General features: G+C 41.5%; 2 long non-coding RNA genes across 2 annotated transcripts; both read right to left on the bottom strand.

Moving 5' to 3' along the window:
* Positions 1–15,436: 15,436 nt before the first annotated feature.
* Positions 15,437–23,235, bottom strand: LOC123798041 (uncharacterized). The gene is made up of 3 exons (XR_006781163.2): positions 23,093–23,235; positions 20,249–20,419; positions 15,437–16,308 (listed from the first exon to the last, which is right to left on the bottom strand). It is a non-coding gene; the product is annotated as an uncharacterized LOC123798041 (long non-coding RNA).
* Positions 23,236–35,181: 11,946 nt separating this feature from the next.
* LOC148110799 (uncharacterized) lies at positions 35,182–37,649 on the bottom strand. Its single transcript, XR_015726235.1, has 3 exons — positions 37,459–37,649; positions 36,369–36,538; positions 35,182–35,913 (listed from the first exon to the last, which is right to left on the bottom strand). It is a non-coding gene; the product is annotated as an uncharacterized LOC148110799 (long non-coding RNA).
* Positions 37,650–72,089: the final 34,440 nt, after the last annotated feature.

Below are 72,089 nucleotides of genomic sequence, written 5' to 3'. Positions count from 1 at the left end.
TGCTGTTATGCTTGGAGGGACAGCAGGACAACATGAATTGAGCTCTATATCTGAATATGTGTATAGTAATAATAAAGCATGCCCTAAAAAGACTCCACTATGTTAATTTCTGGCAATGGACAAGGAAAATTGCACAAATGTCATGCACCCAGACCTGTTTAGTCACTCCTTCCTCTGCTCCCTTAGCACATGGCACATCCCTCCGGGAGCACTTGCCTCATTCATTACACTGTGACGACTTGTTCACAGGCCTGTCTCCAGCACTAGCCTGTGACATGGGAAGGGGTTAAGAAGACTAGCTCTGGGACCAAACCACTTAGATTCGAATCTCAGCTCTGCCACTAATTTTTGTGACTTGGAGCAAGTCCCTGAAACTTGCCAAGCCTCAACTTCTTCGTCTATAAAATTAATCTAGCAATGGTATCTAATACGGTGGCTGTCAATATTTCATGACGAATGAATGATAAAAATATATCCCGCCTTAAGGTATATCTTAAATAACTACTAGCTGTTCTTCTGATTACCAGATTACCATCCAGGGATAAATCACATCCTACTTATCTTTGCATTCCCAGCATCTATAGCGTGTCCAACTCCTAAAAGTCTGTAAGTTGAATGAACCAATTAATGAGAAAATGTGGTCAGGAAAAGGCAGTCCCCTCTAATATTCTTAACTCACTCTGCTCCGAGACAGTAGAGAGAATTCTCTGCCTGGCAAATTTGGGAAGAAGAACTAGGCATGTGCAGCCCAGGCTCACCCACCTTCCTCTTGAGAAAGAGCTGCCGTCAAGGGGTACATGCTGGACTTTAAGCTTCCAGCTCTGCCCTGATAAGTAGACATGACTCTTTCCTCCTTATCTTCCTTTGGGGAGGGGAGGCACATTGCCCACAGGAAGCAGGCATACTCTAGTTTCCTCTAGAAACAGGCTCTCCCCCACTTGGTTTGGTGCCAGAGAAGACTGATGAATTCTGGGCTCAGGTGGTAGACTCATAGGTCCTCACACCAAGTCATTCCCTCCACCCTAACTTGACCAATCACAAACGTGCTATTTCGGCTTCCACCTGTCATTCATTTAGATTATTTCCCAGTATGTTCTTTTTAGTGAGCCCTCTTCAAAACCCTAACATGGCTGAATAATGGGAAGAATTTTTTCAGATTGTTAATTATTCGGAATCTTAAGGAAGTGCTGCTCTTGGGAGGAACTGAAAGCACATGAAACTCTGGAGAACTGAAGAGTTAAAAGAGTAAAGTGCTGGTTGTTCTTTTTTTTTTTTTCCTCTCCAGATCTAGTCTTGGTTTTTCTCTTCTTTGCTGGACCTCGAGAGGCTGGCCACTTAGGCTGCATCATCAGGACTCTCTCGCCTTCTGGCTTCCATTAGTTTCCAGCTATTGGAGAAGCCCCTGAGGGCGGGGGAGAGAGTGAGACTGGAGTGTTTATTCTGTCTGCTCCTTCCCTGACTGGTGAGGTTTGGGCTGTGTCTACGTTCCTCTACTTACGGCCACAGCTCCCGTTGGCTGCCCTTCCCGTGGCTATGTTCATGCTGGGTTCTCTAACACCACTTGCTCTCCATGTCCCTTCAGGCCTAGGAGCAGTAACAGCACCCCAACATTGCTAGTTCCCTGGGTGCTTCATCGTCTTTTTAGTACCCGTAACCCTGCCCACACCCTTATAAAGAGTCCCTTTGTTAGAGTCTTTTCAATGAAACCTTTGAGTATGCCATCTCTTTGCCCCTGATTGGAATAAGTGATGAAGAGTAACAGAAAGGGGTGCTTGGGTGGCTCAGTCAGTTAAGCACCTGCCTTCAGCTCGGGTCACGACCCCAGGTCCTAGGATGGAGCCCCACGCACTGGCTCCCTGCTCAGCAGGGTGTCTTCTTCTCCTTCTCCCTCTGCCCCTCCCTCTTGCTCATGCACTCTCTCTGTCTCAAATAAATAAATAAAATCTTAAAAGAAAAAAAGAGTAACAGTAAGACCCTTTTGGAGATGGACACATTGGGCATGCATAGCCTGATGTCACTAAACAAAAAAATTACCCTTCTTCTGATTACACCTCACGTAGAAACTTTCTGTTAACTTGGCTTTCCATGTTGTTCTAGCTAAAGAAATAGAAGACCCTGGTCAGAGTGTCTCTACCTACAGGTTCTCTGGATGGTACAATATCTTCTCTCAAATCAGAAGATTGTTATTGTGTTTTATAAAAATAGTGAATGGAAAGTCAAAGGGAAGTGGAGGTGGTAGAATTAACTTAGTTTACTTTTAGTTCTATGGAAAAAAAAAATCACAGAAGTGAAGGAGTGACATTATAAGATAAAGAACTCTAAGATCAGTGTTCAAAGATAAAGAATCTGAGGTTTACCAGGCACAGGCTGCTGCAGATACAGCCTCTACATGAACTTGGGCATAGACTCAATTTTTGTTTTCTAACTCTCTAACTTATTTCCATCTGCCCTTTTATATTTCAATGTGTTTGCCTATTTACCAGTGTTTACAAGTATAGGCAATTTCTCACCACCTTAAACTTCAATGCAAGAACGAATTCTGGCTCACAAGATAGCATCAGTAAAGATCAGCACTCTGAAAGAAGGCAATAGCCAAACAATAGTTACTTTTCTGCAGAAAAAGTGAAAAGCACGAAAATAAAAATCCTCAGTCCAGCATTTCAAACCTTTCACAATCCAAAGCCACCACACCCAATAAACTCACCGACCTCAGAAATACACCGTATTCCTTCCTGCCATTTGTCCTTTGCTCACTCGATGACCCACACCTGAAACACCTTCCTCATCCCCTCTGTCTATCCCGACCCTACTCTTCAACCTTTGACACCCAGATGTAACCCCATTGCTCCACAACGCTTTTCCCAGCATGGCAGACCAGTGTTTTCTGTCTTCTGCGCACCTCCTGCACGTACTAACTTGCCACTTACCAAATTGCATGTCACTTCTTTATTCTTTGGGCCATTTCACTGTCTTCTCCAACCTTATTCCTGGAGTAATTCTTGGTGATTTCAATATCCTTCCAATATAATGTGATCTCTCATAACCTTTTTATTCACTCCCATTGAGTTGTCCTCTACAACACTTCAGCCACCCAATCCTATCGTGTCATTACCATTGACTGTACCCCTTCCATAATCTCAATTTCAAGCATTCATTCTCCAATCAATTACAACCTCCAATATTTCAGATGACTCCAGTACCTCAAGCCCCTCCAGTCAACCATGCCTACCATCCTTTACTCTCCTGCCCTTTGTGTTTTCATTTTCCTCCTTATCCAGCTTAAAGACAAGATCCATTACTATAGTCACTAACTCACATACACCTTAATGCCTAGACCTTCTCTCCCTCCTTCATATTCCTCTGGCAAACCCCCAAGCCTGGTTAAATTCAAAGCCCTACCTTTTCTGTATGTGTCCTTGCGCATGGCTGGGGAGAAGCACACAACCACTTTGACTGTTCTCAATTTAAATTTGAGACTCTCTTTATTGACTCTTTCTACAGTATTCAGCTTGGTGTTAGTGGAAACAATAATCCTCTTTCTTTTTGCTTTCATAGGCTTACCTGCTATTTCATTAAATAAAACTAAATATAGGAAAAAATGCAAGTGGTATTAACAGGTTTGGGAATGGACCAAGCTGTCTCTTAGTAAGCATATAATCAGCTGGGGAGAACAGAAGTGTGGGTTATAACAGTGAGTAGCCTACTGCTCTGGAATGTTCAACATGCCATGGATCTCAGCCACGGAGTATTACAGAGAGAGTGGAGAATCTCTGTTAATCTAGCAAGTAAGTTCATTGGAGGTCAGTTAAGAGAATATTTAAAGTACATGTACACGTGAAAACTATGGAACCTGTCAACCAGATTCTGTAAATAAGCAAAAAAGGATTTACTTCCCTACTTCATGATTGCCAATAGAGAGTCTATTTTAGTCCAGGTTTGTTAGCTTGATGGTGAAGCTATTGAGAAGCCTATCAATTTGCCTCAGGCTCTTCCATCATTTCTTAACCATGCTACCATTTGCGCTTCATCCCATCATGGTCATTTCCTAGTTACTGCTATAACATCAATATCATATTCCTTAAGAGAAAGTAATTTCACATAGAAGTAGATTATCTCCTCTGCACAGCATGAAGATAACATGAAGGGCACTGTTTCTTAACTATTTATTTGCATTATCGCCCCCCCACCCAGGAACATTTTTAGACATTTTTTCTACTTACTCCCCATCCATGAAAATTAATATCAGAGATGTATTTTATATCTGTTTATACAAGCACATATGCTTATACATTAAAAGGTAATATTTTACACCCCCACACACAAGAACCAGTTATCACCTCCTTGGGAAGGTTATCACACCGTTGAAAATGCATGAATTAGGGCATATGAAGTGCATCTTATATATGATTTTTTAAATAAAAATTGTGTATATTGCGGCGCCTGGGTGACTCAGTTAAGCATCTGCCTTCAGCTCAGATCATGATCCCAAGGTCAGGGGATGGAGCCCCGATGCGGCAGGCTCCCTGCTCAGCGGGGAGCCTGCTTCTCCCTCTCCCTCTACCTGCCACTGCCTTTGCTTGTACTCTCTCTCTCTGTCTCTCTGTCAAATGAATAAATAAAATCTTTTTTAAAAAATTGTGTATATTTAAGTTACAACACAATAACTTGATAAACATATACATAGTGAAATTATTACTCTAGTCAAGCTAATTAACATATCATCTCCTCATAGTTACCTTTCGTGTGTGTGTGAGGTAAGAGCCCCTGAGATCTACTCTCATAGCGAAATTTCAGTATTCAATACAGTATTATTAACTGAAGTCGTCATGTTGTATATTACATGTCTAGACTCAATCATCCCACATGACTGCAACTTTGTACCCTTTGACCAGCATCTCCCCACTTCCCCCGCCTCCCCACCTTGGTAACCCCCATTCTACTCTCTGCTTCTATTATACAATCCTTATTTGGCTGTTATCTGTGGCTGACAAGGTGAACACAGGGCCCATGGATTTGGGGAAGTGGTCTATTTTCATTGTGAAGCTGTCAGTAGTGCTTCACGCCTTTATTTTTTTATTTCTTTTATTCCACCTTTCTTAATTAGCTACCCTTACTCTCACCAATTCCACTCTCATATTTTTATTAAAATGGCAAGCAATCCGATACCAGACTAGGACTAAAGATCATATTTTCATCAAGAATAGCATGATATTAAGTACAGTAGCAAATAAGCCTTTTCTTTTCAAATTGTGAACAGTTTCCTCGACCAGAGAAACACAGTACCCGTGACAAGTACTGTCCAGTATTCTGCACACCACTTCATGTGTCCCCTCCACTCCATGCTTGTGTACTGTCAGTAGCATAAGTATCATTAATACTACCAATACAGCCCAGAGGCCCACATGATAGCATTCAGGGAGGAAAAAGAAAAGAAAAAAAGACAAACAAGAGAAAAAATAGAAGAGAAAAGAGTGCTGGGTTTTTTCCTTAATTTATAGCCACAATTTTCAAAAGGAGCTACAAAACATCAGCTTAAGAGCAGTGTGTTGTCCTACTATATTAAAGAGGTCACTTTGCTCCTCCAATGTTCACCTTCTAATACTGAAGTTATTTTAAGTTATTTTCTTAGATCTGGAGCCAGAAATAAAAATATGCTGTGTCATGTATAATTATTCCATAAGCTTCTAAGAGTAGTCTTCCTGACATTTGGAGAGCAGTGCAAATGAGTACTGTGCTTATTTTCTATCTCTGTAACTATTTATCCTTTCATAAGCTTGATATGCAAGAATGTACACCCTGATTATAGATGTTGGTAATTTTTTGAGCTCCAAAACTTCCATGCAAAACAAGGTTCTGACTCACTAAGTATCAAGACCATTGGGAAACAACTTTAGGGAAAATCAGACTGGTGTTTACCAAAAAGTGGTTTTTGCCATTAGCAACTGAACCAAGCCAAGCAGCTGAAACATCTAGAATAAATATTAATCTTTTCCCTTTTCCCTATGGAAATTATGCATCTTGAGTTCAAAAACTTCATCACTGCAGGAGTATAGAAGGGGAGAAAGGAAGGAAACATGAATTATATTTCTTACAGATGCCCAAAAATCTAATAAAACTTTAAATGTTCCTACTATTATGTGCTAAAATCTTTTGTTTCGATATTTTTACCTACACTGTCCCCTTTGGTAGAGTTAGAGGTTAGATACCCTGTTGATTATTTATATAAAGTCTGTCCTCCTCCATCAGACTGTCCACTCCACAAGAACCAATGCCACGTCTACTTTGCTCATTATTACATTCCCATGACAAACACAGGACCTGCACATAGTAGATGCTCGGTAAATTTGTTAAGGAGTGAATAGACTGGATGGGAGGAAGAAGGACATTTTGATTTTTTTTTCAGTGCAAAATGATGCTGCAACCACATCAATTTACTTTATTCATCCTTCTTGATTTCTTTACTCATCACAGAGCTCTTTTGTGCCTGAACAGAGATTATTAAGATACAGCCCCTGACCCTAAGAGACTCACAATTCAGAGGGGGAGACCAACATATAAAACAATTAATCATAGTACACAGGGATCCAAGAAATAATACATATCCATGCAAGAGGGAGAAAGAGAGATCGCAATCCAATTGTCTCTTATTGAAATCAGAATTGTATCTCCACCAGGCAACCAGTGAAAGGTAGGAAAAAAAAATATTAGAACTGAAGTTTGTTTTGTTTTGTTTTGTAACAGGATCATTAAAAATGAAGCCAAACTAAATTTGGGACTTTGTCCATCTAACTCCATTCAGGTCTTGAGAGAAATCTCCTCCAATCCCTCTTCACACACACACACACACACACACTGGGGATTCCTCCTCACATGCATATGCTAAGTTAGGTCTCCTGCCATATACAGTGGGAAGTCCATGAGGCCAAAGAATATGTCTAACTAATCCACTGACTGTTATATCTCTAGAGCCTAGCACTATCTCTGGCACATAGTAGGTGCTCAATTAATGTTTGATACATAAAGTGTCCCTTACAATATATTTGTCTTTCTTTTTTCAAACCAATTTATCTCATTTTTCCTTTCTATAAATTGAGAAAAGTAATTCCTTTCTCCAAAATATGTTCTTTGCCTTTTCCTTCAAGTTGACTGTTCTTTTCTAAATGTTTAAAGACATTATCATTTAATAACTTGAAGTAAATTGCCCTTTATGCATCACACACAGGAGGGAATTGGACTTGAATTTTATATTTGAGGCTTCCCACCACTGCCAGGTACCCCAAGGGCCAGGCCTATGTATGTAGATTGCCAAAATAGGTTTCCCATGATGTTTCTCCTTACCTCTTATTCAAATAATTTTCAAAAGATTAGGCTAAAGAAGGGAGACTTTCTTCTAGAAAGTAGTTAAAGACTAGTGTTCTCAGGGGAACAATGATAGTCAGCATTCACTTTCTGTGCCCAAAATTAATTCTTACCCTCTTCCTTAGTTAAGAGAGGAGGAGAGAATCAAGATGCTGGTTTCAGGCTTGAAGGGCTCCAGATATTTTGCAACAGAAACTTAGGGAGTATCCTAAAAAGGTTTCAATCATAAGGCACCAAGTTCTGAGGTCAGTGAGTCTTGTGTTTGGTGCTTTCCCAGACCATGTGGCAGCCAGAGAGAGATATTTTAAGTCATGGCAAGGCCATGTGGCAACCTCAAAAAACCACACCCTTTGAATGTGAGCCTTCTCCACCAACGTGGGGCAAGTCTGGCAAAGGGCAAGAAATAAGGGCTGTGCTATGGGGAGACAAGACCCACTGAAATGCTGTTGCCTTTTTAAAAAGAAAATTGTTATTATAAGTTTCTTGTTCTTTTATTTACCAAATGTTATGCTGAAAATTGAAAAACTCAGTCAAATTTGGATGTTTCCAATGTCCAGATGTGTCCTAGATACAGCCTAGATGTCAGGAAGAGGCTTGAATTGATTTAAATATGAGGGGTTTTTTTTCTCACTGTAGAAATATCTCTTCTGAATTATCCACAGTCTTTCACATGACCCTTAGCAGAAACAGGGAAATATAGTTACCAAGGAGGAATAATGTTGCCCCCATAAATATTGGCTGAAGCAGACATGTGATGAGAGAAAAAAAGCTTCAGAGTTTCTCTTAATAGTGTCTTGTTCACACACACACACACACACACACACACACACACACACAATTAAATGATTACTAAAGGAAAATAAGAGGATTTTTAAGTATATTTTAAGTATATATATAAAAATCTTTTTTGCTGTTTCAGTTGCAGCATGTAAGATGTTATACCATTATATACTAATTTTAACAAGTGACATAACTGAAATCTGCTGGAATTTCCTATCATTTCTTATGGCAGTTAGAAACAGGGATTTGCCCTCATTTCCTTAAGTTAAACTAACTCAAACTGAGGGAAGGAGTACCACTTGATTCATCCTGGGATAGCTGCAGATACAGCATCTCTGGATGAGCTGGCTTCTAGTACCAGCTCTGCTACTTGCCACTCACTTGGAAAATAAACCAAAAAATATCTCTAAAAGTCCTCCTAATGCTAGTATCCCACAATTCTGCAAACCCCTACAATTTCACTGGAGACAAATCAGGGGGGCACTGAGTCAAAGACCCAAGCCATGTGTGCCTAGATACACTATGCAGCAGTTTCTTCACTGGACTCTCATCACTTCTTGAACCTTGTGAGCCTAGAAAAATCTACTGCTTTGTATTCTGGATTTTGTTTTTGTTTTTGTTTTTGCAAGGATAAGCAATAAAGCAATGAAGAGAAAATACTGAAAAACATGAGCTAATATTTCAAAAATGGCAATAAATTTGGGAGTCATAAGCTTACAAAATATTGTTGAAGTTATTAATTTGAAAGAAATCATCATAGGAAGATATTAGATAGTAAAAAAAGAAATAAGACTGAGGACTGATTCTTCTTGGTAATGGGAAGGAGGTAAGCCTAAGAGGAAAAGTCCTGCACTGAGTGATGTATATAATTGTGTAACCATTTTATTGTACACCTGAAACTCGTACAACCCTGTACATTAATTACACTTCAATCAAAAAAAAAGAAGAGAAATCCTAGAAGGAGCCCAAAAAGGAGAATCAATATAGGTATAAAGAAAACTGTAGTGCTTTGGAAGAAACCAGGGAAGAGACTGCTTTAAGAAATCAGTAGGCAGGGGCACCTGGGTGGCTCAGTTGCTTAAGCATCCAACTCTTGATTTCCACTAGGATCATAATCTCAGGGTCGGGAGATCAGGCCCCAAGTCGGGCTCCCTGATGGGGGTGGAGCCTGTTTGGGATTTTCTCTCTTCCCTCCATCTCCCCGTTCCCCACTCCACTACCCCATCCCCACTGGCCCATGCTTTCTCTCACTCTCTCTCTCTCTCTCTCTCAAAAAAAAAAAAAAAAAAAGATATCGGTGGTCAACAAAGCCAAAGCTTTCCTGAAGGCATGTAGGATAGGATTAAATCATTAAGTATAATGTTGTGGGGTGCTATTAGAAGTGAAAGTTTCCATAGGGTGATGGTAACAGAAGGTAAATGGCAAGTGGCTTGACAAGCTACATGAGAACCGGAGCTGCAGACTGAGTTAATACTTATCCCCTCTCCATTATGAACACGCAAATACAATGTTGCAAAAATTGCAATACATAGTTGACCTTAATCAGAGAAGGAAAGTAAAGACAGCTCCAATTGATGCTACTGTAGTCCAAGGGTTCAGAGCTTACATGCTGGGACTGGGGTCAGCAGAGTGAGAGCAGGAGACATGGTCTAGGGCCTGCATAAGGAGAGGAGTTGAAACTGAGACCACTGCATGTATCCAAGATTCTTAATGGGCTGCCCAGTCTATGGAAATTGGTCTAGAAGCACACTATCTAGTATGGTAGCTACTAGCTGAATATGACCATTAAATTTAAATTAAATAAAATTCAAAATTTAATTCCTCAGTCACACATTTCAAGTGCTTAATAACTATCTGTGGCCAGTGGCTAACATGTTAGAAGGCACAGATCTAGAACATTTCTATCATCACGGGATGTTCTATTGGACAGAGCTAATCTAGAAAGTCTTTGGCTATCATTCTAAAGAAGCAGCCAGGAAATATGCTATTTGTCTCAATCTTTGGATGAAAGCAGAAAAACTCTCCTTATAAGAAACTGATACACTGGGGCACCAGAGTGGCTCAGTCAGTTGAGCATCTGACTCTTGATCTCAGCTTGGGTCTTGATCTCAGGGTCGTGAGTTTGAGCACAGCGTTGGGCTCCATTCTGGGCATGGAGCCTACTTTAAAAAGAAAAAAATGAAAGAAAAGAAAAGACATTGATATACCATACAAATGTGCCATCCGGGTCAGAGGTCCAAATCTGTACTACCCACATGTGCTGGAACCCCAAGCCAAAAATCTAACAGAGTCCCAGCGGAATCAAGGGCAGAACATCTCGCTAGTCACATCCACAAACACACTATGGCACACATTCACGACCTAAATCACATAGGGCTCTGGGGGCAAAAAGCCAATCTGATCTAGAAATGAGCTCATAATCAACAAATACAAACGTCAGAAAGAAGCTGAACAGGCACTTCACAAAAACAGATAGTCCAAATGACCAATAAACATAGGAAAAGGTGATCAACCTCATTGGTCATCAAGAAATAACTAATAATGAAAACAAGTTACATAGCCTCCAGAGTAGCTAAAACGTAAAAGACTAACAATAACAAGTATTGGTGAGAAAGTGAGGCAACAGGAACTCTGATACTTTATTGGTCAAAGTGTGACCTGCGTATATTATGACACGGCAATGCCACTTCTCTATGTGTGCAACAGAAACGGACACATATGAACATATGCCCAGAGCTTACACCCAGAAATAAAGACAAAAGAAACATACAAGATGTTCAGAGTGGACTATTTGTAATAGACAAACTAAAGACAACCTAAACGTCCATCAATAGAGAACAGATAAATAAGATATGGGTATTCATATGATGGAATATCTTACAGCAATGGGAACAAACTACGACTACACCCAACAACGTGGAGGAATCTCACAAAAATAAAGTTGAGAGAAAGAAGCCAAACAGAAGAGTCCATAGAAAGTTCAAAACAAACAAAACTAACCAATGATGATAGATGTTAGAACAATGATTACTTTTTAGAGGGGTAGTGACTGAAAAAAGGCAAAAGTAGGGCTACTAGGATACTAATAATATTCTATTTCTTGATCTAGTGCTTGTGACATGAGTTACATTCCCTTTGGGAAAATGTATCAAGTTATAAAGTTATCATTTCTGCATTTTTCTCTATATATGTAAGTATAAATGATGTACATTAAATATTGCTTACGTTTTATATAAAATTAAGATTTTGTTAATATAATAATGGCTAGTTGGGGGAAATTAAAAGAAAGTTGAGCTAAAATTCTAGACACCAATAACCTGAAACATGGAATGGGGTTGCCATAGTTCAAACATGCTATAGTACTTACATTGTTCTGTTGGGAAAATAGAAATATTTCTTAATGTTAGGTCTTGTTAAGTAGATATGTTAAAAATGTAAAAGTAACCACTAAAAATGAGAAATATATAAACTTTTAGCATAAATTGAGGGAGAAATATTTCTAAAGAAAAATTAATTGATGCTAAAAAAGTGGGGAAAAAAAGACAAAGCATTGTAAAATCTCCCCCAAAGGTGATATAAATATGCCCAGATAAGTCAGTAATCACAATGAACATAAACAAGTTAAACTCACCAATTTAAAAATAGGCAGTCTTAGAATGGATTAAAAACAAAACAAAATGCAGCTACAGATATCTTATAAGAAACACACGTAAACATAGTAACATGTGTTCAGAGTAAAATGACAAAGATTTCTAGTCAGATGTTGGGCTGATCTAGGGTTGAGGATTTGTTGGATGAGAGCAATAGAAGGAAAGAGGGTCAGAGAGGTAAGATAAAATGGTGAGAGTGGGGGCACCTGGGTGGCACAGCGGTTAAGCGTCTGCCTTCGGCTCAGGGCGTGATCCCGGTGTTATGGGATCGAGCCCCACATCAGGCTCCTCTGCTATGAGCCTGCTTCTTCCTCTCCCACTCCCCCTGCTTGTGTCCCCTCTCTTGCTGGCTATCTCTATCTCTGTCGAATAAATAAATAAAATCTTTAAAAAAAAAAATGGTGAGAGTGGTCAAAGGGATGGGCTACAGAGTGTAGGTTGGCTCATAAGGAAATGATGCCAGAAGACGGCTGATAGGGAGAAAATGTAACAAATGTGACAGAAATGTAACAGGAAATAAAACCATCAATGAAATTATAGTCTAATGGGATCCCAAAACAAGTGTAATGGCACTGAGAGCAAAGGTACAAGTTTGGTTTCCATCAAATTTAAATTTAGATCGAAACAGGCCATTCGCTCATTTTTTTACCTTGCCCAACTTTTTTACTATAAATAATCTCTGCAAGACATAAAGAAATAATTCACAGCTATGCCCTTCAACGTTGAAGTGTGTTTTCGGAAGTTATCCATCTTTAAACCGTAGTCGGCCTTGAATTCTATTTTAGAGTTGTGTAGGTGGGACCAGCAGAAAAACCAGTCGTCTGGTCAACAAGCAAAATTTCATTGACTTTCATAGCAATCAGGGCACAGAAATCTAAAAAATATCTAAGAAACCCCTGACCTTTCATGTAATGAATGAAACACACAATCCTTTATTAAAATTCACTTTTTTTCTGTATCATACACCACTAATTTGAGGGAAAACAACCCTTACAAATGTTTGTTATCTGAGTAAAGTACCTTATTTTTTTTCATTAAGCCTTCTTTTTTTTTTAAAAGATTATTTATTTATTTATTTATTTATTTATTTGAGAGAGAATGCGTGTGCGGGGTAAGGGGCAGAGGGAGAGAATCTTTGAGCAGACTCCCCAATGAGTGTGGAGCCCACCACAGGGCTAGATCTCATGGCCTGTGAGATCATGACCTAAGCCAAAACCAAGAGTCAGACACTTAACCAACTGAGCCACCCAGGCACCCCTCATTGTGCCTTTTAATATAATCCTCTCAGGAACCTTGTGGGCCAGTGTGTGAACCATGGTGACCATGGGGACCACTCTGTGACCTGAAGCCTTCTTGAGCATAGCTATTCACTGTCCCACATTCTTTTCTTGTTTAACCACACCCTGAAGTATACCCTTGGAGCATAATATCTTTGGTCAGCTCTGGAATGACTATGACCATCAAACACCCCCTCCAGGGTGGTCTCCTAGCACGCTCTCCCAAGCCTTTAGGGCTACAAAAGCAGGTTTTACAGGAGGTGGGGGTGTGGGGATCTACTCATCTTGCAGCCACCCAAGACGCACTTCCGTCCACAAGTCCCTTTAACCATTTCTCGTCAAGTTGGATTTGGTCTTTCGACACTCCTCTAGCCTTTGGAGGTCATTTTGCTTACACCTCCCTTTCAAGGAACATCAGACATTGCTGTGATTTCTCTCTTACCTGTGAGACATGAGGAGACTGGGTATTGGCGTGATAGCACAAAGGCATCCTGCAGAAGAGTCAGGATTTGCACACAGGCAGTTTGACTCTGAAATCTAGGCTGTTAGCCATCACCTATAGCTATTCTTCTTGTAACTCCAGTGGGTCTTTTTTTTTTTTTTTAACCCCATTACATTGCCTCTCTATGGCATTTTCACTCATGAGTAACCAATTAAGCTTTAGCCTAAAACTAAAAATAATATATATCCATTTTGATTGCATACACATTTACTGAAGTCGGTTGTATAACAAACCCTGAACCAGGTGGGCTTAGAGAGCCCGCCCAATGAGAGTGTCAGTGGGACCTCATGCTCAACTGTAGACCACAACAGTTAAAACCAGAAATAGACAAGACCACTTAACTCAGGCTCTAACTGAAACCCATTGTTCTTTTTTCTTATCGCACTTGGAGGCATTGACGAAGATGTTTTGCAATAACCAGAATACTCCAATCACCAGGCCAGAAAAGCCCTGATAGCAATGGAATGCCTAGACCACATTCCGTTCCCTGCCCGAGATCACATGCTGAACACTTACCAACCTCCGCCTATGATCACGTTCTCTCTCTGCCTGCTCTCTTGCACATAGCCACCACCCCCATCCAAACCTCTCTCTATAAAACTCTAGCTGTCCATCTTGCAGAAGAGATGTTAAGGCTGAGCCCGCCACCACCCCTGGCTGTGGCACCTAAACGAATTTCTCCCCTTCTTTTTCCAAGCCCTTATCTCTTGAGTTGTTAACTTCTCTTCCAATGAGTTCATCCAAGTTTATTCAGCAATAATGTTGGCAAACCCAGCCAGGGACTATGCTTTTGATTTGCCCAGTCCCCTCGGGATTCCTTGGGACAGAGCAGTTGACCACAGCAGGGCACCAGTGCTCACCCATTCATTTCCAGAGTTAGCAGCTATGACAGATTGATCAGTAACACAAGTGCTCAAAAAGTATTGGTTGAACCAAAGAATCCGTGAATGACTTTATTATAATATGCTAATGATGAGATAGGTGCCTGTACACATCCTGGGACCTGAGACATTTCCTATAAATGATGTATGCTAAGCTGAACCCATACACAGAGGAAGGACCAACGAGACAAAGAATGAAAGAAAGGAGATTCCAGGCATGCTAAAGAGCTTGTGCTTTATCTTGAGGATGATGGAGATTCACTAAGGTATTTAAGGGGGCGATATGAACTCAGATAGACATGTGTGAATGCATATAAACACAAAGAGTTATATACAATATATTCAAAATATCAAGAATGAACCCCCCCCAAAGCCATCAGAACTTCAAGTGTAAAACTAAATCATCAGGACTTAGATTATTAGCAAGCATGTCCTGTCGGCGGATAGCAATGTGTGGTCCGTCACTGTCTTACCTCCCTACACATGGATATGGAAAGAAAGGGATTGGTGCCCTTAGTTAGTTGCCTGATGAGTGAGAAGAGCCAAAAAGAGTTGGAAGAAATGGAGACTTGGCCTGTTAATCATCAGGGAAAACACGGGAAGCGCTGCCTTAGTGCCAGTATCAGCTCTTCAGAGCTGTAGAAAATGAGAGCAGGACAGCTAAACTTGAGTGACGCGCCAATTTTCTCTTGGACACTTAAGTGAAACCCATTAAGATGCCTGCCCCTGAGAAGGCCCCAGGAAGTAGAATTCTCTTTTGTAGTTTTGGTTTTTTTAATAATATTTTTTTATTATATTATGTTAGTCACCATACAGTACATCCCAAGTTTTTGATGTAAAGTTCCATGACTCATTATTTGCATACAACACCCAGTGCACGATGCAATACGTGCCCTCCTTACTACCCATCACCAGCCTATCCCATTCCCCCACCCCCCTCCCCTCTGAAGCCCTCAGTTTGTTTCCCAGAGTCCATAGTCTGTCATGGTTCATTCCCCCTTCTGTTTACCCCCCCTTTCTTCTCCTACCAATCTTCCTTCTTCTTACATTCCATAAATGAGTAAAACCATATGATAATTGTTTATTAGTTTTGTTTACTCTGTTTTTAAAAAATCAGATGTTCTTGGAACTTTCGTTAAGAATTATAGACACCCTGGGGCTCCCGCGGTTCAGTCAGTTAAGGGTCCAACTCTGGGTTTTGGCTCAAGTCATGATCTCAGGGTTATGGGATCAAGACCTACATCCGCCTTTGTACTCAGTGCAGAGTCTGCTGGAGATGGTCTCCCTCTCCCTCTACTCCACTCCTTGCTTGCTCTCACTCTCGCTCTTGCTCTCTTTCTCTCTCTCTCAAATAAATAAAATATTTTTTTTAAAAAGAATAATAAGTTCTGTATCTTGGTATCTCTAAACGATAATGACCAAAAAAACCCTCATCTTCCTTTTTCTCCTATTTTCCTTACATTTTGCTTTATCTCCAAAGAATTCAAAATTTATTAAATAGATTAAATAACAACCATTCAGGGAGACAGGGTTGCTTGTATCATCTGTTTTGTGCATCAAAGTTTTTCTTCGCCAAAAACACAAATTTTCTAATGTTCTGTATTAGGGCTCTAGTATTAAGGTGTTTCCCTTGGGGCGTTCAGAAAGTTCAGAAAGTTCAGAAGAAAAATGCTTTCACTCTCAGTTACCCAAACCAAAGTTCAGACTTGTAAGCTTCCTCTTCGATATAGGGTGTGTTGGAATCTGAACTGGGACACGCAGCCAAGCACCCCACAGTCGAAAGTGCAGGGACAGCCTTTTTTCCTTGTCCGGACACCACCATGAACCAGGAATCCACCAAAAGAGACATGGCCTTTCCCCTGACAAAAAAGAGAGAGACATGACCCAAAAGATTAGGGTCGGGCAGAGATCAAAGCAGCCCTCCTTTTGAGGGCCCCGGCAACTCCCCAGCTGGTCCTTACAGAATATCATCAACCTCTGTGCAAGGGCACAAGGAAAAGAGGTGACGGGGGGCAGGGGATGGAGAGTTCACTTCTTGCAAAGGACATAAAAAGCCGCTGGACAGAATGGCTATCCACCTGTAACAACCTTGCTTGCCCTTAGTCTTTTTGCACCCATATCTTGGCAACCTCAGTGAAAAAAAAAAAATTATAAGTCACCCAAATATTTTTATAAAAGAGTGGACTTAGAGTACTAGAAATACCTTAAACCAAACCAACATAGCAATGAGAAGCCCCACTTCAGCAGTTCCTTATATAAAGACTTGGTTCAATGATCAATTCTGGATAGTCGTTTTTGTCATAGAAGCCTTAACCACACTGAAGAGAATTTTCATGAATGAATTTAAATTATCTATTAATTTCTACTACTTCAATACAAATATTTTCACATGTATGTACCTACTGCAGGCTTAATTATACAAGGAAGAAAATATTTGTATACACAGTTATGGGTTTATTTTTGAAGCTAGCTATAAAAATGTCTTTCTATTTTACAAAATACTAAAGCTAAATGAGGGAATGGCCCACTTAAAGACTATATAATGGTTGTGTCTATAATACACCAAAATTACTATCTATTCCCAATACCCCAAATTTTGGAGACATAAGCAAAGCTGATTATTAAGAATAAACTAGCATAATAAACTAGAATAAATATCATCTGCTTGGTTTCCCCCCCTTTAGAAAGCCATGTGTTTTTGTTTTATCCCTTAACAGTTTGATATTCCCTTGTTATATGTAAAAAATAGAGTTGTTGACAAGACTAATATACTCACATCTAGTTTTTTCAATAGTTTAAACCTCTAAGACAAGATATTTAAAAATGGCCATTGCCATGCCATGTCAAGTGTCTGATCACTCGACATTTTGTCTCTGACTGTGGCCCAAATACGAACTGTGTGAAGCCATGGTTGTCCCCCATAATGGTGAAGGAAAAATACTCTTCTGTATCCTGTATCAAGAAAAGAAGTGCAGGGGCGCCTGGGTGGCACAGCGGTTAAGCGTCTGCCTTCGGCTCAGGGCGTGATCCTGGCGTTACGGGATCGAGCCCCACATCAGCTCCTCCGGTATGAGCCTGCTTCTTCCTCTCCCACTCCCCCTGCTTGTGTTCCCTCTCTCGCTGGCTGTCTCTATCTCTGTCAAATAAATAAATAAAATCTTAAAAAAAAAAAGAAAAGAAAAGAAAAGAAAAGAAGTGCAGTTCCCCCTACTAAAGGCAAACCTCTCCTTATGTGTTCTCAATTCTACTCTTTTTTTTTTTAAGTTTCAGGGTGGAATTTAGTGATTCATCACTTGCATATCACACCCAGTACTCGTTACATCACATGCCCTCCTTCATGCCCATCACCCAGTTACCCCATCCCCCCACCTACTTCCCCTCCAGCAACCCTCAGTCTATTTCCTATAGTTACAAGTCTCTTACAGTTTGCCTCTCTCTCTGTTTTTATCTTATTTTATTTTTCCTTCCCTTCCCTTACGTTCATCTGTTTTGTTTCTTAAATTCCACATATGAGGGGTGCCTGGGTGAATCAGTCATTAAGCGTCTGCCTTCAGCTCAGGTCATGATCCCAGGGTCCTGGGATTGAGCCCCACATTGGGCTCCCTGCTTGGCAGGAGGCCTGCTTCTCCCTCTCCCACTCCCCCTGCTTGTGTTCCCTCTCTCACTGTCTCTCTCTGTGTCAAATAAATAAATAAAATCTTTTTTAAAAAATTTCACATATGAGTGAAATCATATGGTATTTGTCTTTCTCTGACTTATTTCACTTGGCCTAATACATTCTAGTTCCATCCACATCATTGCAAATTGCAAGATTTCATTCTTTTTGATGGCTGAGTAATATTCCGTTGTGTGTGTGTGCGCGTGTGCGTGTGTGTGTGTGTGTATACCACATCTTCTTTATCCATTCATCTGTCTATGGATATCTGGGCTCTTTCCATATTTTGGCAATTGTGGACATTGCTGCTATAAGCATTGGCCTCTGGGAGCTTTTGAGCCATCCTTTATTCCAGCCCCACCCCCACCCCACCCATTTAACTACACAAATGTCCAAATCATATGAATGTCTTTTCTTGACCCTCAGCTACTATGTCATCTCTCTTTTTCTTCTCTTTATCAAATTTCTTGGAATCTACACTCTCTGTCTCCACTTTCTCATTTATCCCAACTCAATCCTTATAATTTGACTTCAAAATCCAGAACCACAGACCAAAACATTCTTTTCTCAAAGACATCAACATGATCAAATCCACTAGCCACTTCTTAGTCCTTGTTTCCATCAAATTTTCTTCCTATCTGAAACTGGAACCTCATTCCATTCTTAGGGTCCTCCTTTGCACTATCCACCAGCTACTCTATCTGACTCTAGTTTCTACTGTATCTGTCTCCTTTGCATGCCCCACTTTCTCTTACTGTCCTCTGAATAACGGCATTATGCATAGATCAGCCCTTGAACTTCTCATCTCCCTGGGCTTTTTTTCCTCCAACAATCTATTCTGGACAAAAGATCCCAAATGTGCCAGTTCTCAGCTCAGATCCGAGTCCACATTTCTCTCTGCTTGCTAGAGATCTCCACCTATATACATTTCAAAGCCAGTATGTCCAAACTGGTTTTAAAGTCCTGTTAAGTCTGTTCTTTCTTCGCAGATACTAGGAGACAAAACTAAGAGTAATCTTCAGTTATCTCCCTTTTCCCAACTCCCACCTTTGATTACTATGTTGTGTATATTCTTATACATTCCCACTCTCACCCATTTCCTTTTGTCTGAACCATTCCAAATGCCACATGTAGATAGTTCCACATATCCAGTCTCTTTCTCTTCCGGCCCCTAAAACATCCCATATACTGCTTCCAAGTAACCCATTAAAATATGGTTCTTATGGGGTCACTCTCCCGAAAAATGAAGCCTGAATGTTTTAACATGCTGTTTCAATTCCCACAAAATGGCCCTGCCTCTTATAACACCTGCTCACGAATCCTCCACTACAATAGTATTGGATGCTTCAACCAGCCGCATAACACTTTGCCATTGTTCATGGCTACTACTTCTGCCTGAAATGTTCTCTACCTCCCAAACCCTCTCCACCTATTAAATCTAAAGAGCATTTCAATTTCTACCTCTTCTATGAAGACTTCGCTATACTCTTAGAATTCTTCCTTTCTTTGTGAGACTTGGAACTCTGTTACGTTAAGGTAAATAAATGTCATTAATAAGCTTATAAGTGTGTGTAGAGATTATATTTTACATCAAACACTACCTTCAGGATACAGAAAATACACAGTCTCTGACTTTGGGAAACTTCCGCTCATAGGGGAGAGACAACACTTGGTATACTACATTGTAACCATGGGCGTGCTTTCTGTACTAGAGAAGCTCATGAAGGCACAGGGAAGGAGCACTTAACCCAGCATGGGCATCAGGATGACTTTCCAGAGAAACAACACCTGACCTGAGCCTTGATAGAAGGATAGTCGCCCAGGCAAAGATGGGCAGGAAGTGTATTTCAGAAATGAGAATAGCGTATAGAAATTCACATGGGACCATGTCTCATTTCAGGGATTTCAGATAAATCAGTTGTCTAGAACTTAAAGTGCACTGGGATGGTAGGACACAAAGGTGAAGAGGTGGACAAGGCCACATGCAAAGAAGCTTGAGGGCCTATAACCGTTGTCTCTTGCCCCAATGGTGCTACATAACAAATCATCCCCAAACTCTGTGGCTTAAAACAGTAGACATTTTTAGTGCTCATAAGTCTATGGGTCAGCAGGTGACTTTCCTAGTCCCAACTTGAGTCACTTACGTGTCTGTAGTCAAAAGCGTGCACTGGGAAGGCACTACAGCTGCTCCTCGCTGAGCATTCTCAAATGTTTAGGAGTTGGGTGGCTGGTTTAATATGGTGTTGGTTCTTCTCCACATGTTTCTCATACATCTCCAGTAGGTTAGCCTGGGCATGTCCTCAAGACAAGGCAGACTTGAAAAAAGAAAATATGCCCAATCATGTAAGACAGCAAGAAGAAACACACACGCTTTGCAAGTCATTGCTTGCCATTGTGTTTGCAAACATTCCATGGGCCAAAGCAAGTCACATGGATGAACCCAGAGTCAGAATGGGAGCTCGCCTCAGGTTCTTTGCCTTCCATTTTCTCCAGCCTGAAATATGGTTGCCATAGATACCTACATGGCTCATCAATCCTCTATTCAAATGTCTCCTTATCCAAAGAACTTCCCTAAATACCCATTTTGAATTAGCACTCATGGCTTCCTTCCCACACAATCATTTTCTATTCCTCTCTAAAATTTATTTTTATTTGGATACTTATTTATCATTTGCCGCTCCCACTAAAATTTAAGAGCAGTGACAGCAGGAACTTACCTGTCTTGTCCAGTTTGATTATCCCCAGAGCCTACACTGTAGACTAGGAATGTGGTAGACCATCAACAAATACTTGAACCATGTAGCTTTGCCCCAGCCACACTGCATGTAGGCATTAAGGACAGGCTACCTCTGAATGAAATTTGTTGGGTTTTATTCATCCTTTCTCTTTCAGCTCCATTTCTCAAAGTTACTCAGGATTTAATTTGGCTATGATACTAAGAAAGTTGAAGAAAATGAATTCTGCATTACTTAAAAGGGACCGACTTTAGGCATTTGCTTTAAGAAAAAGGGGAAGTCTTCCAGGCAAATTCCTAAATTAATGTGCATAAGAATAAAATAAACTTGCCTAATCTCCCTCAAATCACGTGAGTCGTTCTGAACAGGGAGTGACAACACCACAAGCTTCTCGACATGCAGGGCGGGCTCTTGCCAACCTGATCTTTTAATACCAAACAGGCGCCAACTTTTAAGTATGTATATTTTAATGCTGTTTTCCAACATATCCACCTCTAAACCATCAAACTATAAGAATCCATTGAAACTTTTGACTCATTATCCAGGCTTCACCAAGCTACCTCATGTCCAACTCTGTCACTGAAACAAAAAACAACCTAGTATTGTTGCTCGGCAAGGAGAAGGCTAAAGGTCTGCTTTTAGACGCCTGTGCAGGGCCACCCGGGCAAGCACCCTGACGTACATTTCTGTGTCTTTCATTCTGCTCTTTCTTTTACCATGACTTACTTTTCAGCTGTACCAGCAGTATTTTTTAAACAGTGTGCTATGGCATCCCAGCATCTGATCATTTTACCAAATTTTGTAAAACTGATCTTTGCTGCAACTGAGTATGTATACTGTTATAAGGTCTGTCAGGATTCATCTTGCAAAGAGGAAAAGATGTGGCATCGTGGCAGACCAACAACAAAGAAAGGTTGCTTGTTTTCTGAAACATGCAAGCACTTTGTTTCATGAACAAAGTAAGGGCAGCAAACGGCCTTTCTCAGACACAGACAGTGGGGAAGACAAACCCATCAGCCGTGCTCTTGCTGCAGTTACTTCCGTGGACACCAAGAGATATTGCTCCATCCTCCTGGAAAGGGTGGTGTAGTTTCGGTTCTTTGAAGCCCTTCATTTGTGCTGCCAGTACGTCTAGCACTTGAAGGCCTAACAGAGAAGACTGAGAACCTCCACTGTAACCAGAAGCTTTATACTTGTATGGCAGACCCGGGGCATACGTACAGATTCGGGATATTTGTATGGTTGTCTGATTTTGGTTATCTGAGCATACTCCCTCCCACAGAATGTGGAACAAGGGGGAGGCTTAATTTAAGGATGACTCTGCATCCCAGGGGCAATTTTCAGAAATGAGTAGTCGAAGTCAGTTAGACCAACCCTAAATCTGATGTCTCTAGCAGAGGACATTACATAATCTCAGAAGTTCTCCTTACTCTAATTTGTGCTTTGGGATGTAACTATCCCTCAGGGTGCCCAAAATAGGAGACGATGAGAATCAGAGTGCTTAAAATTCCCCACACTGTTCCTCCTCCTTCTGCCTCTCCATCTTCCAACAAAATTGTATTGGCAGCCCTTTTCCCCCCTGAAGGGTGGTATGTGAACCAGATACAATGCTGGGGTCTCTTTTGGAGATGCTTTTGCTTAAGTAAATTTTGTAAGAGAAATAAATAAATGTGAGAGCTTCCCATCTCTGTCAATCATATATATTCACAATAATCGCACTTGCAAAGATCAGAGGTGGTGGGGAGGGAAGGGGGGAGGAGGGGGAGGAGGGGGGAGGAGGGGGAGGAGGGGGGAGGAGGTAATGTCATGAATGGTTCCCCTGCAGCTGGCATTGCTCAGCAACAACTGTTCCTGCAAAACAAAAGATCGCTTCAGAAAACCAGAGACAGACAGAGGCCAACAGAAAGAGATCATTATAATCATATTTTAGAGATCAAACAGCTTGAATTACATTTGCTAGAGCCTATTTAAGTTTCCTGATCGTTTGTATAAACATAACAATTTAAAGTGCCTTCCTATAATCATATGTCAATATAATGACAAACATATATAATAGTATCTCCAGGCATCTAGCATCCAGCAGGTTTCTTCTCTTCGACTTACCTTCCACCCTGTGGTGGATAAAAGATAAAAGATGTTCTAACACAGGGAGGCAGTATAGCACAGTGGTTAAGAACACAGCCTCGGCATCCCATCAGGCTCGAGTCCCAGCTTTGCCTCTTACCCTTGTGTGACCTTGGGCAAGTTTCTTACCCTGTCCAAAGGCTCAATTTCCTCAACTGCTACATGAAGGTTGAAATGTACCGGCTTGTTGGTTGCTGTAGGAATTAAGAGAGATAATGTACCTTCAACACTAAGCACAGTGCCCAGGCCGTACAGAGCACTTAGGAAATGTTTGCATTCATAATCAAGAAATGGATGAATAAACAAATACTTCGTTTTTCCTTTTAGACTTCCCACAGTCTATCCTCATCCCACCGCCAATCTAAGCAAAGAGGAGAGAAGCCTTTGGAAGTACTTGCCGCATGCTTGCCATGTCAGATCCCTAGGGACAGAGACGACTCTAATTGGCTAGACCCAGTGTTGCTATTGGATCAAAGGCCTGCTATGCAGCTGTGCTGCCGCCAGGTCCCCCCCACCCCCTCTGGCGTGTCCCCTGCTGCGGGGCACTACTCCAGTCCCATGGGGGGACTGTCCATGTGGAAGGTGTTATTTGTAAGTACTCAGGTCGCTCTCGTTGGGAAGTAAGGATTACATGACTGTTACATAGAGACATCGTCTCCTGGGGCGAAAGTCCACAATGATAACCAGAGACAAGTGGAGGCGGCAGGGTAGAAATCTTCCGGAAAAAAAAAATCTTTGTCTTTTTTTAGTAGACAAAACTATGAAGTGTTGCTAGCTTTAGATCTTAGCTATTTCCCTAAGATGTTTACGTAAGGGTCTTACTTCACTTCTTCAAAACATCCAGAATGACCACATACCACATAACCAGAAAAAAGACAAGGGAACGTTATTTATGTCTATGTCAACAATGAAATCTGGGAGGAATTTTACAGTTACAGGTTTTCTTTGAGAACCAAAAGGCCTTCTGCACACCGAACTGATTCGACAACCGCTTCGGCCTTGGAAGTGTGTGGTGGCCTTACTCACACCGGCTTAGAGACCACCTGACCGTCTACCCACCTCCGGGAAACAAATCGCGTGCCAAGCCCGGGGGCCGCTTCTCTTGAGATTCTGTGAAAAGAACGTTTTTAAAATGCTTCCTAAACGAATACAGAACGCATCAACATGAAGGTATTCGCCTGTGTCAGACATTAAGAAGTGCTCAATGACAAGAGCCTCGCTGGCCTGAAGCCAGGTGAAGCACTTTGCCCTGATGGAAATGATAATGCGGTCATTGTGTTGTAACAGCCTTTACAAAGTGAAGCGTTTCTGCTAAGTCTTCAACAACAAAAATGAATCAGGATCAGGTTTCCTTAGAGGAAGAGGAAGAAGCTTCTTTGCTTCTATAGAAGAGGATATTTACTTGGTCTCAGGAAGTACGCATTTCGCTCATCTTTGTTAAAACTCTGCCTTTCAAAGAGAGCTACCTTTCACCCAAATTTGAAGTCAGCTTCAGGGCAGAAGATGTTGCGGTCTTTTGCATTTTAGATTTTTTTTTTTTAGAAGTGTACTTGCTGTTGATAACTGGCTTTGTACTCGAGAAATCCAAGCGGAGGGGAGCACTGCTGGAAATAAGCACACTGAGGACACTGCATTTCCCTGAGCCGTCTCCAGCAGCAGGTGCAGAAACCTGACCGGAATTTAGTGAGCAGGCCCACCCGGTGTTCCACATTTTCAAGCCTCCGCTGTAGCGTGAAAAGTAAGTTCAGCCGCAAATGCTCCAGTGTAGTGAAGGCAAACCTGGTGAAACCGGCAGGGGTCCTCGGGCCAAAACCGCGAAAGTAGGTTGTCATTGTAAAGGGTTGGTTGCTAGTTAGGAAAGAACAAAGGTCCACGTAGTTCAACTTGAACGTTATCATTTTAGGGTTTTTTTCCCCCTGGAGATGTATAATGTGGTGCTTTAGGCTAGAGACTGCCCAAAGTTATTTTTTATACTAACAAAATACTCTTGGAGTTATTAATACCGAGCCCAATCCTGTTCTTTCCCTATTTCCATACTCTGAGTGCCTCTTTTGGTTTTAAAAACATAAATTTTTATCAATGGACTTATGTTCCAGGTTGATTTTGTTCGAGTCTCAGACCTAATCCTTGTCCACTTGGAGCTTCTGGTGGTGTCCGGCTGAGAAGCTGATGTGCCCGCTAGAGTGGAGTGGAGGTCAAGAAAGAGCCAACGACTTCTTTTTTTTTTTTTTTTTTTTTTTTTTAGTATATCTGTACCTTTGAGGAAATAATAATAGCTATAGCCCCTTTTTATCAAGTGTGACCCGAGGCACCTTGCTAAAGGCTTTAAAGTATGACCTCCTTTAATCTGTACGACACTTTTTGAAGTAGAACCTATTACCTCCATTTTACAGAGAAGAAAATTAGGATTCAGAGGAGTTAAGCAATTTGCCCAGCATCCCAGAGCTCATAAATCAGAGAGCCAAGAGTTAAACGAGGCTGATTTTAACATTCATTACACAATGTGGCCTCCCAAGCCCCAAGTCTATTTGCCTTGGGCAAATATTACACTAATATTTCAAAACCCAAGGAAAAAGAGGGAGGCAGAAGTTGCTAAACGAGGGAGCAAATGGAAAATTCTGTGGCTGTTTATTCACCCACAAAGTTTCATGAGGGACAGACACACTTTATAATATCCTTGCAGGGGTGGTGGTACAGTTCCTGCCCTCAGGGAGCTAACATTTTAATTGGGAAAACACCTAAGAATAAAAGTCAAAATCAAATAAGTGCTTCCATAGAGGTATACACAAAGCATTGTAAGAACACGGAAGAAGAAGGGTTTTTTTTTTTTCCTGATGGCTTGGCAAACAGTTGGAAAGATTTGTTTTGCCTACTAATCATTAACAGCACATGTCTCAATCTAGTCATTAAGAACATTTGACATTTGTTTGCCAAAAGTAATGAATATGAATTTTGAATATTTGAAGACTTCCAAGTCAGTGAACTGAAAAATCTGCTTCTATATTCTCAAATGTTGTTGCAGCAATAAAAATTGGTAAAATTTAAAAAGAACATTTTTTGGAAAGCAAACTGGTGACACGGACCAGACTTTTAGGAATTTATCTACTTTTCTGAGAAGTTCTTGAGTTAAAGAAACAGACACAAGAACATTGCTTATACCAATCAACTGGAAACAACCCAGTGTCCATTAACTAGGGATTAGTTAAATTCTGATATATCCATTTGATGGGCTACTATGAACCTGTTAAAAAGAATTCAATACTCATTTAAGGAAAGAAAATCTCCATGACAGATTGTTGAGTAAAACACAAAGTATACAAGTGTATGATGTCATTTATATAAATACACACACACATACACACACAGAGATGGATAAAATAAATACATAGAGAGATATCAGGAGAAATGTTAACATTTTTTGGGTGCCAAGATGACTTCATTTTTTAAATACTTTTCTGTATTGCTTGGATTTTCTGAATCAACCCATTATTTTTGTAATCAGAAAAGAAGAACAAGAAAACTATTTTATTTGGGGAAGTGGGAAATGTATTTCCTTCTAGACTTTCATATCATAAAATGATATATTCCAGAGGTAATACTCCAAAATATATTTCTATTGAAGTAGTTGTAACTCACCTTGAACAAAACCTGTCCTCTGTCAGATCATAGATTTGAATTGCTTTGTGCAGTTGGCATCATCAGAAAACCATAACCATGTGGTTGGACTTGGCTGTCTTGTCCTTCGAGGCTGAGAAGCAGTCAAAAATAGCAAAAGATTCTAATTAGCATATTATGTATATTCTAGCAGGGAATACACAGGCCTATGCCTTTCATTCATGTCAACACTAACTTTGAGGGCCTTTCTAAGGTGATTCCACTCACTGTAACCAAGCTTCATGCCAATGAGCCCAAATAGCTGAAAGAAATAAGTGTACCTTTCTTTTTTTTTCTTTCTTTACTTTTGTTTCTATGTTTATAAACTAAATGACTAGAGGGTCCAAAAGCCATTTTCAACTTTGCTTGCATTATAACACACACCTCCAAAACCAAATCAACTAAGGAAGCAGGCATTACAAATTCATTTAATCAATGCTATAAAAAAATGATACCATTTCCTTTAGGTTATATGAGTCAGATTACTGTGATGAAAGTAACCAATTTGCACAAAGGTCCCTGAGCTGGTGTTTCCTCCTGTAAAAAAAATTAGACCTCTTCGTGGCTAACAATCTAAGATTCTATTATTTACAATTCTAGCAAATGTCCTCTTGAGGATTTAAAAAGTTTTATGGTTCTCAATAGATAATAACATTTCAGAATAGAGTTTATTCCAGTCATGGGAGTGAACTGATTGTATGAGGAGTATGTGTTCTTGCTGACTCCGTCATCGCTAAAAGAGCACAACTACCAATCTCTAAAACATGGTTGAGTGGATTTGATGTAAAGAACCTCATGCCAAGAGCTGAGACATAATAAAACATATATAACTCGGTAATGACAAATGCAAGAAAATTATCAAGAGGAGAACGAAGAGAAAAAAGTATAAGTGTTTTTATTAATGAAAATTATAGAAAAAAGAAGATCTTAAAAAGTCTAATGAATTAAACTGAGGGGAAATAGCCAGAAAAGAGAGAGCTAGTCTCTATAACCAAAATGATATAGAGATTTAAGCAATTTATGCTTTTAAATGAGTTTTCCTAAATTGTCCCAGGTCCTCTCCTTTGTCATTTAAACTTTCTTACCATCTTTAAATAAATGATATATCATCCACAAGTTCCAAAACGAGGAAAATCCCTAACTCTCAGACACATTTCTGAGGTTAAAAACCAAATCATCTTCTACAAAAGCATATAATTTCCAAGTTTTCCCAGGGCTAAAATGAAAAGAAAGTTCTCAGACTCTCAAGTAGTTTAGTTTACCCTTTCATAAATGTTAAATGTTTGCATCTTTGACGGTAGGAAACTTCTAGTACTTTCTTCATCGGTAAATCCTCACCTCACACCTTTTCTTATAGGATATAAAATGGAATAACTTTGTTAAACACTCTGAAAATCAAACGGAAAGAAAGTAAGTTGCTGCTCAAAAGACTCAGTGGGCCGGATCAACAGATCTGCCACTCACGCAGAGCTTAAGTTCGGGCAACGCACTCAGCTTCTGAGCTCTACCTTCTTCAGTTTAACAGCCTCTCCCGAACGAGGTGCCTTCAGAACTTGAGTCCTAATGATCTCAGTTCAAATCCTGACTCTGCTACTTGCCAAGTGCATGTGAACTTGGGCACTTTACTTACCTTTTTTGAGCCTGATTCCCCATCTCTGAAAGTAGAATAAGAGTACCCACTTCACAGAGTACTTGTTGCTAATTAAACGAGAAATTACATAACATGCTTAGAAGACAGAAGGTACTTAATAAATGTTAGCTCCTTTTTTTTCCCAACTCTCTTTTTCTACACTCCCCTTACTTCTTTAGAAATATAATTTAATATTGGGGTGCATGTGCCCCTTCTTTTCACTACGTCTGTAGAAATAAATCAAGCAGAGAAACACAATTATCATATGGTTTCACTTATCTGTGGAACATAAGGAATAGCATTAGGAGAAGGAAGGGAAAAATGAAGGGGAGGAAATCAGAGGGGGAGCATGAGAGACTATGGACTCCAGGAACAAACTGAGTGTTTCAGAGGGGACGGGACAGGGGGGATGGGTTAGCACTGTGATGGGTATTAAGGAGGGCACGTACTGCAAGGAGCACTGGGTGTTATATGCAAACAATGAATCATGGAACACTACATCAAAAACTAATGAAGTACTGTATGGTGACTAACATAACATAATAAAATAAATAAATAAATTTTTAAATAATATATAATTTAATACTTGATAATATTTTTAAAGTATAAGGACTTTAATCACTTTTTTTAAACTTTGCTATTGAGGTTTAATTTACATACAATAAAGTATGTGAAGTCTTCAAGCAAGACAATTGTTATATGTATACACACCCATGTAATCACCACTCAGAGCCAGAAGTAGAATATTTACAGCTCCCAGAACGTTCCCACATGCCACCTCCAATCAGTACCCCTCCCCTCCACAAGGAACTGTTATTCCGACTTTCACCATGATCGCTAATCTTAAATATTTCTAAATGATAGCAAAAATCAATGACGGTATAGCCATACCAAGGAATAAAAAAGCAGTACTTAAAATGAGGGAAGTAGATCATATATACTGACATGGAAAGATGCCAAAACATAATTGTTCTATATTTCTGATGTAATTCAAAATTAATAACAGAAATGATAGAAAGAATGGTAGATGGAAAGGAGAAGAGAAATATGTCGAGCAAAGCTATGTTGAGTTTTTGAAATCCTCACTTAGTAGCAGAGGAGGCATCCAAACTGAAGCAGGCCGCCAGTCACCCAAATTGGAAGATAGCAGGAAGCATTGACAGACCACATGTTGACTAAAGCAAATGTGCTCCTCTCCCTCTAACTTGGACACCACCACATCCTGAGCTGAAATGGCTTGTGGAGCCCCACTTTCTCCAACCCCATCCTAAGAGGATAAATGGAAGGCAGAGAACCCTTCATTATAGTCTCACCGTGCAACGATATGGACACCAGCACTGGGGTTCATCAAACTCTCCCTGAAAGTCACAGGCAAATGAGATTTGGTAACTAGATGTAGCCTCAAAGAGTGTTTTAGTTGGTGTTGGCCAAAACCAGTCTAATGGGACAAGGCTTTGTCTCAGAAAATCCTGAACCTATCTAATTTGTGTCTATACCCTCAGACTAACTTTTTGTTAGTAACTGGAAACAACTAAATGATTTCAGGCAAGGAGTACCTGGTTTGTTTTCAAAATAATGGAAAAGCTTGTATTTGAATACTACCTTCATTCTTCCTTTGCATGTAAATGGGAGTGGGTGGACAGAGCCACGATTGTACAGTAATCCTTGGTTATCCCCTGATTGCCAGGAAGAGCCTCCAGAGCCTCCGTGTTAATAATTCTCTAGCCCAAAACCTTCTGAAGTGCAATGCAAGCTTCTTTCTTCTTGTCCTGTTATTTGTGGAGATGGGAAACAACCAATGTCTTTCTTATAATGACCTGTCAAATCTGTTAGACCTTTATTCTCTAAACTAAATAACCCCACAGCTCTCTGGCCTTTCCTCTTAGCCCTTATTTTCCAAGCCTTAATTACATTTTTGCTCTTCTCTGGAGTTCTGCCAGTTCCCTACATCCTCCTTCAAGGGGAGACACAAAGCAGCCACAGTGGGGGTCAGACCCGTGCTGGGAAGAGCTGGCAGGCCATTTCCTGCCTTTTGCCTTTCATGCATCTCACCATCTTATTGGCTTTATAAAGAAGCTGCATTTATTTAACTAATTCTATCAGGGCTGCCATACTGAGGTGAAGTCCACCTTTCCCCATCTGGCATGGTAGCATTTTGATTTTGTCCTGTAAACTTTTTGCACTTACCCATTTGAACTTTGTCTAATTCTAAATATCTTACCCAATGAATTGCCCAGGTCACTTTACTTTTGATCCCTACTTTTTCCACTTCTTCACAAAACATTTTGCAAATGCTGAAAGTGCCTTCCCAGCAGCTAAGGGACTGATCGAGATCTACTGAGATTTTCTCTATCTCCCTCACACCAGCCCCAGGCAAATGCTGACACTCCGGTGATAATAACCACCCTTCCCTGAGAGATTATGCTAGGAAATCTTACATACATTATTTGCTCACGACAGCCATATGAAGCAGATCATATTACCCCCATTTTATGGAAGAGGAACCTGAGTTAGGTATGCATCATGTAGCTTGTTATGGTCACAGAGCAGGTGCTGGATTCAAACCTGGGTCTCTCTGACTGCAGTGTGGGCTGTGCACGAGGCCAGGAAATCGGTGCTCATTGGCATTTGGGTATAACCCACTTGGCAAATGTAACTCCATTTGTAAAGGGTATGTATGCTTTATCCCCCAAGTCGACAACAATCATGGGTGCCTGAGAAACTTAGGAAAAGGAAAAAGGATGAAAGTCAAAGACAAGGCAAGACAGACAGAGGGAAAGAAAAGGGCATGGTTGACGGTCATCAGAATCTGTTTCGGGTGACCCGCGGTGAGACTTTCAAGTGCCCTATTCTTTCTGATCATAAAAGCAATAATGTGAGACAGAAACAAACTGTTTAATGGTCCTGACAGAGTGTAGCACAGCTCCTACATTGCCCTGGACACTAACAAAGAATTACCCAACTGTGACCAGGAGTCATCGGGCCAGAGACAAGAGTCCCTAATGAGACACCTGTGCTTAATCGGCTGTTTCAACTATTAATTTACTACTAACTATTTGGTGAACTAAACATTATTTGTCCTGTTAAGTCTGTTACTGCTTTATGAAGAAAACTAATGTTATGAAAATAGAATAAAAATGTTAGGGGAAAACTCAAAAATCACGTTTGTCTGTCCCAGTGTGGCTGTAGAGGCGTATAAGCACCTAGAAAGAGGATTGCACAGAACGGTGGCCTGAGCCAGTATGGGGAAGGGGGAAGGAGGGGCTCTTTCAAACAATACCACCCAGGGGGTGCCTGGCTGGCTCAGTCCTTAGAGGGTAGAGCGCAGAACGTGCGGTCTTGATCTCAGGGTCAGGAGCTTGAGCCCCACGTTGGGTATAGAGCCTACTTAAAAATAAATGAATAAAGTACGTTTCTAAAAAATACCACCCAAATTATAAAACATTTGCATATTGTATGGTTTTCAAATTTTTTAAAACATAGTTGTTAATATGTCTTCTGCCCAAAACCCATTTTAAGGAATTTTATTGTTTAAATAGAAAAAAGTCTCAGTCGTACGGGCAAAATACTCTTTAAAATGCTGTAGAATAAAGTAAAATTTAATAAGAAATGTGGATTTGGGGAAAGTTGGCTCTTAAAAATTGATTTCACAGAATCAATTTTTAAAGCTCCGAAGCAGAAATAGAATTCTTAGTTTTCGATCGATGTCAATGCTACAAACCCAATATCGTTAGGAAGAGTGACCCAAATGTTAAACTTTTCCTCAAGGATTTGATGAACTTTCTCTGCTGTTAAAAAATAAATGTCCTACTTTTTATTACCAATTCTGACTAAAGCTGGACCCATACTATATCAAATAAGAATAATTTTGAAATTTTCAAACTTGTTTCATGAGTTTTCTAATAACTTTACCCTTACATATCTCAGTAACTTATTTTTATAGGAAACCAACAAGTTTGTCGATGCATCTTTAAATGTTGACATTAGAGAAACTCTCTTTACAGCCACTCAGATTTAGATGTTTATCTTATGGAATAAAGACGTGTGACTTTCTGAACAAAATGTTTTCCAGATTTCTCAATAGTCCTCCTAAGCCTGCTTGCCTCTGTAATCTGCTGGAATAGACCAATACCTGCCTGGTCAAAGTTTCAACTTAAAAATTTACTCAACAGGTAATCGATAGGGGGAACTGCTGACGCGGTTAAACGGAGCTAGGTAGGCCTGACCAGAGGGCATCCTGCAGAAACAATAAACAACTTATTCTTGATATCATTCCGCACAGAGAACCCAACATCGCAGTAGAAACTACATCGTATGGATTTAATAATACTGTGCAAGTCCTCAGTCGGTGTTTGTTGAAATCGATGTCAAATCAAACACGTGTAAGTTCCTCCATTGTGTGATATGATGACAATCATGTGTAAATAGTTTAGGTCTACAATTTAGCATTGTCTGTTTTTCTACAACAGAATTTCTTTAATGCTGTAGTGTTTATTATTAGATAGTATTTTTTAAAATAATGCTATATGAATCTAGAGCTCTAGACAAAATTCATGTTCTCAGAGTTAATGGCTATCTTTATATAGGAAAGTTTGATAATGAGAAAAATACACATAAATTGTTCTTCATAGTTTATATGGAATTACCTTAATTTAAACATGATGTAATTAGGCCACCTTCTGGTTGACTCTGCATCAGGCTTTTGATTTGTAAGAGTAGTGTTAGAAGAAACTTCAATGGCAGACCTCTACTCTCGGTTTTGTTCTTACAAGGCTGCATTGGCCTGGAACATCTGCAGGCTCAAAATGTTTGGAGATCTTTCACAGTAGCTTTGAGAAAAACATGTAGTCAGTTTGAGTTCACAAGAGATTTTTCTCATCTGATGGTGACTGAAGGATGCCAGTAAAACACCAAAAATTTAGCAAGTAAGTTCCAAAACTCCCATTTTGGAAGTAAATGCGTCCTATAACCACTGACCCAAGGTCAAGGAGGATAGACAGGTAACATCGTTAACATCTAACGGAGAGCAACAGGGCAGGAAGATCTGAATTTCTTTCCTTCTGCTACAATATGATGACCATCCCATGACTACTCATCATATTTGGGTAGTATTTGTGGCTTATCTTCACCTTCATTGCTCACAAGCCTCCTTTGAAATCAGTGCAGCACTGGCAAGTGTTCAGAGTGTCTCAAAGTCAACAACTGGGCAGGCATGCGGTCTGAGGTAGAGTTCTGTGTACAAACATAATAGACAATGAGGCAGAGTCATACCAATGGTCCCAGATTGGGTCCCAGTCTTGCCACAATGGCAGGGGAAGGCCAGGGACCAAGAAACTCACCTAGCAATTGCTGAAAGGCAGTGTAGAGCATGGTCGAGGCTGACGGCTTGCAGCCAGAGCACCTGGGTTTGTATCCGAGCTCTGGCACTTCCTAACCAAGTAACACTCAACAACTTTCTTTATTGCTCTGAGACTCCGTTTCCCTGTCTAAAAAAGAGTGATATTTAATGGCACCCATCTCAAAGTGTTGTTGCAAATATTAATGCTATAAGGCGCTTACAAAGCAGTTGGCACATGGAGAGCGCACAGTTAATGTTCGCTATTCATCCTCATAACTCAGTATTCCATTGTCACTACAAGTCTCTAGATAGTTTAATGCTTGGATTTATTATCCTTAATTTCCAAGCCTATAGTCTCTCCCTCCTCTGAACCACCTTGGAATGTCTTCCAAGTTAAGCTTTCCAAAAAGTCTCTTCCACATTTCACTTCTCTGTTCAAAAACTTTCAAGGGCTCCCTACATCTAGGAAAATGTCTGACCTTCTCAGCCCAGGTAGCAAAACTGCCTATAGCCGGCTCCAATCTACTTTTCCAACCTTCGACTCCTGCTCCACTGACGGCCCTCTTCTTTGTATCACCCATCTGATACGTATTTCTACTTCCCTTTTCATATACAACTACTAGAGGCACACCAGGCGGTTAGTAACTATTTGCTGGTGATACTTTTGCTCTGGCTTGCTGGGGTAGGGATGTTTATGTGTAACTAGAGCAGAGGGTCCTGAAGGCTGTGGTCTAACCGGCATAAAGGTATACAAGGAAACTCCGGCCCGACCACAGTGGATCCTGGGAAACTCCGCAGTACTAAAGGGTAAGCTAAGGCCAGCAGCACGGAGCTACAATACTGTTTAGCCTCGGATGTGCTCAAGGAATATATACCATATATTAAAGCTATTTTAAGCTAATCTCCCTAATGAGGAGTTTAGAGAGAAATTCTCAGGTGAGAGGTCAAAAAATAAGGTTCTAGAGAGCTAGAGGATTTTAAAAACCATAACTATGTCCCTGGCTCAGTATTATTATCCCAACTGTAAATCTTACTCTTTCAGGCTTTCCCCCATAGGGGCACCCACTTTAGGAGGAATTTACTTTGATTTATTTATACAAAACAACAAAGTAATCTCTCCTTCTAATCAACAAAAACTTCCAGCCCTATTCACAAAACTGACTTACAACTCCCTGTTAGGATGGCTTGCTTCCTTTGCAGTGCCACTGGGGTTTGGACATAGTAGAGAGCAAGTGTGCCTGGGATTAAGGCGCAGTACGCTGATAACCCCTGAGGTTGGACTGGGCAACGGAGGAGGGTTCTCAGGGTTTATTTCCAGCTACTCATTGAGGAAGTGAAGGGCAGCCCCCCCCCAACACCCTGACAACTTCCAAGATGGACATCTTCCTTCCAAAGACATGTCCTTCATTTCATGACAATAGAAAAAGGACAAAAAAAAAAAAAAAGAATTTTACATAATCTTAGATCATGACAGAGAGTTTGGGCAATAGCTTTCCCTCATATAAAGTGGATTTACAAGATACTTTTTTTTTAAGATTTTATTTATTTATTTGACAGAGAGTACAAGCAGGGGGAGCAGCAGAGGGAGAGGGAGAAGCAGGCTCCCCACTGAGCAGGGAGCCCAACGTGGGGCTTGATCCCAGAACCCCGGGATCTCGACCAAGGCAGCTGCTTAACCAACTGAGCCACCCAGGCACCCCTACAAGACACTTTTAACAAATAAACACAGCCAAAAAATTCAGACCCTCAGTGTTGAGCTCTCACTAGATAGGAGTCACAAATTGGTGGCCCTTATGCACAATACAGTTCACAGGTATGTTTGTTTAGTCAGCATGCTATTTTTTTTATTTTTAATTTCTTTAAAATCCTTTATACCAGATACGTGTTTTGCAGTTCAACACAGCCCCTGCCATTCCCTGTGGTCTTATACTCTCTAACGTTTATATTTTCCACTAGTCCCTGCCTAGAGGCATTTGAGTTTGCAATTCCTACTGGAGTCTGCCTCTTTGATAAGCCTCTTATGGACGGCCTTAGGTGATATATCCAGCACATGGCCCTCAAACATACCTTCATTTCCCTTCTACCTCTATGCCCCATTCTCTTCAAGGCTCTGTCAACTTTATACTTGGTTCCTCTTCTGAGCAATCCACTGCAGAGGTCCCTGGAGGTTCCTTCACACTCCTCCACTCTCACTTTATCCACAGGGCTTAGCTAGGCAGATGGGGCTTCGAGAAGTCAGTCCCTGTTTCGTGGTGAAAATCCCCGCCTTGAATGTGCCATCAATCTTGCTTCTGGCTTCATAATATCCTTAGGATAAGAAATTACCTTCTGTAAAAGGACATGGAGAGGATGGTAAACTGGAATCTTGTTTACAATGTTCAGCCTGTCCTGAAACCTCTCTCGGACCACCTGCCTTGTCTGGCCACTAAGAAAGTGAAGCAGGCTTTGTTGCTTTGGGTTTCATCAGAACATTTCATCTTAAGTGAAATGTACGGCATTCCATTTCTTGGCCATGAAAGAGGATAAAGGACAGAGTCAGCCTTTGACATAAACAGGACTCATCCAGTAAGTAGCCAGAGGGAAATGTTGGCAACATGTAATTAGCCAGCTGGTCATCCTCTATTTAAATCCACCCTCTTCACTAAGTGCCAAGTTTTGAAGAATTAACTATTTTTGCATACCAGGCATAGTTCAAAACCAGATTTTTAAAAATATGTTTTCATGGTGCCCCCTTTCTGCTTAACCAGTGTCACGTACAAACTAGGGGTCAAGTAAGTTAATACCTTAAGTAAAAGGGTGCCGAAACTTTTGGTTGGAGCCCATTGTGAAGTCAGTATAAACTTCTCTTGAACTCTTGCTCAAGAAGAAAACTTCTTGAGTCTCAATTATCTGTGAGGCCAGAATGCTCAGATCCAGTCCAGCTCCTTCAGTAGGACAAATATTTCCTTTTTTCCTGGGTTACAAAAGATAGGCTTGGTTATCGAAACAGACTCAAAACATGCATGAAGTAACTGAAAACTGTCACGCGTGACAAGGCACGGTTCTCAACATTTTTTCTTTTTCCTTTTTTTTTCCAAACCCCAGTCTCCTGTTCAGGAGGCAGGGAAGTGAACAGTCTTTTCTGAAATTCTGATAGACTTACACCCCGGGTTTCTTCCTTGTTTGGGTTCAGCTTGGCATGCCACCTCCTCTTTGTCTTTCTCCTCGACTTGTTATATGTTTACTTCAACTATACTAAACTCAAAGGTCCTCATCCAAGTAAGAGCATTTTAACTCATCGATTTTTCCTTTCACTTTCTGATATTCAAGACTAAAAAATTCTGAAGTTTGGATATTCTTGGACAATAAATATGTAGTAAGAAATAACAGACATAAGGGTTAAGGTCTCTTATCATGGAAATGTTAAGATTCTGACCTACATCCTTCTCAGGTTAAATAGCAAACAGTTCATATGAGATTTCAGGAAAAAAATGACTCTCACAAAGGAATAGCTTATGGGAACCTGTCCACATTGGGGTATTCATTTACTGAGATAATTTCCAATTTTGTTATTATAAATGCTCTTTACAATGAATAATAAACATTTTAAAAATTCTAGTCCAAAGAGAAATGACAGTATGTCTTCTTTTGCTCTTCAAACCCCAGTCCTCTTCATTGCACATAAAATTTACCATACAGCCACTTACAAGAATTTAATCTCTGCCAAATATGCTACCAATTTATGGGCTTTATTTGTCAGAAAATGCACGATTAGGACAATGGCAGAGTAGAGTTCGGTGTGTTTCCCACAGATGCTGTTATGATACTTAGAGCCAACACATTGTTGTTCCTTTCACAACTCAGAAGAGAAAAATGCTCGACGTTTTTTCTTACCTACTTCATTTGATGTCCAAACTCCTCATGTACATCTGGGGCCAGAGGCCAAGTAGTTGCCATGAGCCAAGGACCATCAGACGTCCTGTGAGAAACAGCCTAGGACAAGATGGAAGTAGCCTTTGGCAAATTGTTCTTCTCCCTCAGGAGCTCCAAATTCCTGTCTCCCCATGCCTGGCTACATGGCCCGATTTCTGAGACTCAGTTTCTTCCTTTCTTGTTTTTAACACCCACCTGCTTGGTTCTCCATTTCCTGCCCAGTTGTGCTTTCTGGATCACAGACTGACTTGGCCCCCTGCTCCTGGCTACCAAGGGCTAGTGGCATCTCCGGTGTCCTCTCTGCCTGACCATTATCTTATTCTGGCTGCATCCACTGGTTCTCCGTAACTTCTGTTATGGGTTGAATCATGTCCCCCCAAAAAGATATGTTCAAGTCCCAACCCCAGTATCTATGAATGTGACTTATTTGGAAATAGGGTCTTTGTGAATGTAATCAAGTTAAGATGAGGTCACACCGAATTAAGGTCCTACTGAATTCAGTCTGACTGGTCTCCTCATAAGAAGAGGGAAATGTGAACATAGGGACACAGGACACAGAGGACACACACAGAGATGGAGAACACCATGCAAAGACAGAAGCAGAGATCGGATCATACAGCTGCAAGTCAAAACACCGCCCAGCATGGCCAGCAAACACCAGAGGCTATGAGAGAGCATGGAACAGACCCTCCCTAAAGGGCCTCGGGAAGGAATCAACTTTATTAACACCTTGATTTCAAACTTCCAGCTTCCAGAACTGTGAGAAAATTCATTTCTGTTGTTTTAAGCCACCCAGCCACACTGTGCTTGGTCATGACAGCCCGAGGGAGCCAATACAGTTCCTTTCTCCCTCAGTTCATTTAACAAATATTCATTCAGCACCTGTATCTGCCAGGGAATCTGCTAGGTGCTGTGGAGACCACCATAAGGGAACCGTCTCTGCCACTCTGAGACCCTTGCAAGCCTTGTCAGGGAAAGAATGTCATGCAGTGAGTACAGTGACAGAGGCATGCACAGGGGTTGAGAAAGCAGGGACGACACTTCCTCCGGCGCGGGGTGAAGGGAGGGCGTCCTGGAAGAGAGAAATGACTGAGAAGAACCTTGAAGGCTTCACTCCCTGGAGGAAATCTGCCGGCTGGAGTGGAAGAGACAGCTTCTCCTCTTCCACACACACCCACCCCTGAAAGCAGCCGCTTCCTGCAGCAAAAGTGTTTAAAGGGCAAATCCAAGCCATGTTACGCCACAACAGGATTCTCCCGATGCTTTTCCACAGCCTGAACCTTCTTGCTGGTCTGGCTTTCTGGGAGAAGAAAACATAAGTCCGTTTCTTCTTAGGCGTGATGGGGGTGGGGAGGGAGATCCTTCTTTTTTTTTTTTTTTTTTCCTTTTGTAACTAGAGTTTATTATAATTGGAAAGGTTAGTGCAATACCATTTTTCTTTGTAGATATTATTGCCCTGGAAACACAAAATGCTTTGAATTAAGTTAAAGAAAGTTAGGTGTAAGCTCTTTCAGAAAGGAGAGTTTATTGGGTCCTTCCCATTACACTAGTAATATATATAACACATGAAAACAACTAAGAGAAAAGGTGATGCACAGATAACCTGGAAAATGGAAAAATAGAAAGATGATGTTTTAAAAAATACTCTTAGCCCCACTACCCAGAAGCTATTATTGTATTAATATATTTTGATGGATTGCCTACTAAATTGTTTTTCATGCAGTTTTTATTTTGTTTCTCCATGCTCTATAAACAATCTTGCACCCTGCCTTTCTCACACAGCATTATAGCATACACATTTTCCCAGGCCTTTAGGAACTCTCTACAAACATAACTGAATGGCTATAAAATGTTTGGTTACACAGATGCCCATCGCTTACTTAACTAGGCCCCACGTTGGCCATTTAGGTTGGATCATAACTTCTTCAATTGCCTTCAGATAAACTTAATGAATTTTAAAATGGAGATTTCAAGCAATTTCATCAGAGACTGTTGGTTGCATTACGATACAAGGACCAATTTATCTTCAGGAAGTTGATTTTAAAACAAACAAAAAGATGAAGATGTTGACGACGTCAGCAGCTGTTGTCTCCGACCCGCCCCAGAGATTTTCCCTTCATTGGCCTGTGGCTCCTGTGCTGGGCCCACTCACATCCTGCTCCTCCCAGGTTCCGGGTCCAGCGCGGTGTGAGTCCTCTGGGGCCTCGGGGCTGCCCTCCTTGGGCTGAGTCCTGATCAAGTCTCCCCGTCATTCTGGCGCATGACGAGGGCTTGGGTGCTAACCTATTACATGAAGCTGGTAGCCAGCTGATGCAGCCTGCTTGCGCACCTGCAAACACACACACACACACACACACACACACACACACACACACACACACACACACACTGATACACCTGAGTTCTGCATCCGTTGCTATTTTTTCAAGTTTCTCTTAGAGTCATCTATTTGCTACCTAAGTCCCTTGATGCCCTCGCCCTTGTCTTGACCTCCCCTGACACCTGAGACTCAGACTCTTACCTGTGCTCATTTCCCCGGGCTCTTGAGGACCAGCTACCTGTGGAGACACACGGCTACTTCTTGAACCCTCAAGCCAGCCCTTTGCCTGATGCATGGCAAGAAACTGCCGTGCCCTTTAGGGGAAACACCTGGCTGCCCCAGCTCCGTTTGTTAGTGAATGGGCACACCCTGCCCTCCTCCCCCCAACACACCTCAATGCCCATCAGTGTCACTCGGTGTCACTGCCACAGTGAGCGTGCCAGCCCCAGTTTCAGCCCCCCCCCACCACCATTCCGACTGGCTGTGAATGAACAAGATAGTATAACCACCTTTTTTTTTTTTAATTCCAGTATAGTTAACATACAGTCTTAAATCAGCTTCAGGCATAAGAATCTCTTTGAAAGAGATTTAGGTACCAGTGCTAGATACAGGTCCACAATCTGCGTCCAATACCCAAATGCAAAAAACTGAAAACTTCGCCCTTTATTCCATAACTCATTTTGTGGCAAAATCTGACTGCATTGGTTTCCTGGGGCCACTATAACAAATTACCACAAACTTGGTGGCTTAAAACAACAGAAATTAAGGGGCATCTGGGTGGCTCAGTCAGTTAAGTGTCTGCCTTTGGCTCAGGTCATGATCCTGGGGTCCTGGGATCGAGTAGCGCATGGGCTCCCTGCTCAGCGGGGAGCCAGCTTCTCCGTCTCCCCCTGCTGCTCCCCTTGCTTGTGCTCTCTTGCTCAGTCTCTCTCTCTCTCTCACATAAATTAATTGATTTTTTTTTTAAAAAAAGAGAGGAATTTATTCTCTCACAGTTCTAGAGGCCAGAGTACAAAATCAGTTTCACTGAGCCAAAATTGAAGTGTGAGCAAGGTTGCAACCCATCCCCCCTACCCCCCAGCTCTCGGAGAGAATCTGTTTCTTGCTCTTCTGGCTTCTGGTGACTGCCATCATCCCCTGACTTACAACTGCACCATTCTGACCTCTGCCTCTGTGGTCACACCACCTTCTCCTCTTCCATGTGTATCAAATCTCCCTGTGTCTTCCTCTTATACATTTGGTGGTAATTGGGACCCACCCAGATGATCCACGGTAATGTCACATGTCAAACTCCTCACTCAAGGATATCTACCAAGATCCATTTTCCTTATAAGTCGCATTTACAGGTTCCAAGGGTTAGGACCTGGTATCTTTGGGTGGCCATTGTTCAGCCTACTATACTGACCTACATGAAAACAAGGCTCTCTCTCTCTCTCATAATGTGAATAGTTTTGTCTTGCTAAAGAAATATTCATGTGTGAGATTATGGGTGCTTCCCTAGACCTCAATGGAAGTATTAGGTAATATGCAATATAGGCGCTAGTTTTCCTTTCTAAAACCAGAAAAACTCTACTCCCTTCTGAAACATGTTTGACTACAAAGGTGACGGATAAATGTTTGCAAACTTGTTTCAAGTCTGCATTGCCTGACGACTGACGTAAGGAGGTGGCTCTGAATTCCCCGGACTCAAAAGCATGAGTCTTTGCCATCTGCAGAGCATTTTATAGCCCTTTTCACACGTCATCTCAGTTACCCTATACATCAGTCCTAGGAGGTAAGCAGTGCAACTACCATCACCCCTGTTTCAGAGGGTGGGAAACTCAAGGGATTGGTTGTTCTGTCTTGTCATGTCTAAATCCTGTAGTTTGTCAATAGCAAGAACCAGAACCAGCATTTGTGGTTCTAATTCTCAGTGTCATGTTTCCAGTTCATCAGGTCTCCCTCCCTGCAGAGAGACAAGCTGAAATGCATTATTCTTTAAAACATGTGATTTGAATATTTTTACTGGTGAAGGTTAGAAATAGCACTTTGAATCCTGTCAAACAATAAAACAGATAGGCCCTGAGCCAAGATTAAACAAAGGAGACAGGCAAGGTATAATAAAATATTGCCTAGAAACTAAAGGCAGCTGTGAAGGCTATATCGCTTGTTGACTTGCCTTTTTATTTCTCTGTATTATTTGACTTTCTATTTATGCATTATCTGATTTTAGAATTCAGAAAGAAAATCTGCAGTCATATAGAAATTCACATCATGTCACTGGCATGCAGACATATCATTTGAAAAATAGGATAATGGTGCTTCTTTTGCAGGATTATCATGAGAATTAAATAAGAATATGTGAAATTTCTAACATGGAGCCTTAATAAACATCCCTTCCCTGGAAAAATTCATTACGTGCCTCACTCTCTACCTCCACTTCTTCATCTCTCAACACCTTTCAACTTTCTTAAATAGGAACCTGTTCTAACTGATGCAACCAATGACCTCCATATTCACAGTCCCAATGGGACTGGCCTTAACTTACTGGACTTTTCTGATGCATTTGATGCTGTTGACCAATCTTCCTCTGTGAAACTCTCTACTCCCTCAGTTTCTGCGGAAATATAAATTTGGGGGTGATCAGCATTTGCGGTCATAAATGATCACTGGTGAAAAGAATGAGCTCACCCTTCATGGTAGCAATCAGGTCAGAGCAACCTGGCACTCTAGAGAAACTACCCTGGCCCTCATTCAGTGATACCCCTTCCCTCAGGGTGAGGAGTCTGCAAGACCCAAGACCAGGATCCTAGCATACTTGCCCAAATAATCTTCCAAGCCTTGGACAATCCCCTTGCCCAAATCCTTGCCCACCACCAGGGTGCTTACACCTAAGCCTGAGGGGTGGCGGTGGTGGGGGTTGGGGGACAGCTGTTTACAGTAGTGTGGGAAGAACTTAAAAGCACGGGTTGGGGTGACCAACACTTGCACACAGGGTCCTTCATAATTTGACTGTGGGTATTGGAGGGAAGCCATGGCCAGTGGCTGATCTCCCCCTGCTGCCACATTCCAATATGGAACTCAGAGGAGTAAGAGAATTCCAGGTTACAATGAAGCTGTATCTTTCAAGGTAGGAAAGGGAAACATATATTATCTAAGAGTTTGCTAGCTTGATCTATAACTTTTAAATATTTAGACATAAAATATATGGCCTCCACGTGCACTCTTATCCCAGACCACAAATGTTAGGCTTAGGCCCGTGGGGGAGCTGAGTGTTCATATTTACCAAGTCAGCGACTAGCTTTCACCTGGGCTGCCACCTCCGATGCATCCATAGAGCCTGCTTGAGAACTGTACTGAGCCAGTGGGGAGGAATCCTAGACAGATTAGTGATGGGCACAACTAACACCTTCCTTGACCTGTCACACCTCTTCATTTGATGTAGGAGAAAATTAAAGTCAAGAGAAGCTAAAATCCTCTCCCGCTCTGGCAGAAGAGCAGGATAGCACTAGGACTCAGGTCCTCTGACTCCGGGTCAGGGTATTCATTCTTGCAATGCTGGAAGCAGGGCAGGTCTCCATGAGCTGCCAGGCTTGTATACAGAAAGAGGATATAACAGAATGGGATAATTAATTTAAAAATTTGCCATGCGGGAAAGATGCAAGAACAAAGATTTTCTAACAAAGCCAGTAGTGTTCTAAGTTACATAGAAATTACTCTGGTTTAATTTTAATGAAAAGAATATGAAACACAAGGAAATATTTTAATAGCAAGACTGAGTATGAGGCATCTAACTGGGGATAAACTAGTTGGGTCTTTTAAGGGGACTATTTTAAGAGAACATTCGTAAGCGAATACTTTATGTTACTCTTGTGACAGATTGTAGGACATAAGTGGCAGATATTAGGTGAACAGAAGAGCATGACTGATGTGGTCTGGAAACTAGCTGCACAGCCTTGGACAAGCTAAAGCCCTTACTTACTCTAAACTTCAGCTCCTTCTTTTGTGATCCAGGGGCAATCCTATTAGCTTATACTGTTGCTGTGATGATTAAAGATGATAAGGAGACAGAAAACAGATGCAGAGAGCAGGCATTTGTGTCATTGTCCATGTGGACGCTACCATTCATTCAGCCACACAACCCTTTAGTGAGTATCCCCTTTGCACCAAGCACAACCGTGCTGTGGGTCCCAACTTCCCCGTCAAGGGGAAGAGGAACCAAGCCAGATACCAGCAAGGTGGAGCTGGTACCCACCCAACCAGACTCCAGTCTTCATGTTGCACATTCAGGCTTGTCACCCCTGGAAATCAGGTTCGTTCTGAGAATGTTTCCAGTCTTTTTCGTGGGAAGGTGGCAAGACCTCTGAGGATAATCCCAACAAATGGTGCTTTGTCTGGCGTCAGAGGCAGTTCGGTGCAATGGTTAGACACACTCTGTGAAGCCCAACAGCTTGGGCTCAACGTCTGGCTGTGCCACTTAGTAGCTCTGTCAGTTACTCAACCTCCCTGAGCCTCAGCCTCCTCATCTGTAAAATGGGAATAATAAAAGGGCTGTGTTAAGTAGCTGAAAGAGGTCCTGGCACACCTCAGTGCTATATAAATGTTAATTATTGCTATTTAAATCTCTACTAATCACTGGCATCCAACAGTCTCTTATTTCCCTTGCAAACGTGGGCCTGGTCCCTTTGTAACTGTTCCCCCCTGGGGAGTTGCTTAGAAGAACTACAGTGTGAAGAACCTCAAACTACTGGCACTGAACAGATAAGCAAATTATAGGTCCTTAGACAAATTCCAATACCCACCCCGGCACCACTTAACACAGGGTCTAGCTTGCCCATAACAACCTGTTTCATCCCTGAGTTAGCCCCGCCGTTCCCTTTCAGTCTCACAGTTGAAGAAAACAACCAGGCATTTAGGATGAAAATACTCATTCCAAATCCTTCGAGCCAATGATTCCCCTTCTGGAAAGCCATCTTAAGGGAAATTACCGTCCTCAGAGAAATTCAGATATGTGTACACACATCTTTGTAACAGGAATTAAAGCTGGTGTCCCGCCTGAAGCACAAAGATACAACAGTTGCTGCATCCAGAAGAGGTGTGAGTCCAAACGCAAAATTTCTCAAGGATTTAGCTGAAAGTTGGTTACACAAGTCTCTTACGTTCCTGACTCACAATGGAGATTTAAAGAAGGGCTGAGAGAGAGTGAGGAGAAACATTTTTGAAAAGAGTATCTTGAGGGGCGCCTGGGTGGCTCAATCGTTAAGCGTCTGCCTTCGGCTCCAGGCGTGAACCTGGTGTTATGGCATCAAGCCCCACTTCAGGCTCCTCCGCTGGGAGCCTGCTTCTTCCTCTCCCACTCCCCCTGCTTGTGTTCCCTCTCTCGCTGGCTGTCTCTCTCTCTGTGTCAAATAAATAAAATCTTTAAAAAAAAAAAAAAGAGTATCTTGAAAGGAACTGTGCCATGGGTCCCTCTGCACCACCCAAGAGGGAGGTGGTGCTTTCCCTTGACTTCAGGCCCCAGGAAGGGGATGCAACAGGACCACTTAACAAGGTTGGTATGTGCCCCATGCAGTTCAGGACACAGGCACTGGTTCCTAACTCACATTTGAGAAAGTTGTGACTGGCAGCAGGATAGAGGGTTTAGTCTGGGAGGTAGTGCAACGGATCAAGAATGAGTGCGTCTCAGGAACCAGATGTGAACCTCCTAGTAAGACTGTATACCAGAAGTCATGGTAAAAGGGATGCTATGCAAGACCACCTGGGTGCTAATGACAGAACCCCAACAGAAAAAATAATAATAATAATACACACACACACACTCCTTTGTATTTTTGGAGTCATTCTTAATGACAATGAATTTGTTCTAGGGTCCATTCTCTAGTGTTACTTGACACAAACTGTTTTGCTGGATTCTACCTCCAGAAAGTCTTGAAGGAGTTTCCTTCTTGGCCTCCCCATGTTATTCAATCCCTTCTCCCCCTTCTGATGTGGTCTTTTCTTCACCATCTCTGCCCTCGAAAGCCTCCTGCCACTTTTGCCCACTTCACACCCCATCTTCTTGACTTCAGAATATTTTTATTCCCCCTGTTTCTCTTCTCAGTGAACTTCTGCTATGGATTTACACCCAAATATCCATGACTCAATGTACTATCCAGGAGATAACTTCAGTTCATGGTCAAAAAAAACATGGCAATTCTACAATAGACACATTTTTATAACATACACAAAACTGGGACAAGAGAAGCCATCTTGGAGAAGGAAGGCAACCCGGATGAAAACACAGAGAGCTGTATCATCCAGTGTCATCCTCCCCTGGTGAGATCCAGTCGCTTTTGCTCTACAGCAAGAGTGGTAGGAACAGTTCTCACCCAGGAGGGCCCCCAATCCCAGACACACAGGAGTCAGAAATCTAAGTCACTGACCATCTCTACCACCTTGCCATCTCTCCCTTATCCTGCTTCCTTTTCTTCCTTCTCATACCCATCCCCCAGTCCACCTGGGAATGCCCAGTGGCACTGCCTAACTCCTGGCAGTCAAGAAGTCAGTGATGCCCACAGTCATGCAACCCAATATGGACCAGTTCTCCACAGGTCATCTCCCTTGTTCAATGTCTGCAAACTGTATTCTGCAAACCATTAATTCCAAGACATGTGATGCATATTAACACATTAAATATTTTTTAATTCCTTTCAGGAAAGTAATTACTTGAAATTTGTTCAACCCAGAATTTTTCATACTTTTTTTTTTTTTTTTTGACCATACACAATAGTTAAAAAGCAATCAAAACCTTTAGCGGTTTAAGGAACTACTACTTCTGGGAGAATCCTGTTTGAGAAGTGCCACTCGGACTTCGACCAGAAAGTCATTGCTAAGGAAGTAGGGAGCTCCAGGAGGCCACTTTGTTCTTTCCAGCAAGTCTTCCTGACATAAATCTTGCTACTTTGCCCATTCACTAGGGAGAAATTGCCTATTGTTGTCCAAAGAGACTCACCCCACACACTTTAGCCGGAGACAGCTAAAATGAAGGAAAAATAGGCCATGATTGGTGGATGCATTGAAGTCAGAGGACTTTTAGAAACAAAAGTATCATTTGGAGCATTCTTCTGGATTTTGCACTTCAACACTTTATCTTTTTGAGAGTAATTTCTCCACTATATCCCTGGAAGATGCCACCATTTATCTTGTTGAAGGCCAAAGTTGGATTGACTTACATGACCCTGTAACTGATAAAAGCCTATTACCACAGACAGGAAGGTCAAGTTGTGTAATGAAAAGGAAAATGAACATTTATCTAAACCTATAAATTCAGGCACAGGGATCTCCCTGGTCCTTAAAGTTGCCTGGAAGTGATGACTCCCTAACTCCTTTCCTGTTAGCAAGCCACCAAGGAGTCATCTCCAAGGCCTGAGTACCTGTCGCAGCATGAAAAGACTTTAGAGCCACTAACACAGCAGAGCACATGTGGGGGACCCAGGGTACCTAACAGGTCCTTTTTCCTTTGCCAAACAGACAGTTTTCCATAGGGATTCCATCCGAGGACCTAGGGTCCTCTGCAGGAATTGACATATGACTTGGGACTTCATCACCCACACTAATAAACTTAACCCTTCTGAACACTCTTCATTCCTCCTGATCACAAAACAACCAAGCCTTGTATTCTCTGACACAGAGTTTGTTGTTGTTGTTGCTTTTGGTTTGTTTTTTTTCTGAGGGGAGGCATAATTTCACTATATAGTGCTTAAAACTTTCTTCTTATATATGTGTGATATTTATTTCATCCAACTTCATGTTTCTCAGATACTAATCTCTTAAAACGTTGGCTTTATCTCCATGTTCTCACTTTTGAAACTGAGCAGGGGAAGTCCCAAGAGCTAAGCATTAGCAGATAAACACTTACATCCAGGGGGAATCAGAGACATTTTTAAGACCAGCTGGAAACCATTTCATAAATGTGTGGGAAGGGTTTCCTTCTATAATCTATATTTCATTTTAGAACCATGTGACTGATAGTGGCAAAAAGTTTGTGGTTAAAACACAATGCATGAACAACAGAATGCTGTAAGCAGAGGGGATAAAAAAGATGTTATATGAGAAAAAACACAAAAGGCATAAATAATATATTGAGGTGCTCACTCAATGTGAGCTGCTAAGTCTCTCAAAGTCATTAAAATCATTTGTTATTTATGGATCCATTTTAAAAACCACCATTCTTCCTTCCTCCCAAATGTGCTCTGAATGAATGACAGAGAGCCCATGCTGTCCTTCTTTTGCTACTCCAGGTAATTCAGAGGTTCAGTAATGTTCTTAATGAAAAAAAAATCAAATTCATAAAAAATGTTCACTGACTACCTTGGCAGAGGGCCTGAGACCATATTCAGGATGTGATACAACACATTTATGTGATTGCTTTCTTTTTCAACACACATTGGAGCTCTCCAAAATTGGTTTTGCCTCTATTCCAAACTCTGCTGGCACAGCTCTTTCCCAGGTCCTCTAATGGAGTAAAAGGATCCGCCATTGGAGTCTTATCCAAGGAAACAGATGATGTGAGCAAAAATATCCAAATGGTAACAATCTAATATGGATGTCATGTGGGAATTTACCTCTGAGAACACTACCAAGCAAATCATCCCCGAGGCCACAAGACAGAAAGACTCAAAGCCTCAAAATTGAATATGCTCAAAATTGCGTGGTTTAGGAAATGTATTTAAAATACACCATGAGAGGGGCGCCTGGGTGGCGCAGTCAGTTAAGCGTCAGACTCTTGGTTTCCACTCAGGTCATGATATCAATATCGTGAGATCGGACTCTGCATTGGGCTCTGTGCACAGTGCAGAGTCTGCTTAAGACTCTCTCTCCCTGGGTTTCTGGGTGGCTCAGTCAGTTAAGCGTCTGCCTTCAGCTCAGTTCATGATTCCAGGATCCTGGGATCGAGCCCCATATCGGGCTCCCTACTCAGCCGGGAGCCTGCTTCTCCCTCTCCCGCTCCCTCTGCTTGTGAGCTCTCTCTCTCTCTTTCTCTCTCTCTCTGTCAAATAAATAAATAAATCTTTAAAAAATAAAATAAAATACACCATGAGAAACAGAGTGAACACACTTAGAATAAAGTGCAAGTGAGGGGAAGGACCACACTCATATCTCTTCTCTCTCTTTCTCTCCCTCTCTCTCCCTCATCAGCCTATCAGTGCGATTATGAGGCCCAGAGATGAGGTTGCCGCAAGGGGGCCACCAGACAGAAGGTGCCCTGGGATAATGACATGCACTTGTTCTCCCAAAGAGACCCAGGGGCAAGTTTGCCTGGCCACCCTTATATCTTCCCAATTAACCTACAGCAGCTCTGGCTTTTATGTTCATTTCTTGGGAGGAAGACATGTGGGACCAAAATGGGTGTCACCAATGAGCAGTCATCTAGGCATGACATAGCTGTCGGCCCAGAGCCGGCATGATCATGACTGATCTCTCCATCCCTTTCTTGCTATAAGTAACATTCATATCTTTTCCCGTCATATATTTCACTTATTCTTTCTTTAACATGTTTTATAGATTGCTCACTTATTGTCTATATGAAACACATCTCATGACTTCTGCCTGTCTTACAAACTATTTCCTTACACCTTATCTGCATTGTAAGATAACATCCTAGGAGTTTCACTGATATCTCAAAACCTGCTGGCTCACTTTCTATGTACAGTCAACATTTCTGGTGAGCTTAACCTTCCCATTTGCTTTCTTGTCTTCCACAGAAGAATCAAATAAACAGAATCAGACAGACAAAACCAAATATAGGGTGTACAAGCACTACAGCAGTAGATTACACACGAACCTTTGCTTGTGCCTCTCAGTAGGACCCACAGCGAATATCACAAGAAACAGTGTAACACTTAGCATGGTCTTCAGGTTTCTCTTATATTTTATAAACTGATTCCTTCCAAGAAGGAAAGAATAATTGGGTCAAGTGAATTTTGAGTATTAGTCTTGGGGGCTCGACCTGAAACAGAGAAGACTTATTATCCTATGAAATCCCTGGGACCACAAACCATTTCAACTCCAACACGGGGCCATTTAGTTGAGCATGTGCAAAAGACAGCCCTTGGCCTAATTCTCCTTGGAATATTTATTTGATATAAATCCCCACGTAGATTTAAAAAAAAAAAAAAGAGTCTGGGATTCTCACCCCACTGAGACAAGGTACAGAATTAAGAGTATAGAATATGGCTAAGCAATGCTCCAGTGATCATGGGACTCAGCAGTCCTTGTGCTGGGATGTGAGAAACAGAATCATTCCATTGCTCCTTCTATAAAATGGAGACTTAGTCAAGGCATCGCTTCCACCTAATCTCATGTTATATGGCCATCTGTTCCAGAAGAGCAGGTAAATCTGCAGAAAGAAAGAAGGTAAGGAGAACCTCTGGCCTAGTTTAAAAGGGTCGCCCCAAGGCTTGGTTTGCTCCAGTATGGCACAGAGGGTGAGCTCATGCCCAGTCTCTGAAGACACACCCACCTTGGGTCAAATCCAGCTCTTTAACACTTACTAGCTGTGTGATCCTAAACAAGCTCCTTAACCTCTCTGAGCCTCAGTTTCTTCATCTATAAATTGTAAGTATAATAAGGCCCACCTATAAGGGTTGTGGTGAGGACCGAATGAAATGATTGACACAAAGGGCATAGCACACTAAGCCCTAGAATATGCCATTCCAACGGCTGTTGCAATCATTGCTATTATTACGAGCGAGGCCAGCACTTAAGCAAGAATTAACATTATTTCAGGAGTAGTGGAGAACAGGAGAGAGAGAAGAGTGCCCCCACAGGTTTTGTGAATTGAGGTTTTTTTCTAGTAACTCAAATTTAAAAAAGGGAGAAAGAATTCCAACACTGGGGGTAGGGAGCAGAGAGAAAGTAGGAGAACCAAAATTCTCTTTACAGAGTAATGAAAGTGATTACCACATTATACGATCCTCACCTTGTGCCTGGCAGTGGTCCAAGGACTGAATCTTCATTCAGGCCTCACAATAACCTTACAAGATAGTTGGTAATCTTGTCCCCATTTTATAGTTAAGGAAACAGAGAAGCAGGGAAGTCGAGTAACTTGCCAAAGGTTGCACCGCCAGTGAGTAGTAAAGGCAGGATCCAAAGACAGACAAGCAGCCCTAGAGTCTGGGTACTTCACCATTGTGCTGAACCATAGTGACAACAAATGTTTATTGAGCCCTGTCTCCCAGGCACTGCACTAAATGCCTGTTTTACATGGATTGCGTCATTTGATCCTCACAATAACCCCTTATGGTGTCACTTTAATCCCCATTTCACAGATCAGTTAGCTGGAGTTTGGAGACTCGGAGTGATTTGTCCAAAGTCTCAGAGGTTATTTTGTCCAGGTCTACGAAGAGGAAAAGGACTGAACTGAAAGAACTCCTTTGCCACCCACACCACAAAGCAAAAGTCTTGGGCTGTGGCTCATGAGTAGACAGTAGGCAGTTTTCGCAATATCTGCTTCAAGGGCTCTTCATTTTGTTGTTTATGGATATCAGGGCGTATTTAAACAAAATGGGTCTATTTGAGGATACGGAGTTTTCACGCTATGCCTTCTTTCACTGTTTAGTCTGTTCGTGCTGCATCACGCCGTAGTTTTATTTGTGTTACTTCTGCCCAGATGTGAAAGACATTAGCTAACGAAGTCTGTGCTTATGTCAGAGAGGGAGGGGACTCCATTACTCCTGGGTCCAAAACCCATCCCAGCTGACAAGGCTTGCCTATAGTAAGTGGTTCTAGTTTTCTTACTGCCTAAAAAATAAAGCAACTCTTAGCATTCCATACTTTCGATGAGCTTTTTTTTTTTCTTTCTTTTTGCAACTGGTATTTGGCTGCAATCACTCCTCAGGCATGCTCTCGCTCCTCCTGTGGCTTCCTCAAGAGTGGTGAGTTGATGGTATTTCTGGTTTGGGGTTTGAGGTAGAAGTTTCAGGGAGGAAACAATGAAGCAGCCTGTGATTTCTTAAGTCACGTGCACAATTTACTCTGAAAAGAGTGAAATTAAATGTAAGGAGGTCAGCCAAGCCTGCCTCTGACATAGGAATCTTAGGAAGGTGCCCCCTGAAAACCTAGTTTGCAGAAATCACAGCTATGCCTGAGTCATGACAAAGGATAACTTCATTCTGAAACATAAAAAAGGATGTCATTTGGGATGGGAAGGATTTTCTTGGGGGTTTCCCTGTAGGATCCAGTGCAATATGTCAGGCCATCTCTCACAGGTCTCTGTTGTTGTTTTTTTGCAACTCCAAAACTATGCTGAGCCCTGGCCTCATCACTCAGACCTCCAGCCTAGCCCTGGCAACCAGCAGGATCAGACATGGCTAACAGAGACGCAACAGGCTCAGCTTCTTAGGCTGTGAGGAGCCCTTGCTCATGTGCTCGATAGCTGTTGGCCAAAACTAGAGATTAGAAGCCAGAAATGCCATGGAAAACCAATATGCCCTTGAAACACAAGGAAAAAAGCAAGATCAAGAAATGATCTCTGCATGTGCAAACTCTTTTGCTTCTGCTTTCTTTCCCCAGGACTTCTCCCTTCTTTCTCTGTTGTAGACCATCTTCCCTATGCTTCACTTCCTGGGTTAAAGCCTCCTTCTATTCCTTGTCTCTGTTCAAGTCACATGAAAGAACATTATCTAAGGCCAGGTCCTATAGGGAATGCAGAAGTAGATCTGATAGGGCCCTGCCCTCAAGGGGCACACAAACTCATTTGGGAGATTTGGCAAGTACAAGGGAAATACTTAGGGGACAATCGAGGCCACCACTAGTCCATTTGATAGTCTGTGAGAATCTGAAAAGGCACTCTTTCCTCTAGATATCCTATTGGCATGGAGAAAGGAATATGGTGGATTTCAGTTCCTACTCAACACGTTGGCCAGGCACTCTTGAACAGAACACAAAATGCCCGTGGGGCAACCCTAGAAACAATAATAAAAACGTTCAGTCTAATGTAATCCACTATGGATAGCCATGGTACAGAAGCCGTCTGACATAGCCAGTCACAAAAGGGAGAAATCATTGTGGGTTATTTTTGTTGGGAAGGCTTTGTGTAGAAGGTGGGGTAAGCTAGGAGAAAGTCACCATTCTGGATGGGAATATTTCTCCAAAAGGAGAAAACTGGACAAGCCGAAACATGGAGGTGAGAAGGAACATCAGTCCCCATACTGATGTCTCCAAGCCCTTTCTTTCTCCCTTTTGCTCTCACGTGCCTTCATTTAAAATATCTCCTCAGATGCCTCAGTTCCATTCATCCATCTTTTTCCCACAGATCCCTTTAGAAAAGGATAAGCAGACACTCTGTTTGCATGAGGAGGCCTGTTCTGATTGTGTCAGTGCTAACCCTCCTCAGTGGTAAGTAAATCACTCCAGTCTCCATAGTTACTAATCTCGATCATGTCATGAGCTTCAGACGCACAGTAAAAATAAAGATACTTGAGGCTGCATAAACATCAGGCTTCCTGAGCCTTTGAGGTGACTTGGACTTAGCCCTCAGCCAAGGCAACTCTGCTCTCAGAGCCTGATTTTTCATGATTATTCTCTTATTCTTTTGACTGCATACAACTGGTGTTGAGGGAAACGGCTGAAGTGCAAGAGACATCAACACCAATGTTACTTCTGATCAGGGGAATAAACAGAAATAAGACTGACATAAATATATCAATGAGTCGTTTATCTGCCACCAGCCTGAATAATATTTTTTCAAATGGAATTTTATTTTCAGATCTTAGCTCTAGTTAGCAAACTGACAGATGAAAACATAGCAGGTTACCGGAATATTTATATGATTATTTTCTTTCCAGTCCAATATATAAAGTAACAGTTATGAAAACAAAGAAGTTTGTCCAATCCTTTCTATAATATCCCTAACCAGCTATTATCAAATCTCCACTGGAAGAATATTCATGACAAAGTTCACCACAACTTTGGGGGAGGGGACCCCCTCCATTGTTGGAGAGCACTTGCTCTGTGTGTGTGTGTGTGTGTGTGTGTGTGTGTGTGTGTGTGTGCTTGGTCTTCTTTATGTTGCATTTCTTGCTTCCTGGTTCACTAACACCATTGGTCCTGGGTTTGCCTTCCACAAGAGCACAGAAGGTTGAGCCTTAAGCTTGGGCAACTGAAAGAGCATTAAACACAGGTCAGGAGACCTGTGTTCTAGTCCCAACATCCCTATTCAACTGACAAGCTACTTTAAGCATAGTGAAGTCAACCTCTTAGAGCCTCAGTGTCCTCCTCATTTGTAAAATGAGAGCAACTGCTACCTGGTCTACCTCACAAGTCCAATGGAAGAATCAGGTTAAATAATAAAAATGAAAGAGCTATGAAAACTGTGAGTTGCTACATGTAATGTAAGGTGTTACCATTATTCACATGAGAGCCTTCCAAATATTTAAAAACAGCTGGTATTATCTTGATGTTTGCTGACATGATAGTTTCTAGATTTCTTATCCATGCCAGTTGTCTTCACTTCAAAGCTTCCCACTTGTCACTCTCTTTTAAGCTCAGTGCTCAGGAAAATCCCCCAGAGATGGTAAAACTTGCAAAAGAGAAGGGGTTGATTCCTCCCCTGCCTCCCAGGCTGAACACGGCACACCCCTTCAATGACTGCCGCCTCAGATCGCACTGGTGCTTCCAACAGCTTCTTCCAACTGTTGTTACTCGTTAAGTCAAGGTCACTTACCACCTCTATGTCCTTTTCAAATGAATTGCTGCCAAACCAGGACTACCGTTTCCTGAACCCATTCAATGTTAACATCAATGAGTAGTTTTATATTTATATCCTTTGAATTTATCCCTATTGAACTTCATCTTATTAATATTAACTCATTGTCAAGGAATAGAATGCTGTTACATTATCCTTCAGCTACTTCAACTGACCTTTGGGTCGTGAATGGGAGTTTCTGCAGCAGTGTGTGACAGGAAGACTTCTGAGAAGTCCCCAAAAGTTCAGTAAACAAAAACATTTGGAGAAAGATCTATGTACCACAGAAGGAAATCTCCCTAACCAAGGTCTCATAACTTACATTCCTGTGGTGAGAAAATATTGTTTTAATAAGATTTTATTGTTAAGATGATTGATCTAGTAAAGTATTTTTAGCATTAATAGACATTTCCGTTTCTAGAGAGTCCCAAACATAATTGCGGTTCCAAAGTTTGAAAACATTTTTCTATGTCCAGAGCATTTAATATGGATTTTTTAAATTAAAATACTTTTTCAGTAAAACAACACCTACAGATTCCCATTATCCACTATGTGAAGCAGGGGTGATGAGACTTTTTCCAAAGGAGAAGCCAGTTACTGAGTCTGAAAGCATGGATGGACATCAGAAATGCTGCTTTATTACTGGCCTCTCCAAAGGGGATTAGAGGAGGCCAGGCAGAGGGGACAGAATGCCCCTCACCTCCAACAGGCGAAGATTAGGTAGGAGTCCTTTGATTGCAAGTGACACAAATCCATTGCCAAGTGGCTTAAGCAAAAAAGATGATTTCTCAGTTTATGTGGTAATTGAAATACCCAGAAATTTCACTCCTAGGCGTACCCCTGGCATATATGAAGATGTCAAGGGCAGCACTGTATATGGTATGAAGGGACCTGCGTCAACCTAGGAGCCCCAGCCACAGTCCGGTCAATGAGTGACATACGGTAACGCTGTTAGAACTTAAAAACACAGTATTGGGTTAAAAAAAAGGTGGGGTGAACTTAATGAAGTCTGTAATACAATGCCGTTTATTTATATTAAAAACACATACACACAAAACTATGTCAATATATGTTCTTCAATATGCAGGTACCTTTGAAAAACATAAAACACATTTAAGTAGGGGCATGTAGTGGGAGGAGAATGTGAGAAGAGATGGGGGATGAGAGGAGGCAATAATTTTTAAAATGAAAGGTGGTTGGAGGCACCTAGGTGGCTCAGTTGGTTAAGTGTCCAACTCTTGATTTTGGCTCAGGTGTTGATCTCAGGGTTGTGAGATCAAGTCCCATGTAGGGCTCCTCACTGGACTTGGAGCCTGCTTAAGATTCTCTCTCTCCCTCTGCCCCTCCTCCCCCCAAAATAATTTAAAAATAAAATAAAATAAGAGATGGTGAACATTGGTGACATATGCCAAGAATTGAGGGGTATGATCAATTCAACTCCATGTCCCAATGATGCAAGAATTTTTTTTAACCTTTTTCATCAAACAGTGTATCATGAATCAGATAGTCTCTGTCTCTTAGCTCACTTCTCCCTGGATTGGCTTCATTCTCCAGGAAGCTCTCTCCACATGGAGGGAAAGATGATCCTAGAAACAGTAGGTTCATGAGATATTTACACATGGCCTCAGGAGGAGAAAGCCTTCCAAAATTCCTACCCCTCTCTGGACAAGGACTCTGCTTAACCCTGCATGGGTTATGTGCTCACCTCTAGACCCATCACTGTCACCTAGAAACAGGACATTCAAATTGGTCAACCTGTTCAGGCACCTACCTTTGTCATGGGGGGTAGCAAGGTCCTTTGATTGACAGCCCCCGTACTGGATACCACCAGCCATCTCCAGCACAATTCTGGGATCCAAGGAAGTCCTAAGCAGTCCAAATTCAGTCCAGAGATTACATTACTCTGACAAAAACTTGGTTATTAATTGGGCTAGGCTCTGTAGACTGCAAACAGAAAATGGTTTAGTTTATTTTTCCCCCATTCTTGTGCTTCAGCCCCACTCTGTCAGATCTTTTTCCTAACCCCAGACAATATCTTGAGAAAAATGTATGACTTTTCTAGGTCCTTTTTATTTTTGTAACAGTCGTATTTTAAGGTATCATCCAGGTTCAATCTTCTCTAATATCCAAACTTCTCTCTTTCCTCTTCTTCAAATCTTCCTCCCTTCCATTCTAGGTCAGGTCCTAATGCATTCCAATAACCTGAAACAGGGAAGCGGACACACAGTCCTTATTCCAACCACATCCCACTTTGTTTGTTGTTCCTTCCCAGTTGAAGGGTGGAGGAGAAAGGAGAAGTAACATAGCAAAAAGTTCTCCATTATTTAGCTGGTGCTTTTATTTGGTTATCGGTGTCCTCTGTGACTCTCCTGACTCTCCTGTGGGGATTCTATGTGTGTTCTTTAGAAAAATGCTCACCCCCCCCCCCACTGGGAATCTCCAACCCTTTTCTGTTTCTATTCTCAAGTATAGAATAGATTATACTGCTGACCACTAATGATTCTCCCTTAGCTCTTCCTCAGGCAGTAATTCCATACACAGACAGTGTTCCTGGTCAGGGTCTTTTCAAGATAGTTACACTTTCCATGGTGTCACTCTATTCCCTACAAAACATGATCTTTACCCTGCTTACCATGGAATTGTAGCTTACTCCCACTAAAACCTCCTCTCTTCTCTTTGCTCTGAAGGGTAGCCCCAGCCAGCTTCATGTCTAGTCAAGGAGCTGACTCCATACTCTGTGCTCACAAACTCTGGGGGACAGAGGTTCTATGTTCCCAAGGCCACACAAAAATGTGTACATGAATGTTCATAGTAGCATTATTCATAACAGTCCAAAAGTGGAAACAACCCAATATCCATCAACAGATCAATGAATAAAATGTGGTATATACATACACTGGACTATTATTCAGCCATAAAAAAGTGTTCTGAAACATGCATGAACCTTAAAAACATAATGCTAAGTAAAAGAAGCCAGACACAAAAGGCCACATATTATATGAATCCATTTAAATGAAATACCCAGAATAAGCAAATCGATAGAGATAGGAAGCAGATTCATGATTGCCAGGGGCCAGGAGAAGGAGAGGTGGTGAGTGACCACTAATGAGGACAGGGTGTTTTTGCAGGTGATAAAATTGTTCTCAAACTAGAAGGTTGTAGCAGTTACACAACTCTGTAAATATGCTAAAAAAACATTGAATTGTATACTTTAAAGAAGTCAATTTGATGGAGCGTAAATTATATTTCAAAAAAATTGTTATTTTTTAAAATTCTCCCAAGAACTCTTGTTGGAGTCGGATGAGGGACAATAAGAACAGTGTAAGGCATCTCTTAGCCAGCCCTGATGTTGGTCTAGCTCCTCTCGATAGAATGTGGAGGCACTTGTCCCCTACTGGGCTCTACACTGGAGTCTCAACCTGAGACCACAGCAAAGTTCACCCAGTCATTTTACCCTGGGTTCCATTCCCAGACCCTAAGAGTAACCAACATGCATCTAGCATCCTCACCAGCCTCTGCATGGGCTATTTGCTTTCCAAACTTTTCAGTAGAAGTCGAAATTCCTGATTACACAGCTCCAGAAACTATCACTGTCTATTCAAAAACCAGGGACACTTCACTCCTTTGTGATCATAGAAATAAAGGAATGATATTCACTAAATATCATGATTGAAGATACAGCATGAAGCCCTGGTAGTTTACCTCATACAGCAAGGTTGTTCCTTAATTTACTCATTTTGTAGCATCATGCAACTATTTCCACTAAGGATCATTACAAACATTGTTATAGTTTTAGGAGAAATGTGCTTTATCCATCCGTAATTTTACTGACCGTCTGCTATTGCTGGGCACTCAGGTGACATGGGTGAATAACATGGGCAGGCTCCTTGCCCACACTTACCTCACTCTGGATTCAGTGAAGAAGTATTCCAACCATGCTGCCCTGAAATGCTTCTGTGAGCGATTACCACTGATCAAGAGAAGAGGATGGCTCTAGCAGATACCAGTGACTCACATTATATATATATATATCAGTAAAAGCATAAGCCGTTAAAAATATAAAAACACATACGCACATAAAACAAACACCACTGTTAGAAAGCACTACAACTGAAATGCTTCAAGATTATTATTTATGTTACAAAAGAGATACTCTTGTGGTCACATCCTTTATTGACTAAGCTTAGTGCCATAACATTGTAACTAACACAAGGAGAGGAAGAGAAACGCTTCCTCTTCCCAAAATGTTACCGCAAGATTCTTGCACCATGATTAATAAATAAATCCATTGTTTTTTTTTTTTTGAAAGGCATTTCACACTTTTGCAATTATGGAAGTAGTTACACATCAAGATTTCCAAAATTATGGTAGTGACATTGATATTGAGGGAGTCTATATGCAGGGGCAGCAGGTATATGGTAAATCTTTGTACCTTCCTCTCAATTTTGCTGTGAACCTAAAACTACTCTTTTAAAAAAATCATCTTTAAAATAATTCTGATAGTCACCACGTTTCTATTAACCATCATGCAGTGAAACTTTGTGATTAATGTCCAGTTTGTCTCTCCATTAATAAGACGTACTTTCCAACCTTCTCCAATCCTCTAATTCCTCCACGTCTGCATTGAACTGTATCAAACACTGTCCCAGCCAGGACTTGCCACCTCAAATCTACCTAGAATGATTACATTATATTATTACAATATATTACAATATTTTACATTACATTTGTTCTTTTCAAGAACAAATCCTTTTTTCCTACATTCCCAGTTCCCTTGTTCTCACAGCCAGCAACACCCTTCACTTCGGGACTGCTTAGCCTCAACTCTAAGTCCAAAGGAGTACCTTGATGTCTGTGCGTGTCTGCGTATATGTGCGTGTGCGTCTGCGTGTGCGTCTGCGTGTCTGTGTTCGTGGTCCTCGCTTGTCAGAGTTTGAGTAGGGGAGGTAAATATGAACATATCTGTTTAAACAAACATTAGCCAGACCTAGAATTGGAAGAAAGCCTATGGAGCATCAAAGTCCCTGGTTTTTCAGACAAAGACACTGAGGGCTGGAGAGATCAGGTGAGCTGCCCGGAGGCACACAGGTAGGAATCAACCCTTCCGAGCTGCAAGCAGCGCTACGTCGTCAGGGTCCCCCTCCAACACGCTGCTTTCTAAATGCCCCTTCTACTTTACCCTCCTGCAGTCTTTCTCTGTGCCATTATTTCCTCATCGGGAATACAGGAATAATGTGTTCCACCTACCTTACAGGGCTGCTGTGAGAATCGATGAGATATAACATATGTGAATATGCTTTAAAACCTTTGCAAATGTCAGATGCTATTTAAAATGAAAATTATTTCAACCGAGAAAATAAATGCATGTCATTTTTAAAAAAGATAATAAAATAAGTCACGAATGAGAAATACTCTGCAGATGACTTCTAGCACTTATAATTAAGTTTTCAATTAAATCTAAGTACCAAATAGAATTGAAGGGAAAATGAGATTGTCTTCTGTGTGTGGGGCTACAAGGAATCAGCAGGTGCCTAATGGAAATTAGGCAGTTACATGGGGCCTAATGAAAATTAGGTTATGTTGCTAAAAGCAGGGGATTATACTACGCCCTCTATTTCCCTTTCACTATTGTCTCACTTTCACACCACCCTCGTCAGTAACGGAGCTCTGAGGTTATTATCTTAATGGAGATGATTAGATTGTCTTATTCAAGAGGAATGTGGCCATGTTCAACAGAAGTAAGTCCACAGAGAGAAATTCTTTGGGCTGACATTTGAACTCTATTCGAGGTTTAGGAAAATCCGAGGAAGCAAAAATGGGAATGGAGGAAAACAGAGAGGAAACCCATGGCTTCCTGAAATACTGAATGCACACATAAACACTAAGAATGAAAAATATGTAGAAAGCACTGAAGTAAAAAATCAGAACTGCAATATTATGGCTTCATTAATTGATGAGTAGCAGGACGATATACATGACTGGTATTGAGCAAGACTGGCTATTCAGGGAGATAAATTGGCCAAGAAATTTCCTTAACTTGGGCATCAAGGAAAGCCCCAAGTAGCAAACTTTATATATAGCAACCCACTCCTAAGTACACCTACGCCTATGCCCTTTTATTACAGATACCTCCTAAGACACACACTCCAGAAATGCCTTTGAACCAGCAACCAAACTCTGTAAGTCACTTCATGAGCAACACAAAGAATGTCTGACTCAGCCCTTCTTCCTTCCCACCTTCTTTCTATTACTAGGGAACATTACGTGGGGGCAGAACAGCCCTTAAGTGAGATAAGACCAGACACTAAACACCTGCTTATGAAGGTCAGACCAATGCTTGGGAAACAGGCACTAAGGAGGGACCAGCCACGTGGGCAGGATGTAGTGTCAGGAGAGTAAGTTAGTAGGTGAGTGGCTGAGCAAGTGTAAGCAACAAAGCAGTGGGGAACCCTAGAACAAGTAAGAGTTAGAGAACCAGGCAGGGAGATCTGGCAGCTGGTAGCTGGAGCCCTACTTGGAGAATGGAGGTCAAGGACAGACTGTGAAGATGCAGGCAGAACCTCTGCTCCAGAAGAACTGAGGGCTTGACCAGAAACTAAGGTTGAGACTAACGAGGCTGGGAAATAAGACAAAGACTCAGTCACTGCAATAAAGATGCAGGGAACGGGAATTAAAATTAAAACTTAAAAAAAAAAATACAAGGTAGAAGTTTGGTCCAAGGACCAGGGCAAAAGGCTCATTTCTGGAAATAAAGCAAAAGATCAGGACAGGCTGGCCTGCACTAACAGTGGTCCTAATGCTCAACACCTAAACTCTGGCCTGGCTTGTTTTCCTTTCTCTGTTCTCCTGAGTAGGAAGAGGTCCTCAAACCTGGGACAGAGCTGAGTAGAAACAAAATTTTAATCTCGCTAATGGGACTAGCTGCTCCTCTAACACCCTGTGTATATTACTATCATTGCACTTACTTATTTAACAAACACATAGCACTTAGCATATATTTCCGGCATTCTCCTACATATTTCATAAATATTCACTCCTACCACAACCCTATGAGGTGGGTCCAATGATGCTCCCCATCTTACAAATACAGAAACTAGGCATAGAAATGGTAGGAAACTTGTCCAGGTTCACACAGATAGGAAGTGGCAGAGCAAGAATTTGAACCCAATCGCTCAGGTTCAAAGTCAATGTTTCTAACTATCTATCCCACCTCCCATTTTGCTACGGTTGTCACTATCTGTGTGTCTCTTCCCCTTGAGAGTCTAAGATATGGCCCCTGCTACCGAGAGCATCGTAGCCTTTGTATCCCCAGTGCCAAATAAATCCTGATAGATGGCTGAATGAATGAATGAATGAATGAGCAAATGAATATGTGCCTAGCATAGTAACACACCAGCACCAGGGACTACAGGGTCCTTGACAGAGGGAACGACAAGGGAATACTGGATTCAGATAACGTGATCTGCACGACTGTGACACAAGGCAGCCAGGATCCAAGACAGGGAGTGGCTGGTGGCGCCACGCAGGGGAGGTGCTGGGGTTATGGTTCATAACAAAAGCTGTGGATCAGTGGCTTTAAAAAGCAGCTGAAGTCAGAGCCGGCTGGGGCACAGGAAATGGTTATACAATCATCTGCTACTGGTAAATGCCCCACCTCCCACTTGCTATGCGGTATTTTAGACGTTCTGCCCCCACCTGAGAGAGTATATAGATATGGCCAACCACCATTTGTATGGGAAACTGACTGTTCCCATAGGTCATTGTTAGTAGTCTTATAGGATTGGCACATAGCAACTTCTGGGTAAGATTAAGCTGCAATGAGCATGGCTTGAATTCAATTATCAAAAGGACAGAACAAAATTAAAAACAGAACTGATCTGCCTAATTACACAAAAGCCAGAAAAGTGACTTTTGAGACAAGTCTTCATACATTATTTGAGCATTCAATGGCCCCTATTTTGCTTTTGTGCACGGATATGGGTACATATAGGTGTTAGGGTGGACCAGATGGGACATCCACATATTTCTCACTTTCCTATAATTCCCTCTCCAGGCAGAACCATCAAGCTAGACAATGAGTCAGTAATCAATTGGCATCGCCTGTAATTTCAAGAGAAGGAGAAAATAAAACATTTACTGAGCACTTCCCTGGGTTCTCGCTTTTATCTTAAGTGTTCCACATATATTAACTAATTGAGACCCTATGACAATCCTCGCTTTACAGAAGTGAAGAAAGAGGCCCAGTGAACTTAGACAATTTGTCCAAGGTCACGTGCCAAATAATTGGTAGAGGCAGGGCACGAACTCAAGGCAGCTTATCTCTAGAGCCCGGGCTTAGAATCACAACTCTTTCAGATCATCCACTCTGAGTACAGCAAGTAATGGAACAACTAGAATGTAACATTGGCTTCTTTCTAGCAGCTACACCCAGCTCACCTTTGTATACCTGCCTGGACCAGCCCATGGGCTGTACATATGCTCATGATTGTGCTAAGTCACCCAGGATGCTTATCCTCTAGGTTTAACAGATATAGAGACTGTAAGAATCCCAGAGGTTTCCATAGATGGACATTATTATATAGTCTCAGGGTAAGGCCTTTCCTAACCATTGGTGGGGCCAAAACAGTTTCAAGAAATGGTCAGTCCAAGATACGACAATGAATTCTGCTCCGTGTTAGGTTAGCAGAAGCTACTATTTCAAGTGACTGTTTTTTCCAGCCACTGCTACTATGTCTGGACTCCTCGACACACTTTCTTCAGACCAAACTTATTCAAATCAGAGGATGCCTCTACATAACTAGGAAGCCTTTGGCATTAAATTTCCATCTTGGCAAGAAACCAGGGTAGGAAGGCCTTCCTCAGCCTGTGCGGACCAAGCCCATCCAAAGCAAACAGTTCCCATAACTGTTTACGGTAGAACAAGCTTCTTCCTTTAAACAGGGTGAATGTGGAAAATCACCCAGCCAGACACTGCATGTTATGTTAGCACTTCTGAAATTCGGGGAGGAGGCCAACCCAGCTAGAGACCCAGCCCTCTTCAAATGGAGAAAGCACAAGTTGGGAAACATATCGAATGTCCTATTGGAGTCTATAAAGATCTAATTGTTCCCTGAAAGCGTGTTTTATCATAATTACCTAATCAATGACTATGTTTATTATCTCCACATAATAGCACCTCCTGGCCCAGCTTGCAAATTCTCCATGTTTCTGTGACACCACCCAGAGGAAATTCATAATCTGTCTGTGCTCCTCTGGACTGGCGCTGGCAAAACAGAGGAAGAAACTTGGTTGAGTTGCTTCCCATCATTGGTTTCCATGGCTGGGTTATTCTAGCTTTCTACTTACTATTAAGGACTGTTACATTATTACTGAAATACTTGGAGACTATCAGTATCGTATGCTAAATTTTTTTAAGAAACTATTTGTGCGGTGCCTGGGTGGGTCAGTCGGGTAAGGGTCTGCCTTCAGCTCAGGTCATGGTCTCAGGGTAGGTCCTGGGCTCCAGTCCCAAAATAGGCTCCCCACTCAGGAGGGAGTCTGCTCGTCTCTCTCCCTTTGTCCGTTCCCCTCCTTGTGCTCTCTCTGTCTCTCTCTCCAAATAAATAAACAAAATCTTTTTTAAAAGATTTGTGAATATTCACAGTCCAAGTCTGAAATTTGGTGAAAGACAGACATCTGGATGATACGTGGATTAGTGGCCAGTTTCATGAAACATCAGATAAGCAAAGTGTAAGGATTACGGCATGCCTATTGTCATTTATGTAGGACGGTGGTATGAATGAATCTAAATGGACTTAAATTTCTCTTTTTTCTAGTTTCCCAAGAGTAAAACAACCCTTATGCAAGCTTAATTGAACATTCAGTTTTAAATTCTGAAACGACTAGACCAATTAATAGACAGTACTAAGTGTATTGGGAACAGCGAAACAACACTTAATTCTTATTTATATGGAACCTATTCTAGAAATGGAATTCAGTACACAGAAAAATCACCTACTTAAATCTCCATCATTCTACATCATAAAAAGGCAGCGGGGGGCAGGGAGCAGCGATCTTTAAGACAGACTTACTTACTTATGTTTAAAATAAAGTAGGATCCACGTGCCTTACAGGGTAAATGCATGACTACCCAAGATCCCGACAACTAATGGCCCAGAAAAGAAGGTGGCTGGGAGGGAAACGATCAGCAGACCCTCTGGCTTTACCCTTCTCTGTGTGCAGTGAAGAACGAGAAGGCCCTTTGGCAGCATCTGCTTCTCTTTGCCCTGAAGTGAAAAGCTGAGAGCAAACGTCAGTGTTGCTGTCAGATTGGCTAATGGGCTGGCATGCGCCCACAGCAGCTGCACGTGCCTCTAGAAAACTCTCCTTCTCCCCACAGATCAGCTTTTGTATTCCTAATCCCGGGAATCAGGGTACCATGCCTGGGACTACAAAGTCTGCTGTATCAGCCTGGGAAATAAATAGCACCAATTCCAGGCCCCAGAGCAATCAATCTGTTTATAATTCCAAAAGGGGGAGAAAAACAAATACATTAGCCTCTGTATATATCTTTTAAATGGGAATTGCCTGAAACGTAAAAAATCATGTTACTCAGCTGTTGCTGCTTCTCTTCTTTTTTATAGTAAGGCAAGTGACTTGTGAAGAGCCTTGGCTAATTTTTTTTTTAAGTGAATTTTTAGTTTTGAACAGAGGGGGAAAAATGGAGGAATAACTTTATAGTAAGTGCGAGATGGTTTACAATTAAAAACACTTTGGAAGCATATGCAATGAGTACTTAATACTCCAACAACTATTATTAGTGTGTTATTTTGTTTTATTAAAATGCTGGATACTCTTCTCTACTCACTATCATTTCACATTCTCATTTGAGGAGCACTATAATTATCATTCTATTAGTCACATGATTACAAGTTTCAACATTGTATATGATTCTTTCAGACGATGCTGAACAGCGATTGCACTTACGTAGAGACTCGAGCTTTCTCTCTTCGGCTGGGCTTAATCCATCCGCCACATCAAACCAAAGCCACAGATTTCAGTTTGAGTCCGTTGATTCGTTTTCTGTTTATTTATGAACACTGCCTTCACCAAGAAAGGATTTGAAGTTGCTGTTACAGTCAGTCACGCTAGCCCTTCGGAGTCTAGTGGTTGGTGGAAACCAGTATTTCTAGTTCCAGTGCCCACGGAACCTCACACATGCTGATTCACAGCCATCAGAGACCTGTGCCGACTGGCTCAGAATACTGGCTCAGCCAATAGAACTTGCCATTCTAGTTTGCTGATGAGCCGTGAGTGGAGCCAGCCAAAGTGGTGAACATCATAGGGCCTACGTCATTCTTATCGGTATAGAATAGGCCATCGCTACCACCAAAACCTCTCCCTCTACCAGTAAAAAAAAAATATACTCAACTTCAGAGCAGTGCTCAAAGACATTGTGTCCCAGACGCTGTCAACACAGTCAACATAACCACAGTTCTGCCAACTCATAGAATACACATTGTGTTCTGTCATTGGTGTATTTTCTTCTCATACAGACAGTTTTCTGAATCTAGTCTTTCCGTTCACATATTTCAACTCTTTGTTAGAAGCCAGAGATTTTCCAGGGAATCCCTGCTAAATGGCTAGTTAGATGATCACTGTTTTGATAGCCCAGAGACACAATGTTCCTTCTGGGCTATGAACTTGTCACCTCTCATTTAACTCTGGACAGTTCTTATATAAGAGCTTTCACAGAGAGGGGAAAAAAATCTGATTCCACAAAAACTGGGGTTGATGATCCAAGTGGCAATTTTCTCTCTTGAGTAAGAATTAAATCAACACACTAGCTGAGACATGACCCACCAGGCTCGGATATTTCAATTTTTTGGAAAATATACCAGTGCTCACTAAAGGAATATGATAGAAAAGATATTTTTATCCATTCTTAAATTTTCTCAAGGTTTCAAATTAGGAGCTGCTCTTGACTTTTCTTTCTTCAAAGCTATCGTGAAGTCTTATTGGTGCAGAATAGCCCAGCACAGTTCCCCCAAACCATTTACTGAAGTCCAGCAGTGTTTCAACTCAATGCTCTGAGGGTTCTCCAATCTTCCATCTGCAACCTGCTTTTCTTCCTCAGGCTTAGCAAGGTTCCTGATGGAAGGAGAAGTTGACAGCAGTAGCCCACTCCTCATATCATCCAGCAATTACACTGTTGGCTTTCCCTTTCCTTCTCTACTCTTTTGGCAGGGTGGTGTCTCAAAAGAAGACTCTGTCCTGGGGCGCCTGGGTGGCTCAGTCAGGCAAGTGTCAGACTCTTGGTTTCAGCTCAGGTCAGGATCTCAAGTTCATGATCTCAAGGTTGTGAGATCAAGCCCCACACCAGGCTCCAAGCTCAGCACAGACTCTGCTTGGGATTCTCTCTCTCCCTCTCCCTCTCTCTCTCTCCCTCCCCCCCCTCTCATGCACTCTTTCTCTCTCTCTAAAAATAAATAAATAAATAAATCTAAGGAAAAAAATGAATATCTGTCCTTCACCAAAGCAACTCTGCATCCCTGACCTCACCTAACACGTGGCACATGGTGAGATCAGTAAATGTTAAATGAAAGAATTCATGAATGAATGATTTTCTTTCTCTGTAATGTTACCCCTTTTATCTCCACCCCCCCATACCCCTTATTTAACTCTAAATACCTTTAACTATTAGCCATTAACCATAATGGCTTTTACAGACGGATTACCCAACTGAAAGGAGGAAAGTCTCTTCAGGGATGAAGTAAAGTTAAATCACCTCATTCTGCTCCCTTACAGTGTCGGGCCATTCCACTTTCAGTATGAATTTCAAAAAATAAAAATAATTACCGGGGTGCCTGAATGGCTCAGTCTGTTAAGCATCTGCCCTCCTCTCAGATCATGATCCCGGGGTCCTGGGATCAAGCCCCAAGACAGGCTCCCCACACAGCAGGGAGTCTGCTTGTCTCTCTCCCTCTGCCCTGCTTGTGCTCTCTCTCTCTCTCAGTCTCTCTCTCAAAAAAAAAATAAATAAAATCTTTAAAAAAATAAAAATAGTCGTGCCTGGGTGGTTCAGTTGGTTAAATGGCTGCCTTCAGCTCAGGTCATGATCCCAGGGTCCTGGGATCCATTGGGCTCCTTCCTCAGCAGGGAGCCTGCTTCTCCCCTGCCTGCCACTCCCCCTGCTTGTGCTTGCTCTCTCCCTCTTTCTCTCTCTCTGTGTCAAATAAATAAAATCTTTTAAAAAAAATAAAAATAAATAAATTTTTTAAAAATTTAAAAAATAAAAATAATTACCTAATTTTATTACAGTGTTTCCACTGTTTATTCTTTTACATAGAGTATTAATGTTGGATGTTTTACTCTCAGAGACGCCAGGGATTATATCTAATTACCCAGCCTTCATGAGCACATAAGCTTATTAAAAATAATAATATAGAAATATTGTCTATCTGCATACCTTCAATTTAGAGAAGAAAAATAGCCTTTAAAAAAAAAAGGAGATGGCGTTTACAGTAGTGCTGGGATAAGTCAATAAATAAATCATATATTCTCCCTGTTCTTGCATTTCCATCCCAAAGAACTAGGTTTATCCCCATAGAACTGGTTTGAGGTCAAATGGGAGCCATATGCAAATAGGGTTTGAGAAGTGAAAGGCAATATAGAAATAAAAGCTACTGTTGTTGCAATCTTGTTGTTTCCATAACCACCAGCTGTTTAATACTACTGAAGAAGGCAAAAGGGATGTTTGCAGTGTAATTTTCTAACCATAGTCCCATTGCTTAGTCTGCAACCACTTAAGACACCATTAGAGAAAAAAGCCTGGGATCCAAAGAGAAGCACAGAAATCAGAAGGAGAAATCAGCACTCCAAGACAGAGAAAAATCAATGACTAAAGTAGCTTCACATGCTAAGCTCTTTGAAGTGGCATCTTCTCTGCTATTTTCCATCATTTATTCCAGCCAGCTCCCTCTTCAGGTGCATAGCTATCTATATGTAATTTTCATTCATGGTATTAGCAAGTGTGAATAACATTGAAGACAAGCCACTCAATTATCTCAACAAAGGTTTTACATTAGCATGCGTGAGAAAGACTCAGATAACCTCACCAAATGTGATTTTTTTTAATGCTTAATCTATTGTAAAATGATTTCCTCTAGCTATTGCATTATTTCCCTGACATTAGGGGCAGAGTAGTTGTCCTACCAGGAAAATGCGTGATCTTTGTGTAATTTGTTTTGTATACTTCCACATACTTTTAATAATTAATCTGGCTTCTGCCCCTGCCCTTCTACTGAAACCTCTCTCTTAAAAGGCATCCATCACCTTGTAATCACTAAACACCATGTGGGTCTGCCTCCTCCTAGAGACTTCAGCTGCAATCCTGAGTGTTGCTTCACTTCCTCCTGAGACCCACTCTTAAATTTCAACAAGCTTCATTCTCCTGGGCTCTCCCACTGCTCCGACCCTTCCCTCAGGGTCACTCCCTCTCCTTTCTCCCATCCTTTAAAACCGGGTTTTCCCTAAAAGTTTCCAGTGCTCTTCTTTTTTTTTTTTTTTTAAATCCCTATGGTTTTTCTTGGTGATCTTATCTTCTCCACAACTTCTACTCTCCTACCTGCATGTCCATACACATCCGTATTCTCTAATTCTCTCTAGCCAGACTTCCAGCTACCTCCAGGAGATCCATGTTTCACTGCGTTCTCAAACTCAACACATTCACAGGCAAACCTACTTTTCCTCCTCGCTTTCATATTTCCATGAATGGGGCCACCATCTTCCTGGACACCCAGATTCTAGGAGATTCACACCTATTGCCTCCACTTAACTTTTCCTGGATGTTCTTCTGCTCCAAGCTACCATGGCATGTTGGTCGTAAGCTCCCTTATGGCATTTAACATATTCTTTTTGTAATTTAGTTAACTACATTTATCTTATGTCTCCTATTAGATATAAGCCCCGGAGAAAAAGAATGTGGAATGTGCTTTCCTCAACTTTGTACACCTGCAGAGTCTAGCAGAGTCTGGCACATAGAAGGTATCTTTCATTGAAAAAAAGTAAAATTGAGCATTCATTGATACATCTTATCTTCATCTTCCACTGTCCTTTGTCATCTATAGTCAACGCCACTGCGCTAAAATTATACTTCATTTCAGTACTCTGAGGAAAAGTATCAAAAAAACAAAAACCCACATTCTAAGTATGCAGAGTTCTTCATGCCCTGAATTTATTGTGTGTGCAGCCCACATTTTCAGTCATTGGTTCCACATGGGAAAAAAAAAAATCTGTATTTGGAGGGGACACTGGAATGTGTGGGGAATCAAATTCACATGTCATGTAAAAGCTATTCCCTTGGTTTGCTTCCTCAGTAGTGGAATCCCTTCTCCAGTTCCCTATAATTTGCTTGTTCTATTATTACTCCCACACTTGGTTTTGAGAGCTCTGTATTGTTAAAAGCTACGCTCAAAACACTGCAACTTTAATTCAGTGAAAGCCCGAACCTCTGAGAGTGACTCAGCATTGTAATGATGCCCATGCCCCTACTTTGCCAATCGCTCCGCTGACTCTTGTGTGGTGTTAACTGAGCACAGATGACAACTTTCAGGTTTTTGCTTTGTTTGAAAATAGAATAAGCAGCATAATAGAAGGTAACATGGTCAAGCTGTCTGATATCCGGACCTGCATTCCAACGCCAGATACATTGGCTTTATAGCCACCAGTAAGGACGGAGCAGATGTTGGGTTTATTGTAGCCCGGGGAACTAAAAAGAAGCTTGCACCAACCTGCACACTGATGCAGACAGAGGTTTAAGAAAATCTGAACAAATCATTCCTCCTCTTAAAGGGCTATGAACAGGTAAATGAATAGAGTACTACCTCTGCCTTAAGGATTTTTCCAGATTCATCATTTTATAGAAAAAAAAATAGGCAAGTCATGCCTGAACCTGCAATTTTGAGTGCACTTCATCAAGCTCAAAGGTTAATTTTTTTTATGTCCAGCTAGTGAACAGTATAAAGCTAACACATTTACACCCATGCCATTCGTGTGTGAAAAGTTTAATTCACTAAGTCACTCGGGAATGTTACAACCACACAATTAAAGATGCCATTTACAACTCGTTTGGTTCACATCTAATATGGTTGACAACATCTCAAGCTAATGCCCAAATGTGAGCTCATTGTCGAACAGTAGGTTAAAGAGATCCCCCCGCCCCCGCAACAGTACTGCCAGATCGTTTCTAATGAAGCAAAGGTCAAATGGTATCACTCATCTGTTCACTCCTCCCCACTCCCTACAATCTAAATCTCGTCTACTTCTACCTATGTCCAGCCCCTCCTTCTTCACTCTCCCACATTTCGGCCAGCTCAACAACCCACTCGTCCCCCTACCATCTCACGGATTTGTGCTTCTACGTGTTTAATGTGCTATTCTCTGATCTCACTCTCAATCTCAGGTCACATCTTTCTTCCTCCATAGAACATTCCTTGACTCTCCTTCTTCCAACCATTTATTTCACTTTACCTGTACTTCTCAGATAATGATTATCACTTTCTACTTTGCATTTTTAAAAATTATTTCTGCCTAACCTGATTTCCTCGGCTAACATGTAAACTCCCTCAGGGAAAAATCCATAGATAATTCAGTTCTTGTATATTTAGGGCATATGCTATACTTTTTTGCCTGTAGAAATCCATTAGTATACTTTAGATAAAAATACAAATGTGTCCCAAGGTATAAGTGATAATGGAAAACTGTCGATGGCTTGTACTTCGTAGGACAATGATCTGTGAGTCCCCCTCTAGGTTCATAGTCACTGGTAGGATTGGCAAGCCCTCTCATGACTGCCTTTCCTCCAGATGAGCCACTCCGACATTGTTCTGCGCCAAAAGCTCCATCATCATTGGTGGCTCTTCCGCGTCCTGCGGCTTCACTACACAACTTCCATCAGCTGTGTTAGAAAGCAAGCGTAAGGCACGTGTTTTATAAGTTGCCACGTAAAAAGAGCAAAGAATTGCTGGTAAATAGCAATTTTACCCTTTCTATTCTAAGGCAATGCCAGCAATCCTGAAGCAGCCGGCACACGGTCCCTCGTGTCTTGCCAAGCCTTCTTACATTATCAACTCCGTTGGTATCAAAGCCAGTTCACCATCATCAACTACTATGGATTCGGTTGCCACAAAATACTTGGCATCATACTAAGTACTTGAGTAAAAAGGTACCTTAATTGTTGAAAGCACAGTCCCTGAGTTCTTGGAATTTTGTTCCATCAGGCCACATTGGCACGAAGTATTGCCAGTAAGTTATAAGATGAAATTTTCACAAAAGAATCAAAAGTTAGATTTTTTAAGCAGTCACCTTGGAAGGCAATGTAATTCTAATAATGTTGGCATTGCCTGAAGTTATTTTAGAACTCTTTTGTTTTTAAAGTTCATTTATATGCCACATTTATCATAATCTTTTATCAGATTTTATCATGTTTATCGCTTTTTTTTCCTTTAACTTCAGGTGGAATCATCCAGCTTGATTGTCCAGACCCGGCTCCAAATGACCACTGGTGGTTTGGGGGTTTTTTGGTTTGGT

This window comes from Ursus americanus, chromosome 1 (assembly GCF_024610735.1).
Source record: "Ursus americanus isolate L20-20 chromosome 1, mUrsAme1.1.p, whole genome shotgun sequence".
Taxonomy (NCBI): domain Eukaryota; kingdom Metazoa; phylum Chordata; class Mammalia; order Carnivora; family Ursidae; genus Ursus; species Ursus americanus.
The sequence above is the reverse complement of the archived record's forward strand: the minus strand, read 5'-3'. Positions and strand labels throughout refer to the sequence as shown.